The sequence below is a fragment of the Dasypus novemcinctus genome, chromosome 30 (genome assembly GCF_030445035.2).
Source record: "Dasypus novemcinctus isolate mDasNov1 chromosome 30, mDasNov1.1.hap2, whole genome shotgun sequence".
Classification (NCBI taxonomy): Eukaryota; Metazoa; Chordata; class Mammalia; order Cingulata; family Dasypodidae; genus Dasypus; species Dasypus novemcinctus.
The window spans coordinates 24,092,722-24,164,810 of NC_080702.1; the positions used below are offsets into that span (position 1 = coordinate 24,092,722).

The window sequence follows — 72,089 nt, forward strand, 5'->3', positions numbered from 1 at the left end:
CCAATGAAACTAGACGCAAAAATACTTAACTAAATACTTGCTAATCGTATTCAACAATACATTAAACAAATTATACATCACGGCCAAGTGGGATTCATTCCAGATATGCAAGGATTGTTCAACATAAGAAAATCAATCAATGTAATACACCATATAAACAAACTTAAGGAAAAAAATCACATGATTATATCTATAGATGCAGAAAAAGTATTTGACAAAATACAGCACCCTTTCTTCATAAAAACACTCCAAAATATCGGAATACAAGGAAATTTTTTGAACATGATAAAGAGTATATATGAAAAACTACAGCCAACATCGTTTACAATGGAGAAATCATAAAATCCTTCCCTCTAAAGTCAGGAACAAGAGAAGGATGTCCACTGTCTGCCCTTCTATTGAACATTGTCTTAGAAGTACTTGCTTGAGCACTGAGGCAAGAACCAGATATAAATGGCATTCAAATTGGAAAGGAAGAAGTCAAAATTTCATTATTTGCAGATGACATGATCCTATATATAGACAACCCTGAGAGGTCTACAACAAAGCTTCTAGGACTCATAAATGAGTTTAGTAAAGTTGCAGGTTATAAGATCAATGCGCAGAAATCAGTAGCATTTCTGTATACCAATAATGAGCAAGCTCAGGAGGAAATCAAGAAACAAATACCATTCACAATAGTAAATTAAAAAATCAAATATTTAGGAATAAATTTAACTAAAGATGTAAAAAACTTATACACTGAGAACTATACAAGACTGTTCAAGGAAATCAAAGAAGACCTAAATAAATGGAAGAATATTCCCTGTTCATGGATAGGAAGACTAAATATTATTAAGATGTCTATCCTACCAAAGCTGATCTACACATTCAATGCAATCCCAATAAAAAGCAACACAGCCTTCTTTAAGGAACTAGAAAAACTAACTATGAAATTTATTTGGAAAGGAAACAGGCCCCAAATAGCCAAAGACATATTGAAAAAGAAAAACGAAATTGGAGGAATCACACTACCTGACTTCAAAACATACTACAAAGCTACTGTAGTGAAAAGAGCATGGTATTGGCATGAGGAGAGATACATAGACCAATGGAATCGAATTGGAGGTTCTGATATAGAACCTTATATATATAGCCATATAATATTCAATACAGCCATCAAACCCTCTCAACTGGGAGAAAATGGCCTATTCAACAAATGATGCCTGGAGAACTGGATATGCCTATGTAGAAGAATGAAAGAGGATTACCATCTCACACCTTATACAAAGATCAAATCAAGATGGATCAAAGACCTAAATATAAGAGCCAAGACCATAAGGACCTTGGAAAGCAGTGTAGGAAAACATCTACAGGACCTTGTAATAGGAAATGGCTTCATGAACATCACACCAAAAGCACGAGCAGCAAAAGAACAACTAGATAAATGGGACTTCCTCAAAATTAAAGCCTTCTGCACCTCAAAGGAGTTTGTCAAGAAAGTAAAAAGGGAACCTACACAATGGGAGAAAATATTTGGCAGCCATATATCCGATAAGAGACTTATAACTTGCATATATAAAGAACTCCTATATCTTGAAAATAAAAAGATAAAGAACCCATTTAAAAAAATGGGAAAAAGATTTAAACAGACACTTCTCCAAAGAAGAAATACAAATGGCTAAAAAGCGTATGAAAAAATGCTCCAAATCTTTAGCTGTCAGGGAAATGCAAATCAAAACTACAGTGAGATACCATCTTACTCCCATAAGATTGGCAGCTATGAAAAAAACAGAAGAATACCAATGCTGGAGAGGATGTGAAGAAATGGGAACACTCATCCACTGCTGGTGGGAATGCAGAAGGATCCAACCATTCTGGAGGACAGTTTGGTGGTTTCTCAAAAAACTAACCATAGATTTGCCATATGACCCAGCAATTCCCCTGCTGGGTATATACCCAGCAGAACTGAAGGTAGGGACACCTACCATATATGCACACCAATGTCCATAGCAGCATTGTTCTCTATCACCAAACGTTGGAATCGATCCAAATGCCCATCAACAGATGAGTAGATCAATAAAATGTGCTATATACATACAATGGAATATTACTCGGCTTTAAGAACAAATACACTACAAACACACGTGATAACATGGATGAATCTAGAGAACCTTATGTTGAGTGAAGCAACCTAGCATTGAAGGACAAATACTACATGACCTCAATGATATGAAATAAGCAAGCTACCTCAGACAGCTAGAGACTGGAAGATAGGCTTACAGGAAATCGGGGGGGGGGGGTAGAGGAAGGATGTAAGCTGACACCTACATGGGTGAAATCTATGATAAGCTGGAGGTAAGTATGTGTACAAGGAAGGGATAAAATGGGGGCATAAGGTTACCTTTAGGTGGGGCTTTGGGGGTTTGAGGGGGCTAGGGATGGGCGGATGGGTAATATTGTCCAAGAAATTGGGGGGGAGGGTGGGACAACACACGAACATAGGGGATTGTCAGATGTTGGTTGAGAGTATAATGCTGAGAAAAACGTTTCAAAATATAATTAGGACAGTTACTTGTTTAAGATACTCAAAGGGGATAATCTGACGCAGGACAGACTCTTAGGGAATATCTAAATGCTCATTTTGCCAGAGTGGGTGATACCCTTGGGTAGAGACCCATATAATGAGAGTGAAGAATGACCCACAACCTGGGGAGGACTGATGCCATCAAATGGAGGGAACTGTATCTCTCAAGAGAAATGGTGGCTCCCAGGACATTAAGGCAGTTGAGCATGTCAAGCCCTCAACACTGTTGCAAGTATCTCTGAACATGGCTCCTCAAGAAATGAAGATTGACTGTCACTGTGATCCCCAAGAAGAGGGGGAAATAGATATTGGATAGATGAAACCAATAAATGTGAGGGCAAAAGAAGTGTTTCACAAGAGTACACAAGGATGGATATCAAACATGTAATATTACACCAAAAACATATAGGGGACGACAGACTAATAATGTAAACCATAATGTAAAACACAGGATAACTAAAAAATTTAGAAAACTGTATAGCCTAAAGTATAAACCACAATGTAAACATAAATGTTACCCTGTTTGAAAGCTATTGTCTCAATATCTGTACATCAGTTTCAGTAAATATGTTAATATGTTATAAGTTAAAAGATTATCGCAGTGGAAGGGAAAAGGTTTTATAATGGATATGTGGGAGTACTGTATATTGTATATATGAATTACTGTGATCTAGGGCTCTTGTGAAGAGAAGCTCAATAACTAGGGAAAAAAGAAAAGAAAAAGATAGGATGTAGAATTTTTCCAAATCAATATGTATTCTATATCTAACCTTTAAACTCATTGCTATATTCCATTTACTATTAAGGGAAACTGACATTATATTGGGCTTCACTTTTCAGGAAGTTTTGTATCACAGAGTGGTTCAACAATGGCAGCAGAGGAATACTGGTATGGGATGTTATTGACAGGCGATATATGTTTGACAGGGAGTTATACAGGGCATATGTCCAGGGTGCATGGAATTGTTTGGATATACTCATAGTGGAAACAATTTAAAACAAAAGCCAGGGGGGGGTGGTCGTACTGGGTTCCTGGATGGGGGGGCTCTGTCATGGTCCCTAGGGGAGCAGCGGCAGTCCCCCAGGTGCAACAGCAAGGACCAGGAAGGAATGAGGGTCCAACAGTGACCCCCTGATACTAATGACTATGCTTGTGAGCCTATACACCTGAAACAAGAACAAGGCCTAGAGCAGCACAGTGCCTAAGAGTTCCCTCCTGACAGCCTCCGTATTACTCAAATGTGGCCAGTCTCAAATCCAAACTCAGCATGTAAATGCAATGCCTTCCCCCCAGCGTGGGACATGACACCCAGGGATGAGCCTCCCTGGCACTGAGGGATCACTACCAAGTACCAGCTGATGACTGACGTAACTAGAAAATGACCTTGAATTAAAGGTTCAGCGAGGACCAGCAGAATATCCCCGTCTACATATAATAATAGGAGTTAAAAATGCTGTTTGACCTAAAGTAAGGGGGAAGTGGAAAGGACAAATGAGTTTATATGGCTATGAGTCTCTAAAAAAGTCTGGAGGTTGTCAGAAGGATTGCCCTTATGCACACCTGAGCAGAGTCTCAGAGACAGATAAAGTAGATACAACCCCAGCTATTGGTTCTTTTGAGAGCTAAAGAGACCCACAGGTTCCATGGTCATGGCAGACAGAGTTCACTGCCATGTCAGTTGTTGCTTCTTTGGAGCTGGTGTTTCTGCATGATGGAGCTGGACTCAGATGTGATCTCTTTTCACATGATCTCTTTCATGCTACTTTACTGGAATTGTAGTTGGTGCTGGGGTTTAAGATGTATCTAGGGGATTTGAATCTCTAGACTGACAATATGATAGCCAGGTCCTGAGCCTCAACAGACTTCAGCTCCTACACACTGGATGTATTGGACTGACCCCAATCAGCTAACATGGAGTTGAAGAATGTCAACCACGACACCATGGAGCCTAGAGTGCCTACAACTGAAAGGAGGAGGATTGCGTCCAGTATCCATGTGGAATCTAAGTCCCCTCTTGACATAGATGTGGAATGGACACAACCAATCCCAGGTCCACAGGAAGGAAGAATACAGTAAGGATTAGAGTGGACTTAATGATATTCTATTCATGAACTATTGTGGTTAATAATCAAGAAAATGTGGCATTGGTGTGGAAAAAGTGGCCATGGTGGCTGCTGGGTGTGGGGAATGCGAAGAAGAGATGAGATGTGGAGGCATTTTTGGGACTTGGAATTGTCCTGAGTGGTGCTGCAGGGACAACTGCCGGACATTGTATGTCCTCCCATGGCCCACTGGATGGAACGTGAGAGAGTGTGGGCTATGGTGAGGACCACAGGCCATGGGGTGCAGCGATGCCCAGAGATGTACTCACCAGATGCAATGGATGTGTCATGATGATGGGGGAGAGTGTTACTGTGGGGGGAGTGGTGGGGTGGGGGCGCTGGGGGTGAATGGGGACCTCATATTTTTTGAATGTAATATTTTTTAAAAAATGAATAAATAAAATAAATTTAAAAAAATAAAATAAAATATAAATCTATTCATGATGGTCCTTTGTCTGTAGTGCTCAAATCTCTTAGCTTGCCCTAAGAAACATTGCCTTTTCTGATCTTTGTCTACACACCTTGCAGTCTTGGTTGTGTTTTCTGCACCAGAATATCCTGGTCAATATATATCAACCCTGGTAGAATCATGTATTTGCTTAACCCAGAGTGTAAGATATTTCTGCTCCCTGCCCTGCACATGCTGGGCTCTCATTGACCAAACTATTCCATTCATTACTGTTGATCTCAATTCCATTAGCATTTCTTAAGGAAAACTACGATCTCATCTATGGACCAAATCCCTCCAATGTATGCTTTTTTTGGACCAAATTCCCTCTTCATCATATTTATTAGAATATTAATTTGGCACTTTTTCTGTACATGTAATTGTATATCTACACCTTTATAGAAACTTCAATGCACATTGGGATCCATTTTTGTATTTTTTTTTTCTTTTTCCATTAATATTTGTCAAACACCAATCACATATTAGTTGATTTCTATATGGATAAGAAATCAGTGAACTTATTTCAATGAGGCAAATGAAAGAACTCAGAATCCCAGGCCACACATAGCACAATCTGGCACATTTTAACCTCCATTAAACAATAGCAACTAACTCCATGATGAGAAGTTTCCATTTAAAATTTTTCGAGTAGGCAAAAGATATTTTAGTTGCCTTGCAACACTATTTCAGAACACCAATAGACATTTCATTAGCTGTTAGTTTTGATTTTGCTATAATAATTTTGAACTTCAATTTTAGGATATTATTGTTCATCGAAGGTCCTAATACTGTCTAAGACAAAAATAAATATCACTCACCATTCTTTTTTATTCTTTCCTCTGAATGAAGAGAAATAAAAAATGAAAACAAATATATGTTAGAAATTTTCTCATATGCTACCTCCTGTTATTCAAGACCAGGTGTTATATATTTTTATAAAAGTAGAAAGTCAGCTATAAATACCTCTTTAAAAAATAAAAGTGTCAATATCATTTCACATATACACTAAGCAATGGCTAATTTCATGATGATTTATGTGAAAAATTCCTGCTTACTATATGAATGTAATTGTTTGATTATCAGGTGTCCCTAATTCCTCAGCACTTAGATGGCAGCATGACCTAGACATAAGTTAAAGTTGAATAACCCTACCAAGCAGTGAAAGAATGTATATATGGTATCATAAATTACAATCTTCCAAAGCTGTTAATTGTGCTTTGTAAACATCGTTCCTAGGAGAGCAGTAAAAACATCTCCACACCCCATGTATAAGCTTCATGGGACCCTTCCAGAACTCTATTCTCCTATTCTATGGAATGTCCTTGTTCTGAAAGAACTTATGAATTACCTCTCTTTTTCTCTTCTTTTTGTGAGCACTAACTTTGCTTATTCTTTGGCCTCCCACTGTGAAAATTTCTTCCCTGTTCTCAAGTCCCAATAAAGCTTATGCATGACTAACTGCTTGGTGTGTTCTTTGGTCTCAGAGCCTCACCATTTCATGCCCTTCAGGAGTTGGATTCTATTAACTGGTGATCCATGAACCAGGAGACAGAATGACCACTGTCAGTCATGGTAATGTGGTCAAAGGCTAATCCATAGGGGAAATGCTGGGTTAGCTTGTAATGTCCTTGTGGGGAGGTGTGGATGTCCTTTTGGGCACATGGAGAACACTTAGAGAAAATGGAGTCACCTCTTTACTTGACAGCTGTGGAAATCCACCTGAGTATTGGGATGTCCCAAAACACTGATGGGAGTAGCTGTTAACTAAGATAGGGAAAACAATCTGGAAACATCTCTGCATACTCACAGCTCACTTCCTTTGTGGTGTAACGCATGTTAAGAGCGGTAGTGTGTGCAGTGGGGCAGTTCTCCAGTGTCATTTCTGATTCAATAAAGGGTCTCTTTGCCTTCCCCATGTATTGGGAAAACTAAATGACATGTGCACTTTTGTTTCTGTCTCCATGCCCTGGTCAATTTTATTTGGGGTTGGAGTACGGACTTTGAAGTTCAAAATATTTTTGTGCCAATAACATTGGTGTGTAGAGAGTGGGCCAAATAAAATGTTTCATCAGGATAGCATAAATTTAGTCCATAACCATGTAATCAACAGACACTGAATTGTGTTATATATTTTCTGTAAGGAATTGTCTTCCTAAAAGAGAATTACAAGTAAATATAAAATACTCAATTATAACTTAGAACACTTCTTTGAGAGTTGAAGCTGATAAAAATGTTACTGAAAATTTGCAGATAATAGTGTAAATAGAACTGTAATTAATATCAAAAATTACTTTCATAAGCCTACATGAATGAGATAATGATTTTTGGTGCTATGGCATTAGCATTTTATGATTTGTTAGGAACAGTCTGTATTTAGGTCAATGTAACAACCCAAAACATGTGGAATAGAATAATTCAGTCTGATGCTAAATGATATGTCCCACATGATAATTATATTTCTCTAATTTATAAATTCACAGAAAAAAGAAAGGGAAAACTCAGTCAGAAGAGTTGATACATTTTGTTTTCATGGTGTCCTGAATATTGCTTTAAAACCATTTTGTCTTTTCCAGGTCCATTAACTAAAAAGCTGAAAATTATTATTGCTACTACTACTACCACTACTATTAATAACTTAATATGTGTCAAGAATTTTAGATACATGAAATTTTTAATGCTGTGTATAACTTTAAGTCATAAATACCACTATTACAGTCTTTTTAAAAATAATTATAAAAAACATGACTTAAGAGGTTAAAAATCTTTCATGAAATCATGAAGTTTCCAAATAATAGAGCTCAAATTTATACCCAGACTATATGATTCTAGAGCTTATTCTTCTAAAAAATTAATCTAATAATCACTTTTCTCTGCCTTGAAATAAACCAAATTGAATGAAAGAATGAATGAGTGAATAATAAATGGATGAACCAATAAAGACATAAATTAATTAATTTAGCAATTAATTAATTAATTAATATTAAAAGGAAACAAAGAACAAGAATGAGACTGGAACCTGACACCACAGAGCAGATGGAAGGAATTATCCTGTCTGCAGTTATAAACACTCCCCGTTTTAAGGATGGGAGCAGTCCATCATCATTTTGTTGGTTATACTGGTAAGCTCAAAGAACTGGACAGTAGGTGTTGTTACTGTACCAAATATACCACACAAGTCTAGGATGTTATTAATCAGGTTAACTGTGTGTGTGTAAGATAGGGGGGTTATATGGGAATTTCCTATACTTTTGCGTATTTTATCTTAAATATAAAACTAAAATTTCTCTAAAAATAAAGTTTAAAATACACAAATAAATAAATGAAGAAGTGTTACATGGAAATTCTTTCTTTACTGGAAAATTTTCAATAAATAGACAAAAGACTAAGGGATTTGCATAATGTATAAAGAATAAAAACAAATAGTGACTTTGAAGAACAAATATTGAATACTGAATAAGTTAATAGTAATGGACTTTTTGGACGTCTTTATTTATATAACTATATCTCCAAAGGTCATTTATTTAAATTTTCTGACTGCAGCCTTTTAACCATAAATATCTAATCCATTCTTTTTTTTTTTTAAGATTTATTTATTTTATTTATTTCTCTCCCCCCCCCCCCAACCTGGTTATCTGTTCTCTGTGTTCATTTGCTGCGTCTTTTTTGTCCAATTCTGTTGTTGTCAATGGCATTTGAATCTGTGTTTCTTTTTGTTGCGTCATCTTGTTGTGTCAGCTCTCAGTGTGTACGGCACCATTCCTGGGCAGGCTGCGCTTTCTTTCGCCCTGGGCGGCTCTCCTTACGGGGTACACTCCTTGAGCATGGGGTTCCCCTATGCAGGGGACACCGCTGTGTGGCACGGTACTCCTTGCGTGCATTAGCACTGCACGTGGGCCAGCTCCACATGGGTCAAGGAGGCCTGGGGTTAGAATCACGGACCTCCCTTGTGGCAGACTGATGCCCTAACCACTGGGCCAAGTCCACCGCCTCTAACCCATTCTTTACACTCAATAAAAATAACATTTTAGAGTACAAATCTATTCATGATCCTTGGTTGTCTGCAATGTTCAAATCTCTTAGCATGCCCAAAGAAATGTTGCATTTCCTGGTCTTTGCATATGTACCTTGCAGTCTTGACTGGATTTTCTGCACCAGAATCCCCTGGTAAATATATTTCAACTCCACTAGAATCATATACTTGCTCAGCCCAGAGTGTGGTGTGAACTCTGCTCCCTGCCCTGCACAAGCTGAGCTATCATTGACCTTCCTATTCCATTCATTATCGCTGATCTCCACTCCAGTAGCACATCTTCAGGAAATCTTTGACCTCATTAATAGGCCAAATCTATCTAATATATATTATTGCACTATGTTCTTCTTCATGGCACTCATTAGAATATTACTTAGGCATTTATTCTGTATAAGTTATTGTACATCTATCCCATAATAGAAACCTCAATGGAAGTTTGGATCCCAAATCTATTTTCTCTTTTCCCATTATTTTTTCCATCACAAATCATATATTAGTTGATTTCTAAATGCACAAGAATTCACTGAAGTTATCTGAATGAGGCAGATGAAAGGAATCAGAGTCACAGTTGTTACATAGCTCAAGCTGGCATATCTTAACCTCCATTTAAACCCAACAAGTATCTCCACGTTGAGAAACATATATTTAGACTTTTACAATTAGACAAAAGATATTTTTGTTGTTACTCAACATTGTTTTAGAACATCAGTAAGCATTTCATTAACTGTGAGTTTTGATTTTGCTATAATAATTCAAAACAATTTTGGGATATTATTGGATGATGAAGGTTTAAATATTGTATAAGGCAGAATTAAATATCACTCACCATTTTTATTTATTATTTCCTCTGAATAAAGAGAAAGGAAAGATAAAAACAAAATTTATATTACAAAGTGTCCCCGTACATTCCCTGAAGATTATGTAGACCAGATGTTTTATATTTTTATAAAACCAAGAAAATCACCTTTAAATACCTCTTTAAAAAATAAAAGCTGTCAATATCATTTCACATACATATTAGGCAATGGCCAATTTCATAATGAAATATAAGAAAAATTCCTCCATATAATATCAATGTATTATTGTGGGTGATCCATGTCTCCTAAGGCCTCAGCACATAGGTGCCTGCATGTCCTAGACATAAGTTAAAGTTGAATAAGCCTACCGAGATGGGAAAGAATAGAGGGTATCATAAACTCTAATCTTCTTGAAGCTATTAATGTCATTTGTAAACATCTATCCTAGGAGAGCAATAAAAACATCTCCATATCCCATGCATAAGCTTCATGTGACCCTAAAAGAAACTTTGTTCTCCCACACTGTGGAATGTCCTTTTCCTGAAACTACTTATAAATCACCTCTCTTTTTCACTTCTTTTTAGGGAGAGCTAATTTCACTTATTCTTCGCCTACCACTGTCGAAGATTCTTCCCTGTCTGCTAGTCCCATTAGAGATTATGTCTGACTAAATGATCAGTGTCTTATTTCTTCTCATGGCCTCACCTTCCCATGCCTTCATGAGTTGGGTTTTAACAACCTGTGAGCCAGGAGCCAGGAGCCAGAATGACCAGGGGCCATCATGGGCATGTGCCCAGGCATAGGAAGTCCTGGGCTGTCTTATAATGTCCATGTGAGGAGGCGTGGCTGCTCTCTTGGGCTGGTGGGGACCACTGACAGAACATGGAGTCACCTACTTGCTTGACAGTTGTGGAACTCCACGTCAGTATGGGGATGTCCCAAAAACCTGATGGCATTAGCAGTTAAATAAGATAGGGAAAACAATCTGAAGCAACTCTGCAAACCCACTGTTGACTCCCTTCATGGTGTAGCAAATGTTGGGAGTGATACTGAGTGCAATAGGGCAGCTCTCCACCATGTCCTGGAAGAAACTTAATTATGTTATTTATTTACTCGATGAAATTTTCTTCCTTAAAGGGAATTACCAGATAAATACAAAATACTAAATTAAAACATCACATGTTTTGAGAGTTCAGCTGATAAAAATTTAAATGAAAATTTGTGGATAATAATGAAAATAATATAATATCAAATATTACTTTTACCACTCTACATGAAAAAGTTAATGATCTTTGATGTTATGATTATCAATATTTTATGATTAGATATAATCTTAACTAAGTTTATCATTTTTTAAATTGTAACTAATCAAAAAATGTTGATTAGCTAGATATGATTAATCAATGTTACTGTATCTAGGCTGTTTCTAGTGCAATATAACTGCAAAAATCAACTTAACCAGCATAATTCAATCTTTTGATAAATTATTTTTCTTATTATTATAATTTGTCCAATATTTAAATACACAGAAAGAAATGTGGGAAAACTAAATAGAGTTGATCCATTTTGTTTCCATGGTATCCTGTTATTGCCTTAAAACCATCCTTTCTTTTCCAGGTTCAATACCTAAAATGATGAAAGCTACTATTACTACAACTACTACCACTACTCTTAAGAACCTATTATGGGTCAAGATTTTTAGAAATATGAAAATTTTAATACTGTGTATAATCCTATGTCATCAATACCACTAGTATAGTCTTAAAAGAAAACAAATATTGCCTTAGGTAGTTAAAAATCTTTTGCAAAATAATGAAGCTTCTATGTAATAGAGCTGGAATTTGAAACCAGACTGGCTGTAGAGCCTACTCTTGTAAAAAATGAATCTAATAATCACTTACTATTCTCTGCATTGAGATAAACCAAAATGAATGAGGGAGTGAATGAATTGAGGAACAAATTAAGCCATAAAGGCATACATAAAGTAATAAGTAAGTGAATAAAGCAATGAATGAATAAAAATTACATATATATATACACATACACATAAATATATATATGTATATGTTTAAAGGAAAAAGAGAACCCCAGGGTGAGAGGCAACCAGATTCAACAGAGTATTTGAATATATTATGCTTTCTGCAGCTACAAACACTCCCTTTTTTGGAGGTGTGTGAGCTGTCTGTCCATCTTCATAATTTTGTTGGTTGTCTAGGGCAAGGTCAAAGAACTTGACAGTAGGTGCTGTCTTCTGTATTCAATATTCCACACCAATCTAGGAGGTCACTAGTAATTTTAACTGTGTGTGGGTGCAGGACAGCTGGGATATATGTGAATTCTCTATGCTTTTTGTGTATTTTTAAAACACAAACATTAAATTTCTCTAAAAATAACTTTAAAAATTAAGTAAACAAATAAATAAATGAAGTGTTACATGAGAGTTTTCTCTGCACTAGAAATTATTCATTAAATAGAAAACAGACTAATGGATTTATGTAATGATTAAATAATAAACATTTTGTGACTTTGACGATATTTGAATATTTAAAAAGACAATATGAATTGACTTTTTAGACCTATTTGTTTATATGAGTGTGTCTCCTAATGGGATTCCATTTAACTTTTTGATCTGCAACCTTTCAACCGTAATCACCTAATCCATTCTTTACACTCAATAAAAATGATTTTTTAAAATATAAATCTATTCCTGATGCTCTTCTGTCTACAATGTTCAAAATTCTTAGCATGCCCCAAGAAAATTTGCATTTCTTGGTCTTTGCCTGCATACCATGTATTCTTGACTGTGTTTTCTGTACCAGAATCCCCTGGTCAATATGTGTCAACCCTCATAGAATCATGAGTTTGCTCAACCCAGAGAGTAGTGTGCTCTCTGCTCCCTGCATTGCACATGCTGAACTATCATTGGCGTATCTATTCCATTCTTTACCACTGATCTCAACTTTATTAGCATTTCTTCAGGGAAACTATGACCTCTTATATAGGCCATATTCCTCTAGTCTATATGCTTATTGTATCAAGTTTCCTTTGCATGGCATCCATTAAGATATAAATTTGGCTTTTATTCTGTACATGTAAATGTACATATGTTTCATAATAGAAACCTCAATGCAAGTTGGGATCCGTTCTTTTTTTTCCCTTCTTCCATCTTTTTCAAGCACCCATCATGTATTAGTTATTATCTATGAACAAGAAATCACTGAAGCTGTCTGAAGGAGGCTAAAGAAAGAACGTAGAGTACCAGTCCTCACATCACACAAGCTGACACATCTTAACCTCCATTTAAGCCTAACAACTATCGCCATGTTGAGAAACTTACCTTTAGAATTTTACAAGTACACAGAAGATATTTTAGTTGCCTCTCAACACTATTTTAGAACACCAATAATCATTTCATTAACTGTGAGTTTTGATTTTTCTACAATAATTTTAAAACAATTTTGAGATATTTTTGGATTATTGAATGTTCAAATACTAAGACAAAAATAAATACCACTCACCATTCTTTTTTATTCTTCCCCCTGAATAAACAGAAATAAAGATAAAACCACAATTATGTTAGAAAGGGTTCCGATAAGCCACCTGTAGATAATTCAGATCAGATGTTACATGTTTTCATAAAAACAAGAAAATCAGTTATAAATACGTTTTGAAAAATGAACGTTGCCAATATCATTTCACATAAATATTAAGCAACGGCCAATTTCATGATGAATTGTAAGAAAAATTCCTGCTTACTCTATGAATGCAATACTTTGGGTTACCCTGTTCCCCTTAAGTCCTTGCACATAGGGGCCTCCATGACCTAGACATAGGTTAACGATTAATAACCCTCCCCACAAGGGAAAGAATGCATAGATGTTATCATAAACTATAATCTTCCCAAAGCTGTTAATGTCATTTGCAAACATCCTACCTAGGAGCACAATAAAAATATCTCCACACCTCAGGTGTAAGCTTCACATGACCCTTAAAGCAACTCTGTTGTCCTACTCTACGGAACATCCTTGTTCTGAAATCACATGTAAATCAGCTATATGCCATTTCCTAGTAAGGGACCCTGACATTATATTGGGCTTCAAATTTCAGGGAGTTCTGGACCACAGAGTGGTTCAACAAAGGCAATGGAGGAATACTGGTATGGGATACTATTGACAGGGAATATATGGCTGACAGGGAGCTGTACAGAACATATGTCCAGGGTGCATGGCAATGTTTGGATATACTCATAGTGGCAACAATTAAAAACCACAGCAGGGGCGGTACTGGGTTCCTGGCCAGTGGTGCTCTGTCGTGGTTCCTAGGGGAGCAGCGACAGTCTCCCTGGTGCAGCGGCGGGGACCGGGAGGGAGGAGGGTTCAACAGTGAGCCCATAACGCTAATGACTATGCTTGTGAGCTGATAAGCCTAAAATAAGAACAAGGCCTAGAGCAGCATTGTGCCTGGGAATTTCCTCCTGTCAGCCTTCATGTTACTCAAATGTGGCCAGTCTCGAAGCCAAACTCAGCATGTAAATGCAATGCCTTCCCCCCAGCGTGGGACATGACACCCAGGGATGAGTCTCCCTGGCACCGAGGGACCACTATCAACTACCAACTGATGATGCAACTGGAAAATGACCTCATACGGAAGGTTCAACGCGGATCAGCGGAATATCCCTGTCTACATAAAATAACATGACTTTAAAATGCTGTTTGACCTAATGTAAGGGGGAAATGGAAAGGAGAAATGAGTTTATATGGCTACGAGTCTCTAAAAAAGAGTCTGGAGGCTGTCAGAAGGATTGCCCTTATGCACAACTGAGCAGAGTCAGAGAGACAGATAAAGCAGATACAACCCCCAGATATCGGTTCCTTCGAGGGTTAAAGAGACCCATGGGAGTTATGGTCATGGCCGATGGGGTTAACTACCAGGTCAGATGGCCCCTCTTTGGAACTGGTGTTTATGTGACGAATCTGGACTCAGATGGGATCTCTCTTCATAAGACTTTCATGCTAATGTGCTGGAGGTGCAGTTAGTGTCGGGGTTTAAGATATATTTAGGGGATTTGAATCTCTGGACTGACAATGTGATAGCCAGGTCCTGAGCCTCAGCAGACTCCAGCACCTACAATCTGACTTATTGGGCTCACCACACTCAGCTAAGATGGAGTTGAAGAAGGACAACCACCACACCATGGAGCCTAGAGTGATTACAACTGAAAGTGGGAGGATTGCATCCAGCATCCAGGTGGAATCTGAGCCTCCTCTTGACATAGAGGTGCAATGGACACAACCAATCCAATGTCCACATAGAAAAGGCGGCATTGGATTGAGAAAAGTGGACATGATGGCTGATGGGTATGGGGAAAGGCAGGAAGAGATGAGAGGTGGAGGCGTCTTTGGGACATGGAGCTGCCCTGGATGGTGCTTCAGGGGCAATCACCGGACATTGTAAATCCTCACAGGGCCCACTGGATGGAATGGGGGAGAGTGTGGGCCATGGTGTGAACCGTTGACCATGGGGTGCGGGGGTGCCCAGAGACATACTTGCCAAATGCAATGGCTGTGTCATGATGATGGGAGGGAGTGTTGCTGAGGGGGGGGAGAGGTGGGGTGGGGGAGGTAGGGTTCAATGGGACCTCATATATATATTTTTTTAATGTAATATTATTACAAAGTAAATAAAATAAAATAAAATAAAAAAAAATAAATCAGCTCTCGTTTTCACTTCTTTTTGTGAAGAGCTAAGTTCACTTATTCTTTGGCTTGCCACTCTTAAATATTCTTCCCTGTCCTCAAGTCCCAGTAATGCTTATGCCTGACTTAATGCCAGCTGTGTTCTTTGGTCTCATGGCCTCACATCTTGAACCCTTCAAGAATTGAGTTATAACAATGGCTGAGCTATGAGACAGGAGACAGAATGACCACTGGCACTTGGGGGCATGTGTTCAGGCAATGGAGAAACCCTGGGTTAGCTTGTAAATCCTGGGTTGGCTTATAAATTGGGGAAATCCTCGGTTGGCTTATAAAGACCATGTAGCAAGGGGTGGCTGCCCTCTTGAGCAGGTGGGGACCACTGAGTTATATGGCTTCACGTACTTGATAGACTATTCTGGAAGTCCACATGAGTATGTGGATGCCCCAAAAACCCTGATGAGAGTAGCAGTCAACTCAGGTAGCAAAAACAATCTGACAGTAACTATGTAAACCCATTGTTGATTGTGTCCATGGTGTATCAAGTTAGGAGTGATATTGTGCAATGTGATAGTTCTCCACTCTTATTTAAGAGCCAGTAAAGGGAGGCTTCCCCTTCTACATGTATTGTGAAAACCAAAAAGTATGTGCACTTTATTTCTGTCTTCATGCACTGGTAAGTTTTATTTTCGGTGTGGACTGTGGATTTTGAAGGACAAAATATTTTTGCTCCAGTAACATTGGTGTATGGAGAGTGGACCAAGTAAAACTGATTCATCAGTTAGTGCATATTTAGTCCATATCGGTGTCTTGGATAGAGGCTATATTGTTTTATTTATTTTCTCCATGGAATTGTCTTCCTTAAAGTGAATTACCAGGTAAGTATAAAATACTAAATTAAAATTTAGCACATTTAATTGAGAGTTCAGATGACAAAAAAAATAAATGAAAATTAACATATAATAATAATAAAAGAACTGTAATTTTAAAAAAACTTTCATAGCTCAACATGAACAAACTAATGATTTTTGGTGTTACAGCAATCAGCATTATATGATTATTTAGTAACATTGTATTTAGGTCAATGTAACTACATAAATATGTGGAATAGAATTATTCTGTCTGATGATAAATTATATTCCCTCATAATAATTAAATGGTTGCATTAATAAATTCACAGAAAATACTGAGGGAAAATGCAATAGCTACATTTGATCCATTTTGTTTTCATGTTGTCCTGTATATTGCCTTAAAATCATCTTGTCTTTTCCAGGTACAATAATGAAACTCATGAAAATTATTATTACTACTGCTACTACCAATACTCTTCTTAACCCAATATCTGTCAAGAATTTTAGATATATGCATAAGCCTAAATCATAAATATCATTTAAAAAAATGACTTAGGAGGCTAAAAATCTTTCGTAAAATTATGAAGCTTCTTACTAATAGAGCTGGAATTTACACCCAGACTATCAGACTCTAGAGCCCACTCTTCCAAAAAATTAATCTAGTAGTCACTTATGTTCTCTGCCTAAAAATAAACCAAAATAAATGAAAGAATGAAAGTAAGAAAGAATGAATGAATGGATGGATGAATAAATAAATATACAAAATAAATAAATCTTAAAAGAAAACAGAGCATCAGGATGAGAGGAACCCAGATACCATATCAGATGGAAAAAATTATCCTGTTTGAAGCTACAAACACTCCTTTCTTTTTCGGGTGGGAGCTGTAAATCATCATCATTTTGTTGGTTGTCTAGGGAAACCTCAAAGAACTGGATGGTAAGAGTTGTCACCTGTACCAAATATACCACGTAAACTAACAGGTCACAATTAAGGGTAACTGTATGTGGGTGTAAGGATGGGGTTATATAGGAATTCCCTATACTTTTTGTGTATTTTTTCTTAAATATAAATTTAAAATTTCTCTAAAAATAAAATTTTAAATTTAAATAAATAATTAAAGAAATGAAGAAGTGTTACATGGGAGTTCTTTCTTCACTGTTAAAATTTTCATTAAATAGATAACAGACCAAGGGATTTGCAAAATGACTAAAGAAAAAAAATGTGACTTTGAAGAACAAATATTGAATATTAAATAAGATAATATGAATTCACTTTTTGGACCTATTTATTTATATGAGGGTATCTCCCAAGGGGATACCATTTAACTTTTATCTCAGCAACCTTTTAACTGTAACAATCTAATCCATTCTTTATACTCAATAAAAATGAAATTTTAACATATAAATCTATTTATGACCCTCTGCTGTCAGCAATGTAGAAAACTCTAAGTATGCCCAAGGACACATTGCATTTCCTTGTCTTTGCATATGCACCTTTTAGTCTTGACTATTTTCTGCACCAAAATCCCTTGGTCAATATATGTCAGCCCTGACTGAATCATGTGTTTGCTCAGCCCAGAGTGTAGTGTGTTCCGTTCTCCCTGCCCTGACTATGGTGGGCTCTATGGCATTCATTACCGTTGATCTCACCTCCCCTAGCACTTCTTCAGGGAAGCTTTGCTTTCATGTAAAAGCCAAAGACCTCCAGTGTATATTCTTATTTCACCAAGTTCCCTTTTATTTATTAGAATATTAATTTTGCATTTACTCTGTTCATATAATTGTACTATTGCGTAAGAGAGACCTCAATGCAAGTTGGGATCCAAACTCATTTTTATTTTGTTTTACGTTATTGTTTTTCAAACACCAACTTGATAGGAGTCAGCTGATTTCTATATGGATAAGAAATCAGTGAACTTATCTGAATAGAGAGATGAAAGAACTCAAAATCCTAGTCCTCACATAACATAAGCTGGCATATCTTAACCACCATTCAAGCATAACGATTATCTCCATGTTGACAAACTTACATTTAGAATTTTACAATTAGACAAAAGATATTTTAGTTGCCTCTCAACACTATTTTAGAACATTAATAAGCATTTCATTAACCATGAGTTTTGATTTTGCTACAATAGTTTTAAAACTCAATCTTGGAATATTATTGGATTTTGAGGGTTAAAATACTGTCTCTGACAAAATTTTATGTCACTCACCATTCTCTTTTATTAATTTCTCTGAATGAAGAAAAATAAAGATAAAAAGAAAATTATGTTAGAAAATGTTCCCACACAATTCCTGCAGATAATACAGACCAGATATTATACATTTTGAGAAAAACTAAGTAAATCAGCTACAACTACCTCATTCAAAAATAAAAGTTGTCAACATCATTTCACATACATACTTATTAAGTCCTCTGAATAAAGAAAAATAAAAGATAAAAAGGAAATTATGTTAGAAAGTGTTCCCATACAATTCCTGCAGATAGTCCAGATCAGATGTTATATATTTTTATAAAAATAAGAAAATCAGCTATAAATACCTCTTTAAAAATAAAAGTTGTCAACAACATTTCACATACATACTGAGCAATGACCAATTTAATGATGAATTGTAAGAAAAAAATTCCTCTTACAATATGAATGTAATAGTGTGGGTAACCTGGGTCCCCCTAAGAACTCAGCATTTAGGTGCCAGCGTGACCTAGATATAAGGTAAAGTTTAATAAGGAAACTTTAATAAAGGAAATAATGGATAGGTTGTATCATAAACTATAATTTTCCCAAAGCTGTAACTGTCCTTTGTAAACATCCTTCCTAGGAGTGTGTTAAAAACATCTCCAACCCCATGTGTAAGCTTCATGTGGCCCTAAAAGGAACTCTCTTCTCCTACCCTATAAAATTTCTTTGTTCTAAAACCACTTATATATCACCTCTTATTTTCTCTTCTCTTTGTGGAGTGTTAACTTCACTTATTCTTAGGCCTGCCACTGTCAAGTTTCTTCCCTGTCCATAAGTCCCAATAAAGCTTATGCCTGACTAAATACCAGTTGTGTTCTTTGATCTCATGGTCTCGCCATCTCATGCCCTTCAGGAATTGGTTTGTAACAACTGGTGAGCCAGGATCCAGGAGACAGAATGTCCAAAGGCAGTTGTGGGAATGTGTTTAGACAAAGGAAAATCCAGAAGGAGAAAACCTGATTTGAATTGTAATTTCCATATTTGTAGGGATAGTTGCCCTCCTGGGCAGGTGGAGACCACTGAGAGAGTATGGTATCACCTCCTAGGTTGATTATTGTGAAACTACACATTTGTGTGCAGATACCCCAACAACCCTGATGAGAGTAGCAGTTAACTAAGACAGGGAAAACAATCTGGGAGCAAGTCTTCAAACCTACTGCTTATTCCCTTCATGTATTACATGTTAGAAGTGATACTGTGTGTAATGTGGTAGTTTTCCAATGTTATTTAAAAGCCAATAAAGGTAGGCTTCCCTTTCTCCATGTATTTGGGAAAACCAAATGGTATGTGCACTTTGATAATCTGTCTTCATGTCTCAGTCAGCTTTATTTTGGGGTGGAGAGTGAACTCTGAAGGTCTAAGTATTTTTGTTCCAGTAACTTTGGTATTTGGAGATTGGACCAAGTAAAACTGATTCATCAGGGTATAAATTTAGTCCATAACCATGTCCTGGACAGAGGCTGAATTGTTTTATTTATTTTCTCTATGGAATTCTCTTCCTTAAAGGGTACAACAAAGCAAATATAAAATATTAAATTAAATCTTTTCACATTTTTTAAGAGTTCAGCTGATAAAAATAAAATCAAAATTAGTGAGTTATAGTGAAAATAGAGCTGTAACTAACATAAAAAAATCCTTTCCTAGCTCTACATGTACAAGTTAATGATTTTTGGTGCTGTGACCATCAACATTTTATTATTAGCTAAGACCAGGCTGTATCTACATCCATATAACTACTAAAAACCTCTGGAGTAGAATTATTCAGCCTGAATGATAAATTATATTTTTGACCTTGTCATTTAAATTGTCCCATTTGTAAATTCACAGAAAAAACTAGGAGAAAAGTAAATAATTACAGTTGATCTGTTTAGCTTTCAAAGATTCCCGAATATTGTCTTAAAACCATCTTGTCTTTTCCAAGTCCAATAGCTAAAACCATGCAAGCCATTATTGCTACTACTATTACCACGACTATTAGTAATCTAATGTATTCCAAGATTTTTAGATGTATGAACATTCTAATACTAGTATAGCACTGTCATAAATACCATTACTATAGTCTTTTTAAGTGAAAAAAAAAACATTGTTTAGGAGATTTAAATCCTTTGCAAAATCATGAAGATTCTAAGAAATAGAGTTGGAATTTATGCCCAAACCATCTGCCTCTAGAGCTTACTTCTCTGAAAAGTTAATCTAATAATCACTTACTCTTCTCTGCAATGAGAAAAACCGAAATGAAAGAGGGAATAAATTAGTGAAAGAATGAATGAAAGAATGGTTGAATGAATGAATAATTAAATAAATAATTGTTAAAAAGGAAATAGAGAGACCAAGGATGAGAGGTGACCCAGATACCACAGAGCAGATGGAAGGGATTATTTTATGTAGATACAAACACTCCCCATATTTTAATTGGTGCTGTCCATCGTCATGATGTTGTTAATTGTCTAGGGCAAGCTCAAAGAACTGGACAGTAGTAGTTCTCATCTGTACCACACATACCACACTAATCTAAGAGGTCAGTAAAAAGAGTAACTCTTTTCTGTTGCAAGGGAGGGGGGGAGGTTATGGGAATTCACTATATTTTGTGTATTTTCTCTTAAACATAAATATAAAATTTCTCTAAAATAGTTTAAAAATTAAACAAACAAATATATGAAGGAGTGTTACTTGGGAGTTCTCCCTCCACTGGAAAAATATTCATTAAATAGATAACAGACTAAGGGATTCACATAATGACTAGAGAATAAAGGAAAATTGGGACTCTGTAGGACAAATATCGAATATTAAGCAATTTAGTATGGATTGATTTTTGTACATATTCATTTATATGGGTGTATCTTCAAAGGGGAACTCATTTAACTTTTCTGTCTGCAACCTTTAAACTGCAACCATCTAATGAAATGTTTAAACTCAATAAAAATGGCATTTTAAATATAAATCTATTCATGATGCTCTTGTTTTCAAAAATTAGGCCAGTAATTTATTCAGGTAGGGAGGGACGAGAAAGGGGAGATCATGGGTCCCAGGTAGAGAGGAAAGGGCTGAAAAGTAATTTTTTTTTGTAATATGCAAAACTCTTAGCATGCCCAAATAAATGTTACATTTCCTGGTCTTTGCCTAGAAACCTTAGGGTCTTCACTGAATTTTCTGCACCAGAATCCCTTGATCAATATATGAAAACCCTGATAGAATCATGTTTACTCAAATCAGAGTGTAATGTACTCTCTGCTCCCTGCCCTGCACACACTGGGCTCTCATTGACCTACCTACTCCATTCATTGCCACTGCTCTTCCACTCCCTTAGCACTTCTTCAGGAAATCTATCACCTCATATATAGGACAAATCCCTCTAGTGCATTTTCTTATTGCACCAAGTTCCCTCTTCATGCCAATCATTAGAATATTCATTTGGCATTTATCTTGTACGTGTAATTTCAACTATTCCATAATAGAAACCTCAATGTAAGTTTTGATTCTTTCTCTTTTCTTTTCTTTTTCCATTATTGTTTTTCAACCCTAATCATTTGTTAAACAGTTGATTTCTATAATTCCAAGAAATCGTTGAATGTTTCTGAATGAGGCAAATAAAAGAAATCAGATTCCCACCTCTAACAAAGCACAGGATGGCACATTTTAACCTCCATTTAAGCCTATAACTAACTCCATGAGGAGAAATTTACATTTAGAATACTAGAAGTATACAAAGTATATATTCGTTGCGTATCAACAGTATTTTAGAACATCAATAAGCATTTCATTAGTTGTGAATTTTTATTTTGTTATAATAATTCTAAAGTGCAATTATGAGATATTACTGGATTTTGAAAGTTCAAATACTGTCTGAGACAAAAATAAATATCACTCACCATTATGTTCTTTAATTTCATCTGAAATAAAAAATTAAAACAAAATTATGTTAGAAAGTGTTCCCATATTGTATCTGCAGATAATCCAGACCAGATGATATATATTTTATAAAAGCACAAAAATCAGCTATAAATATATCTTTAAAAAATAAAAGTTGCTAATATCATTTCACATACATACTAAGCAATAGCGAATTTCATGATGAATTGTAAGAAAAATTCCTGCTTACAATTTCAATGTAATAGTGTGGGTGACCCTGGTATCTCTAAGTCTTGAGCACATACATGCCTGCATGAAGTAGTCATGATTTAAAGTTGAATAACCCTCCCCAGAAGGGAAATAGTGCATTCAGGGTGTCATAAACTATAATCTTACCAAAGCTGCTAATGTTCTTTGTAAACATCCTTCCTAGGAGAGCAATAAAATCATAGCCACATCCATGTGTAAGCTTCATGTGCCCTTAACAAGAACACTGTTCTCCTACCCTATTGAATGCACTTGTTCTGAAATATCTTAGAAATCACCTCTCATTTTCTCATCTCTATGTGGGGTGTCAACTTCACTTATTCTTTGGCCTGCCATTGTCAAAAATTCCTCCCTCTCCCAAAATATCAACAAAGCTTATGCCTGACTTAATGCCAGGTTTGTACTTTCATTTCCAACATCTCATGCCCTTCAAGAAATATGTTGTGAAAAGTGGTGAGCCATGAGCCAAAGACTGAATGACCGTGGCATTTGTGTGCCTGTGCTCAGGCAAAGTCAAATGCATAAGGGAAACCCCAGGTTGGCTTGAAATGTCCATGTGGGGAGTTTTGGCTGTGCTCTTGGGGAGGTGGGGACCTCTGAGAGTATATGGAGTTTTCTATTAGCTTGAGAGTTGTGGAACTTCCCATGAGTGTGGGGATGCCCCAAAAACTGTGATGGGACTAACAGTTAACTAAGATAGGGAAAACAATCCGCAATAAACGGCAAACCCATTGCTAACTCCCTTTATGGTGTATCACATGTTGTGAGTTGTAGTGTGTGTAAGGGGGCAATTCTCCAGTGTCAATTCAGAGCTAATAAAGGCAGGTGCACACTTCCCCAAATATTGGGAAAACCAGATGGTATGTGCACTTTGGTTTCTGTCTCCATGCCCAGGTCAGGATATTTTGGGGTGGAGTGTGGGCTTTGAAAGAAAAATATTTTTGTTCCAGTAACATTGGTATGTGGAGAATGGACCAAGTAAAACTGATTCATCAGGGTAGTGTAAACTTATTCCTTATCTATATACTGAACAGAAGCTGCATGTTGTTATTTATTTTCTCTATGGAATTGCCTCCCTTAAAGGGAATTAACAGGCAAATATAAAATACTAAATTAAAACTTAGCACATTTCTTTGAGAGTTCAGTTGATTAAAACATTAAAAATTAGCAGATAATAGTGAAAATAGAACTCGAACTGATATCAACATTTCCTTTCATAGGTTAACTTGAAAAAGTTAATGATTTTTGGTGTAAAGACAAAAAAAATTTCATTTTTAGTTTGGACCAGGCTGTATCTAAGTCAATAACTACAAAAAATATGTGGAGTAGATTAATTCAGTCTGATGATAAATGATATTTCCTACATGATTATTTAAATTGTCCAATTAAAATAATTGAAAGATAGAACTGAGGGAATACTAAATAATTAGAGTTGATCAATTTTGATATCATGGTGTCCTAAATATTGCCTTAAAACTGTCTTGTCTTTTCCAGGTTCAATTTCTAAACCCGTAAAAATGACTATTACTGTTACTACCACTACTATTAAAAAGCTAATATTTGTCAAGATTTTTAGATATATGAAATTTTAATACTGAGTATTATCCCATGTCATAAATACCATTAATATAGTCTTTTACAAATAAAAAATAAATATGACACAGGAAGTTAAAAATATTTTGCAAAATCATGAAGCTTCTAGGTAACAGAGCTGGAATTAAAATCCAGACCGTATGACTCTAGATCCTACTCTTCTAAAATATTAATCTAATAATAACTTACTTTTCTTTGCCTTGAGATAAATCAAAATGAATGAGGGAATGAATGAATGGATGGATGAACAAACACATAATCAATTAATCAATAAAACTTAAAAGGAAGCAGAGAGCACCAGGATGAGAGAGGATGCAGATACCATGATCATAATGGGATTTATCCTGTCTGCAGCTACAACTGGTACCCATTTTTTGGTACGGGAACTGTCAATGTTTATCACTTTGTTGGTTGTCTAGGGCAAGCTCAAAAAACTGGACAATATGAGTAGTAACCTGTACCAACTATACCATAGTAATCTATAATGTCACTTATATGGGCAACTGTGTTTGGTTGTAAGGAAGGGGGGTTATATGGGAATTCCCTATACTTTTTGTGATAATTGATTTATAAATCTATTAACGATGCTCCTTGTCAGCAATGTTCAAAACTTAGCATGCACAAAAAAAACTTTGCATTTCCAGGTCTTTGCCTACATACCTTGAAATTGTGATTGGGTTTTCTTTACCTGAATATCCTGGTCAATATTTGTAAACCCTGATAAAATCACGTATTTGCTCAACCCAGAGTGTAATGTGCTCTCTGCTCCCTGCCCTGCACATGCTGTCCTCTCATTGACATACCTATTCCACTCATTACCACTGATCTCTACTCAATTAGCCCTTCTTTTTCCAATTTATAAATTCACAGAAATAACTGAGGGAAAACTAAATAATTAGAGTTGATCTTTTTTTATTTCATTATGTCTTAAATATTGCCTTAAAACCATCTTGTCTTTTCCAGGTTCAATTTCTAAAGCCATGAAAATTACTATTACTGTTTCTACCACTACTATTAATAACCTAATATTTGTCAAGATTTTTAGATATACAAAATTTTAATACTAAGTATTATCCCATGTCATAAGTACCATTAATATAGTCTTTTACAAATAAAAAAATAAATATGACACAGGAGGTTAAAAATATTTTGCAAAATCATGAAGCTTCTAGGTAATAGAGCTGGAATTAAAACCCAGACTGCATGACTCTAGATCCTACTCTTCTAAAGTATTAATCTAATAATAACTTACTTTTCTTTGCCTTGAGATAAATAAAAATGAATGAGGAATGAATGAATGAATGGATGGATGGATGGATGGATGGATGGATGAACAAAGACATAATTAATCAATAAAACTTTTTTTAAAAGGAAGCAGAAAGCACCAGGATGAAAGAGGATGCAGATACCACAAAGCTAATGGGAGGAATTATCCTGTCTGCAGCTAAAACCATTACCCATTTTTTGGTATGGGAGCTGTCAATGTTAATCATTTTGTTGGTTGTCTAGGGCAAGCTCAAAGACCTGGATAATATAGGTTGTCACCTGTACCAACTATACCATAGTAATCTATGATGTCACTTACATAGGTAACTGTTTGAGTGCAAGGGAGGGAGGTTATATGGGAATTCCCTATACTTTTTGTGTACTTTTTCTTAAATATAAGTCTATATTTATCTAAAAATACAGTTAAAAATTAAATAAACAAATACATAAATGAAAAGTGTTACATGAGAGATCTCTCTTCAACTGAAAAATTTTCATTAAATAGGTTAGAGACTACGGGATTTGCTTAACAACTAAAGAATAAAAACAATTTGTGGCTTTGAAGAATAAATATTGAATATTAAATAAGTTAATATCAGTTGCCTTTTTGGACCTGTTTTTTTATATGAGTGTATCTCCCAAGAGAATTCCATTTAACTTTTCTCTCTGTAACATTTTAACTCTAATCATCTAATTCATTCTTTCACTCAATAAAATTCATATTTTAAAATATAAATCTTTTAATGATGCATCTTTATCAACAATATTCACAACTTAGCATGCACCCCAAAAACTTTGCATTTCCATGTCTTTGCCTACATACCTTGTAATCTTGATTGGGTTTTCTTCACCTGAATCCCCCTGGTCAATATTTGTAAACCCTGATAAAATCACTTATTTGCTCAACCCAGAGTGTAATGTGCTCTCTGCTCCCTGCCCTGCACATGCAGTCCTCTCATTGACATAGTTATTCCATTCATTACCACTGATCTCTTCTCCATTAGCCCTTCTTCAGGAAATCTATGACCTCACATGTAGGCCAAATCCCTCTAGAGTACATTCTTAGAACACAAAGTTTCCTCTTCATGGCAATTAGTAGAATATTAATTTGGCATTTATTCTGTACATGTATTTGCCCATCTATGCCACAATAGAAACTTCAATGCCAGGTAGGAACCATTCTCTTTTTTTCTTTCATCATTATTGTTTTTCATGTACCAATCACATATTAGACAGTTTATTTCTATATGCACGAGAAATCACTGAACTTTTTTGAATGAGGCAGATGAAAGAAATCAGAGTCAGAATCTCAGTCCTCCCAAAGCTCAAGCTGGCACATCTTAACCTCCATTTAAGCCAAACAACTATCTCAATATTGAGAAACTTACATTTAGAATTTTACAAGTAGACAAAATACATTTTAGGAGCCTCTCAATACTACTTTAGAACATCAGGAAGCATTTCATTAACTGTGAGTTTTGATTTTGTTATAATAATTTTAAAATTCAAGTATGGGGTATTTTTGCATTTTGAAGGTTCAAATGCTAAGATCAAAATAAATATTTCACTCACCATTCTTTTCTTTTATTTCCTCTGAATAAAGAGAAACAAAAATCAAAACAAAATTACATTAGAAAGTGTTCCCATATGTTACCTGCAGATTATCCAGACCAGATGTTACATATTTTTATAAAAACAAGAAAATCAGCTGTAAGTACCTCTTTAAAAAATAAAAGTTGTCAACATCATTTCACATACATACTAAGGAATGCCCAAATTCATGATGAATTGTAAGAAAATTTCCCTTTTACACTATTAATGTAAGAGTGTGGTTGACACTGTCCACCTAGGTCCTTGGCACATAGGAGACTTCATAACATAGACAGAAGTTAAAGGTTAATAACCTTCCCCACAAGGGAAAGAATGCATAGACGGTATAAACTATTATCTTCCCAAAGCTGTTAATGTCCTTCGAAACGTACTTCCTAGGAATGCAGTAGAAAGGTCTCCACACCTCATGTGTAAGCTTCATGTAACCCTAACAGGCACTCAGTTCCCCTACCCTATGGGATGTCTTTGTTCTGAAACCACTTACATATCACTTCTCATTTTCTCATCTCTTCCTGGAGCGCTAAAATCACTTTTTCTTTGTTTGGCCACCAGCAAAGATTCTCCCCTCTTCCCTCTCCATAAGTCCCAATAATGCTTATGCCTGACTAAATGCCAGGTGCATTCTTTTGTCTCAAGGCCTCACTATATCATGCCTTCAGGAGCTGGGTTGTAACAATTGGTGGGCCAGGAGACAAAAGCACCACTGGCAGTTGGAGGCGTGAGCTCAGTTTAAGAAAAATCTGTGGGAAATTCTGGGCTGGCTTGTAATGTCCATGTGTGGAGGAGTGGCTGCCCACCAGGACAGGGGGGACCACTGAGAGCATATGGGATCACCTACTCTTAACTGTTTTTAAACTCCATATGGGTAATGGGGTGCCCCAAAATTCCGGATGGAAATAACATTTAACTAATAGAAAACAATCTGGCAATAACCCTGCAACTCTCCCACTGCCTGACTGGTACAAATGTGGACTAGTGGTGGGTGATAAAATTAGTTTAGCTGTTTGGAAAAGTAGGAAATATTAGTTACATTATTATTCTCTGTTCTATTTTCTTGTTAATTCTAATCAGATCTGGATAGCCACATTGATAAAATTGGTGCTGCTAAATGTTATTAACTTTGAACCAGATATCTCTGAAAAAGAAGAAAAGATAAAAGAAAAAAAAAAAGCTAGTACTATTGTAAGCCTGACATTAAAAATATACTACAATGGTATCCCATACCAGTATTCCTCCATTGCCTTTGTTGAACCACTCTGTGATCCAGAACTCCCTGAAATTTGAAGCCCAATATAATGTCAGGGTCCCTTACTAGGAAATGGCATATAGCGATGGGTTTAAAGGTTATATAAAGAATACGTGTTGACTTGGAAAAAATTCTACATCCTATCTTTCCCCGCCCCCCCCTAATTATTGAGCTTCTCTTCACAGGAGCCCTAGACCACAGCAATGCATATATATAGTATACAGCACTCCCATACATCCACCACAAAACCTTTCCCTTCCACAGCGATACTCTTACACCCTATTCACATCATATTTACTTAACGTAATGTACAGAGTCTGAGACAATAGCTTTCAAACAAGGTGACATCTGTGCTTACATTGTGGTGCATACTTTAGGATACACAGTTTTTTACATTCTTAGTTATCCTATGTTTTACATTATGGTTTACATTATCAGTCTGTCATCTCCTATATGTTATGGTGTAATATTACATGTTTTATGTCCATCCTTGTGTACTCTCACGAAACTCCTCTCTTACCCCCCATTTTCCTTGGTTACACACATTTAACGTCCATTTTCCCTTCCACCTTGGTGCCCACAGTGACAGCCAACCTCCGTTTCCCGAGGAGTCACTTCCAGATATAGATGGAATAGTGTTCAGGGTCTAACTTGCTCAACTGCCCCAATGCCCTGGGAGCCACCCTTTCTTTCGAGGGATACAGTTCCCTCTATTTGGTCGGGGTTCAAGATATATTTAGGGGATTTGAATCTCTGGACTGACAATGTGATAGCCAGGTCCTGAGCCTCAACAGACTCCAGCACCTACAATCTGACTTATTGGGCTCACCACACTCAGCTAAGATGGAGTTGAAGGAGGACAACCACCACACCATGGAGCCTAGAGTGATTACAACTGAAAGTGGGAGGATTGTATCCAGCATCCATGTGGAATCTGAGCCTCCTCTTGACATAGAGGTGCAATGGACACAACCAATCCAATGTCCACATAGAAAAGGTGGCATTGGATTGAGAAAAGTGGACATGATGGCTGATGGGTATGGGGAAAGGCAGGAAGAGATGAGAGGTGGAGGCGTCTTTGGGACATGGAGCTGCCCTGGAAGGTGCTTCAGGGGCAATCACCGGACATTGTAAATCCTCACAGGGCCCACTGGATGGAATGGGGGAGAGTGTGGGCCATGATGTGGACCGTTGACCATGAGGTGCGGGGGTGCCCAGAGATGTACTTGCCAAATGCAATGGATGTGTCATGATGATGGGAAGGAGTGTTGCTGGGGGGGGGAGAGGTGGGGTGGGGGTGGTAGGGTTCAATGGGACCTCATATATATATATTTTTAATGTAATATTATTACAAAGTCAATAAAAAAAATATACTACAAAAAAGAAAGCTCATAATACTTGTGTAAACTGTGAAACAGTTGAAATGGTATGTTAATTTGAAAATGTTTGCACATTTTATTTTACTCAAAATTTTTATCAAGTTGTTAAAAAGTACTGTCAGTTTTGAAAGACTAGCTTACTCCTGAACTCAAGACTGTCTATGTGTACTCCTGAAGCATAATCCAGAACATATGAGTTAAATGTCTGTCTAAACTGCTAAATTACATCTTAACTGCATTTGTACTGTTCAAGTATTCCTAATCTGGTTGCTATTTATTAATAAAGGTATTTCCAAGAATGAGCTTGCATATTGCAAGCCTTGCTGATTCCAGAGGGCATTTTAAAAGCAATAAAAGACAAATACATGAAATAAAGGAGAGCTTGGAGACAGCCATACCAAAGGAATGAGAATTGAGTCAAATTTGTGGAATTTGTTTTCCTGTTGATGAGTCTAACTCTTTTTGTGTTTGTCTGTTTATTCTGTGTATATTTTCATAAATTAAGATGAAAATTCTTAAAAGAACTCTATTCAAATGGCCAAAAATTGAATAATTGTTTAAATTGATAAATGAGTACTACTTAAGCACAAATTGGAAAATCAAAACAGAATATAAAGTCACACAAAATCTGAATAAAGAAACAATTTAAAGAAAGAAACTAAAAATTTTATGCTGAATTCTTCCATAATCTTTTTATTGCCTACATACACCCAGGGTCTTTTTCTAACCTTGACTGTTTTCCAGTAAAACCAGTTGAGGAAACTAAGGGAGTGGGCTTGGTGTGGAAAGATAAGGGAGATGAAAGCTTAGCCTAGAATTCTGTCTACTAAGCCTAGAAATTAAATGATAAGGATAGAGGGAATATTATAGAATAAACATGTTTTGTGTAGTCTGCCCTATAATTCCCCTATTAATTTAAGCAGTTTTTGAGATTATGGTAATAAACAAATGGCCAAATTTCAGTTAGCAAAGAAAAACTCTTTGAAAGCAATGGAAAGATTTTTCTAAATTATGATTAACAAATTAAAACAGTTAAAATATATTCCAGGGGAAACGGACTTTGGCCCAGTGGTTGGGGCGTCCGTCTACCATATGGGAGGTCCGCGGTTCAAACCCCGGGCCTCCTTGACCCGTGTGGAGCTGGCCATGCGCGGTGCTGATGCGCGCAGGGAGTGCCGTGCCGCGCAGGGGTGTCCCCCGCGTGGGGGAGCCCCACGCGCGGGGGGTGCGCCCGTGAGGAGAGCCGCCCAGCGTGAAAAGAAAGAGCAGCCTGCCCAGGAATGGCGCCGCCCACGCTTCCCGTGCCGCTGACGACAACAGAGGCAGACAAAGAAACAAGACGCAGCAAATAGGACGCCAGGAATGGACAACCGGGGGAGGGGGGGAAATTCAATAAATAAATAAATCTTTAAAAAAAAAAAATATATATATATATATATATATATTCCAGAACCTGGCAGCATTATGCTTTTAAGTTATTCACAATTTTATAATTTTATTAAAGAAAATAGGTTTTAACCTCATGTGGAGGAAGGAAGGAAAAAAAACCTTTCTTGCATAAACTATAATGGTTTTAATTTTATTTAGCTTGCATATACTCTCCCTAGGATTACAGGATACTAATGAAATGAATTAGCATTATATGTATTAAATCTTTAAGATGATGAACACTAAGTATTTGGCTAATGAAATTACTACAAACCTTTTTGTAAAAATGGTTTTTGTCTAAATTGAAATGAATTTTTTTATTCACAGAATAGAGTGAACAATATGAGACATAAATGGCTATAGAAAGAAGTAGAAGACTTGTGAAAGTAAATTCATAATCAATCTTGACAAAAATTTGATAAGTTTGTTTAAGGTAATGTGTTTTGTTGTAAGACAAGATGACTGGTTTTCATGAAACTGGGTGGAAATATGTAAGACAAGTCAAGAATGAATATAGAAAGTTGTATAAGTTATTGTAGAAAGTAATATTAAGTAAGATGAGGTGTTTTGTAAAGGAAAAATTTTTGTTGAGATGAAATAACTAATTTATGTGGTTATGTTTAGTCATAGAAAGTTTGCCAAGGTATTTTTTAAACTGAAATATTTAAATAGCTAATTCTTAAATAAAAACCTGAACCTATATTGATAAGAAAAAGTAACTTCATAATATGGATACCTGTCAGAGGCCACCTCAATATGCTTATTAAAGTGGTGGTAGGGGAAAGATAACCTTTATTTCATTATTAATCTTAGGTTTTAATAAAATAATAATGTTTTCCTTACATTTAAAATAAAATATCTTTTATTTAATGTAATTAAGCAAAGATATAAAGTTAAAACTAAATCACATAACATCATTAAATTCATGTGATATATTATAAACTTCATTGGCAGTATTTAGAAAGTGTATGAAAAATAAAATAAATACATGGCAGCATTGTCAAATTATCTTGTGCATTCAAACCCGATATTCAGTACCCTTCATTGTGCCTCTGCATTTGAGTTATTGGCTAGGTCAATCACTGACACCTAAAAGAATAAAGGTATCAGTCACTTCTCTCTTTATGGTCCTGAAGGAGATGGAGGGAATGTTTCAGTTTCATATACTCCTGCAGCTACTGGAAATGGCTCAGTATTGCCAAATTTACAATGAACGTTGCCTCTAAACTGGCTCTGATTCATAGTGCCAAAGGTTGCCATGCATCAGGTCAGGGAAACATGAAACTTCCCTCCATGGGCCAGTGGTGCTGCAGCATGCTGGTGTGTGAAGGACATACCAAGTGGAGCAAGAATTACTGGAATGATGTGAGTAGAACTTAAAACAATCACAATTGGCATTATGACCTGCTCTCATAGGGAGACAACATGTATGGTATTGAAAACCTGGGGCTTATATCTATTAACTGCAGCTCAAGGAGGAACTTGTGCATTGATGACTATTAAGTGCTGTAACTATATACCTCATGAATATGGCAACATCTATTCTAGATCATGTGCAGAATAATATTGAATATGTTAAAAGTCTTAAAAGCTTAATTCATTTTCTAAGTAATTAAGGAATGTGCATACAAGTTAAAAAATGCCTCTCTTAAGTATTGTCTTTATTTGACTTGCCCCATGCTCATCTTGTCATTGTCTATATTGTCATTGAGAGTTTATGTCTAGGGCAATACCTATCCTCATGCTTCTCCTAGCTGTCCCAGGCATAACCATCATTGTAGGAACTGGAGGCAGCAGTCTCCTAGACAGCATTTGAAACTTACAAGATCGAGTCCATCTGGTTTTGGAGGCACCTGGATTTTCTCGTTCCCATGGCCCAGTATGTCATGACTGGCCCCCTTTTTGGGACCAGGTACCTCATTTTCATTATCCTTGTAATAGAAACAAATATCCTCAAAATTCAAGGTTATTTCTTCCAGAATCAATGCCTTCCCGAAAAAGGTATTAGTCATGTGAGGATTTCATCCAGTTCCAGCCATGGTGCTGGACTCACATTGCCTCCACGTAAATAGAATAGCCAGAGAGTTTCACACCTCCTCAGGCAGGGTCTTCTGCCCCTAACCAGCAGGAAACAGCTACAGTAGAATGACCATTAACTTTTACTCCCGCTTAAGAATAAAGGGGTGAACTCTCTGAGGGGGCAGTTGAGGCAGGTTAATATAGGGAATGAGGGAAGGTGTATGGTCAGAATAAAGCCTGCCAAGGACTCCGGTGATAAGGCTCAGGTTGAAAGTCCCAGGCTGATTTCTTATCTACTAATGGAGATGTTGCTGGCACACTTTCAGACAGGAACAATTTGCCCCTGACTGCTCCCCATAGACATCTTTCTTTTTGCCCATAGCTCCCTAGCCAATACCTCTTCACAGTGGGCTTCAGCAGTAACCCATCTCCACTCACCATCCTTAGGAACTACTGGCCTTCCTTAGGCCATAACTCCTCCACATTTGACAGCAAAGAACACATTGCTGGCTTGACAGAATAGGATTCATTGAAAAATCTGGAACAAAACCTTCTCATTTAAGACTGAGATTCAACTGCTGTCTTTCAATGACAGCCATAAAAAAATATTTTCCCTTGTAAGGGAACATGTGAATAAGCCCATGCCTCTATTAGGATATGCTGTATAAGAAAATTTAGGATAGTTAACAGCAGAGTTTGTCACCATAAATCACATCCCTCCTGTCTGCATGGAACAAGAGGAATCTGTGTTGTGTGGTGGTTAGCCTAAGGTGTGAAATTTTACTATCAAGGGTAGATATAGAGTAAAACATACGCCCTGGTGGTTGTAACTACTGGCCATTTTTTTCCAGGTGGTGTTGCAACTGTCACAGAAAATTGCATAAAAGTTTTAGCTATTTTCTATTATATTGTTGCTGTGGAATATGGATACAATCCTTGTCCTATGGTCAATGTAGGCTACAATGTCAGGGTAGATTGTGGGGACCAGGTCCCCCTAGTTCTCAGCATGTAGATGCCTGAATAACCTAGAAATAAATTAAATGTTAACAACTCTCCCCAGAGGGGAGAGAATGTTTATATAGTATCATAAACTGTAATCTTCCCAAAGCAGTAAACATCCCTGGTAAACATCCTTCCTATGAGTTGTACTCAAATCATCACCTCACCCCACATGTATGCTTCACATGACACTAGCAGAAACACTCTTCTCATACTCTATGGAATGCCTTGTTCTAAACCCCTGTAGCAGTTTAATATGGTTTATGAATTACAAAAATAGATATTGCATTATGTTTGTAAACTGGTCTGTACCTGCGCATAATTAAATTATGATTATGGTTTTGTGTTTGTGGAAAATTTTGCCACCCCAGGGTATACAGGGGCTGGAGCACATTCTTCACGGATTAGGGTGGCTATCGTCAGCACCCCATAGGTCTAAGGGAGGTGGACCTGTACCCCATTGATTAGAGAATACCAGGAGATCAACTTATTGCTCTGAGAGGGTTGAACCTGTATGCCAAAGGTTAGGGAAGATTTTGCCTGCACCTGACTGTGCTAGGCAGGGTAAGACTATAATCCAAACATTGGATAACATGTGGCAATCACCCCAATGCTCCTAGTTGGTGAGGTCTAGAGATTGGTCAAAAATGCAGATGACTGATGAGGGTGGAAGCAAAAACTTGGCTATTGGGCAAGGTTGTGGAAAGGGTGTGTTCTCATGATGCACCAAGGAGAAGAAACCATCGTCTTAAGAATGACTCCCAGACGTTGAAATCAAATGGAGGAGGTGCTTTAGGTTTGTTGAACTTTTCTGGACCCATAATCTATTTTTCCCTACCAATTTCTCCTTATTGTAATGAAAATCTTTATCCTTTGTCTGTCCATTTGTGTATTAAAAGCATATAAGTTGTTCTATAAGTTTCAAAGGTCTATAGCAGACCGGATTTTGCCCCAAGACAAAATGAATTTCTTTAAGCTGATTGTTTTGCATCAGTTTAAATTATTTTGCATTTGACTAACAAATATAAACCCATTCTATATCACCCCTCATTTTTTCATCTCATTGTGGAGCAATAACTTCATTCATTCTTTGACCAGTCATTGTCAAAGATGTTCTCCATATGTCCTAATAAAGCTTATGCCTGTCTAAATGCCAGGCGTGTTCTTTTATTTCACAATTTCACCAACTCATACACTTCAGGAGTTGGGTTGTAACAAATAGGAACTAACTTGAAAAATAGTAAAGCATAATATATGAATTTGAACAACAACTAAAAACAATAATTAAGAGAAACAAAAGCTTGAATAAATGGGGAAGGGTAAAATATTTTGTAATAGTAGAGTAACTGTTTCTTTAAAATGTACAAATTTTCCCAAATAATTTTATCTCTTGAATGTTATTCTGATAAAGTTTTATTCAGATTTATTCTCTTGTTCTTTGAAAAAATAATTTGTATCTGTAATAATAAGCAAACAATCATATTAAAATTTACTTTGATACACTCTGATTTATTGGACTTACTCCACTCAGCTAACATGGAGTTGAAGAATGTCAACCACCACACCATGGAGCCTAGAGTGCCTATAACTGAAAGCAGGAGGATTGCATCCAATATCCATGTGGAATCTAAACCCCCTCTTGACATAGATGTGGAATGGACACAACCAAGCCAAGGTCCACAGGAAGGAGGAATACAGTAAGGATCAGAGTGGACTTAATGATATTCTATTCATGAACTATTGTGGTTAATAATTGAGAAAATGTGGCATTGATGTGGAAAAAGTGGCCATGGTGGCTGCTGGGTGCAGGGAATGGGAGGAAGAGAAGAGATGTGGAGGCATTCTCGGGACTTGGAGTTGTCCTGGGTGGTGCCCCAGAGACCATTGCCGGATGTTGTATATCCTCCCATGGCCCACTGGACGGAACGTGGGAAAGTGTGGGCTATGGTGTGCAACATGGGACATGGGGTGCAGCGATGCCCGGAGATGTATTCACCAGATGCAATGGATGTGACATGATGATGGGGGAGAGTGTTACTATGGGGGGAGTGGTGGGGTGGGGGCGGTGGGGAGGAATGGGGACCTCATATTTTTTTAATGTAATATCTTTTAAAAAAATGAATAAATTGAGTAGAATTTGGAAAAAAATAAAATAAAATAAAATAAAATTTACTTTGAAATTGGTAATTTAGATAGAGGATAATGTGTCTAAACATAAGATCATATGAAGGTATGAGGATATATCACTCATAGATAAGCATATTATATTGAACAATTTAAAATATATCATACATGAGTTGTAAAGTATTTAAAAACTGATCATTTAATATCTAGTTGTTTGGTCCTTATACACTATAGCAAAATAATATGTATTAGTATTAAATATTAGGTAGCAAATAAATCACCTGCTTTCTAAACTTGATTGAAATAGAGGAAAATATTTAAAAATATTGAATATTTTATATGGCCTTTAAAAACAAAAACATATTTAAAAACTGGGAAAAATTTCAAAACAAATGCCTAAATGTGACTGTCTTAAAAGCAAATTATTTATAAAAAATAAATCTATCAATGTAATTTCTCCTGGAAACTAATCATAGGTATATATGCATTTTAATAAAAAATTGTTTGATATTGTATGGAAATCAAGTGCTAATATAATCTTTGAAGAGTGAATATATTGATTCTTTGATGCATTTGCCTCCAAAGATATGAAAAAATACTGCCCACTTTTCTGTTTAATTAACAACACTGTAAAAAAATTGAGACAAATAATAGAAAATAAGAAATCCACATCCACCAAAATTTTTCAGAAGGAATTGTCATAGAAGCCACCCTGACTCAGGAAACTTTCCAGATTTGGATTCATAAAGTAGACTTGAGATGAAAAGGAGGAGAGGAGAAATAGACAAAAAGGATGTTCTTCATCAGTTTAGCTGAGTGGTTTCTAGGAGAATCATCAGGATTATAAACTGTGCCCATAGCACACTCATCTGGAGTTTCCAAGCTTCACTCATTGAATGAGCCCTTACATAATCATTCTGATTGTGTGAGGTTCATCACAGGATATTCATGAAAAGGGTTCACCCAGGGTTTCTGAGCACTGAGCTATAGAGACAGAGGAAGTGAAACTTGGGCAGTATAGTGTGTATGGGGTTAGGATTAGCCAGAAACAACCAACCAACTTTCACTGCCTAATAAGAAACCCAGTACACTGGGAAACTTAATCCAACAGTGGTATAAACAACAATCCAAATTTGGTATTTGTTATATGTTGTCATGTCTTCCAAAATCACAGAAATCAGCATGGGTTAGAAAAAGACCTCCAATTATAACTAAATTTTTCAAATTCAGAGGAGAAGAAATATTTTCCAGGTGCACTTTACACAAGCTACTTATTCTCAATTTCAGTGAAAGTGGGTCAGAAACAAAGCAAATTGCAAAAAAATTTTTAAAAATACTACCATTAATAGAGCTTTTTATTATTTTTATTAATAGAGCTTTTTTATTAATACGAAGCACACTGTGCTTCGTATTAAAGGAAGCATATCATACCTTTTATGGATTTTCTTGTCATTTGGGGCTGTGCTAGGGCATCCTTTGGCACACTGCCCATTAACTAACCAGTTTCTCCTTTCTATAGAATCAAACTGATAATTACAAATTTAAAGACATTATATGGATAATGGTCCAACAAAGATCAGGGAGGAATGGACAAGCCACTTATGGCAAATTAAGGAAGCAACTTAGAATTCCCAAATTTGAAATGAATAAGATTTTATTTCTTTATATGATAAGGTCTGTTGTTCTTGAATCTCATTATCTATCAAATTTATTAAAAGTGCCTGGACATTTTTAATTGTTACCAATTCTTTAAACAGATGGTTGGGGAATGAATGACTTACCACATAGTTCCTGGAGTTTACCTTTGAAAACAAATACAGAAAGTATTTAGAGGATAAATATCTACAAATTCTAACAGTATGCTCCTCCGTGAAGGCAGTACAGTCTGATATGAATGGGAAACTAACAAGGGCTGCAAGGCTCGTGCACAAACAGAAAGAGGTGACAACTGCAGAGCAGTAGACTGTTGATTCTTGGGAGACTTTTGAAAACTATACCATGATTCAGAGAAATCTATGTCTGTGCTTTTTCAAAGGAGACTGTCCACTACTTGGGCCAGAAAAGTTTTCTGTAAGATTCCTGTGTGAATTTTGAGATTAATATTTGGTAGATATGATTTGCCCTCTCGTTACATATTCTGAAAAGTAAACAGTTACTAAGCATTAGTTATTTCCCATCAAAATGATTTTAAACTGTGTAAATAATGATCTAATATTGTTAATTATAGATTGGGCAGCTGAAAAGGAGTGGAAATAAGGTAATGAGAATGAAAAAAAAAATGTATTTAGCTCCAAAATCATCTTTCTAAGCTTAGGAAAAAGCAAGAAGTTAATGTTTTATATCCTTATTAACTCAGCAAGGGTTGTCTTTATATTGAGGAACCTGCCTTCAAGAGCTTGTTTCATTCTCTAATATTCCCAGAGTCACATTGTCCCTTCAGCTGCCTGGTGCTCTGACTCTTCTCGGATTCAAGGTCCACTCTATTAGGGGAGACTTAGGGAAAGAAATAGAAGAAAGTTCTTTATCTCCAGCTTGCAGCATTGTACCCACTGTCCATACCATGGATAATTGACCAAACAGACTAAAAGAATAATATTAGCCTACTATATATATTTAATTGGTTGTAAACCATTATTTTTTTAAAGATTGATTGATTGATTGATTGATTGATTTACTTCTCTCCTTCCCCCCCCCCCACACACAGCTGTCTGTTCTCTGTGTCTATTTGCTGCTTGTTCTTCTTTATCTGCTTCTGTTGTCGTCAGTGGCATGGGAATTTGTGTTTCTTTTTGTTGCATCATCTTGCTGTGTCAGCTCTCCATGTGTGCGGCACCATTCCTGGGCAGACTGTACTTTCTTTCACGCTGGGCGGCTCTCCTTACGGGGCGCACTCCTTGTACATGGGGCTGCTCTATGAGGGGGACACCCCTGCGAGGCACGGCATTCCTTGTGCGCATCAGCACTGCATGTGGGCCAGCTCCACATGGGTCAAGGAGGCCTGGGGTTTGAACCGTGGCTCTCCCATGTGGTAGACGGAAACCCTATCCACTGGGCCAAGTCCGCTTCCCATAAACCACTTTTAAACAGATGCTTCATTCAATAAGCTTGACTTACTTAATTTTCTTTTTGGTACCAAATTACTTTGAAGGAATGGTACCAATGAAAGTACTTGGTGGATGGATGTTGATACAACTTATAGAAAAGGTAAACCCAATACACATGTACTATCCTGTGGCTCTGGAGAAGCCAACATAAGGTTTAGCTCTCATCATCACTGCTTCCCAGAGTGTGCTTGTCAAAGAGATACTCTGCCAAGCCAGAATCTGGGGCCCCCATCTTGTTCAAGTAGTTTACATAGTCACCCAGTTCTTTGGTGGACTTCACCTGCTCATTCAGATAATGGCTTTCAATGACATCACACAAGTGGGGGACACTTTTGTCATTGGCCCCTTTGTGCAGTTCCAGTAGTGACTGATTCACCCTTTTTTCCAAGTGTAATGTGCAGTCGATTGCATTCAGCCCACTCTCCCTATCATCTTCTTCTGGCTTCTTGATATTCTGAAGGAAAATTTGCCTGCCTCATTGGTTCTGCAGCTTCATTAGATTCTCAGCATGTTCCCTCTCCTCATGAGATTGGTGAAGATAATATTTGGCAAAGTGTTTCAAAGGCACATCATCATGGTCAAAGTAGTGAGATATCAACAGGTAGACATAAGAGGCTTAGAGATCCAGGTGGATCTGGTGGTTGATGTTGGCCTCTGAGTTCAGGTTGTAGTTCGGGCACACCAGCGATGGGGATGTGATCATCATGGCAGGTGGTTGAAGAGCTGGGGCGGTGGTTGTGAGATGCTGGAAGGATGGAGGAAGGCAGCTGGGAGTGGCTGGCCAACAGGGGCGAGTGTGTGTTTCCTTTTGAGCACTGTTGAAGCAGGAAACCATTGCAACTCTCCAAGAAGATGCCTCGCTCTTACCTGTTTTTGATACAATGAATGACTGAGCTTTCAAAAGAGCCCTGGTCTTTTAGAGTGATTGACATTTTAGAATATTTCACTTAATATTTAACTGATATTTACATTTTTAAATCGAAAAGAAAATACTAATTCCCTTAGACGGACCCTTGGTCTACTCTAAGATTTCTTACATATTATTCTCAATTTGTAACTGAAATCTAGGTGGATTTTGTTCCATGCAATCTGGAAACCTGCATGACTTTTACTGTATTTGATATACTCCCAGGTATTTACATTTTATATTTCTTCTATCCTCCAAGCAATACACATACCCTATAAATTCTAATATTTAAATACTTTTAATATTTTCTAAACCCTCAAGCAAATTGCAGTGGTTCTTAAAATGTGGTCTTTGGACCAGTAGTATAAAGATCATGAGGGAATTTGTTATAAATGAAAATTCTTGGGTCCCAGGCCAGACCTACTGAATCAAAAATTTGGCCATAGCCTTGTGTGAATTTTTTTGGAGGTAATGAAGGCCAGGGATTGAACCCAGGACCTCAAATGTGGGAAGCTGGTGCTCAAACACTAAGCCACAACAGCTCCTCTGAGTTGGGTTTTTGCTTTTTGTGCTTGTTTATTGTTTGTTTTCAGAAAGCATCAGGGACTGAACCAGGACCTCCCATGTGGGGGAAATAGGTGCTCAACCACATGAGCCACATCTGCTCCCTGAGTTTTAACTAATCCTCCAAGTGATACTGATGTATGTTCAAATGTGAAAACCTCTACTCTAAGGAGAAATAACTTAATGAACAGTATAATATGGTGTTCTTCCCTAGATTGCCGAAATTGAACATCATAATGTGATGCTGATACATTATGAGCTAAATACTTCATTAAACTTTACTTAAGCTCAAACATTAGTCTCTGTTTTAGTGTGGATAAATGGAGTTCTGTAGAAACTTTTCAAGCAAACACAATTCATGTAACCCTTTCTGACGGACTCCATCTATGTTTGTCATGCTGTCTTTGCATCTGTGAACTTATCTTCTAAATGATAGAGGTCCTCTGAGTTCAAATTAAACCAACTCACCGTGCTGCTTCATAAGTGAACCTGAAACAAACACACAAAAAATGAGGCATGGTTAAGACTCATCTAATTTCTGAGTGGCATTTCAGCTCACAAAATTGATACATGGCAGATCCCAGTGGAAAAGTCAGGTTCCTGGCTTTTCTGTCCATTGAAGGGGTTGTAAAGAGTTTACCTACATGTACACACCTGCCCAATCTTGGGACAACAGAATATAGAAAAGAAATATAAAGTTAAACTAAAAAAAAAGCTAGGATTCAAACCCGTGGTCCAGAATTTATACACCAATTGGTAATTTTATATTCAAAGCTATCATTACAGAGGAATATAACTTTAAAATGCTAATCTTTCTTACAATATTATACACTTCAAATGGAATACCCTTGAGAGTTTATATTCAGGTAAGACAAATTTTTGTTTTTACTTCAGAGTCAAAACACTTATTGAGACAATCATCATCATTATCTCTGTTTTTCTCATATATTTTCAACAGAATTGACACTAATTTTTTGGAGGGTAAGGTAGAATGTGAGAAAATGATATGCACTTATCAAATACATTTTGAGTGTAAAACAATAAATATCTCATTTAATGTCAAGATCTGGATAACAAGGCACCTATGCACTGAAGACTGTGTGAGGGAGCTAGACAATATACAAAATGAACAAAATATATTCTCTTTATTTATAGGGACAGGAACTACAACTCTATTGTACCTGCTACAACCCTAGCAGCTGGCAACCTAGCAGAGATCCCGACAGACAGTAGTTGCTCTATAAATGTATGCTGAATGGTATATAAGCATGCCCTTTGCTATAAAGTATAGAAGTTCTTTACTGAATTAACTTTTTAATCTATTATATAAACTTGTATAATTATTTTGGTGTTAGCTGAAAGAATATTATACATGGACCCAAAACAATCAGTCTTAAGAGAAAAATGTTATTTCAGGATAAATAATTTTGTCTTTATATTACTAACACTTGGTTATATATGTACATGTATATGTGTTAGTAGTTTATCCCCAAGTATTTTGACAGTTTTCCTATGTTATCAGCTCAGACTAATAGGTTGGAAAATAAAGATAAAATAATATAAAATTAAAGGCAAAAATGGTTAAATGGATTGATTGTGTTTGATTGGGGTGATATTAGACTGGCCAATTTTCTAAATATTAGTTCATTTGGTCAATTACTTCAAAAAATCCCCACTCTTGTCCTTTTATGCTACTACTCCAGTCCTTATATGTTACTATTCTTTGCTCTAGCAGCCAAATACTGTATTTGCCTTAAAACGAAAAGGAAATGTTTGCACATAACATATCTGTTGTTATAATAGCCACTTTTTGCCACTGGAATTCATCAAATTATGAACCAAGAATTCTTTTCTGATGAGAAAACTGACCTTGACCATGCAAACTTTATTATCTGACAAAGATGTGGAACGAAATATATACAGGTAGAATAATTTTCTTCTTAGTATGTTTTTTTCACAATTTCAAATTCTAAAGATAACTTATGGACCCATGTATGATTTTCTTATTGAAATGAGTTATCCTCTGGTTCCCTGACAAATGATGCTAGACCCAAAGTTACCTTTTGCTTTTCTAGCACGCATTAGTATAACACAGACGATCCCAGTTATGACCAGTAGAACCACAAGCACAGGAGCTATCACAGGCCAGGGTGAAACCCTGGGGAACAAGGCATCTGAAAGACAGGGATCATCTCATATGAGATTGTTTGACAACAGGTGACTTAGCTCTTAATTATCAATCCCCAGATGGTTTATCCAAAGAGATATTATTAGGTGTCATTCCTAGTCAAGCTTCACTGCAATGCTAATGAATTCAGATTCAAGAATCCTGAAGAATTTCTTGTATCCCTGTTTATTCCCAATGTTCAGAAATACAGGACACAAATTTTTGAAATTACAAATTCTTTAAATATGCAAAACTTATAAAAATAGTGTAAAAGATACCCATATATTCACCATTCAGACTTTATAAATGCTGACTTATCATTATATTTGTAACATATAATTTTTATAATACAATGCTGCAAATGCATTAAAAGCGCCCCTTCCATAAAGTATTCTTGTTCCTCTTATTGTGTCTCTAACCTGATGTTGACCTGTATCCTTCTCATCCACTTATTTTCTACTATCTATGCATTTGACCCACTATGTAGATGAGTGAGAATAGAAATTGGTAATGTATAAAATTAAATGATTGTAAGAATTTTGATTGATAAGCCAAACAGATCTCATGGTGTAGGAGCCAGGGAAAGGTTCTAGTTTACTCAGACCCTTCCAAGATGCCCAGCTCATGATTAGCAACTTAAGTCAGTAATAAGGCAATGGTGTCAATATTATTCTATTGATTCATGTAGGTTAAAAAGAGCTATCAAGACACTCATTCAGGGATTAACTTCATTCAAAACTTCTCAACAATATGGTTGCAAATGAATCAACTAATTTTTAATTAATTCATCTTGAATTTGTGTCTAATTATATAAATATGAAGAAGAATTTTTTTTAAATTTCATAGTCTTCAGCATCCAGGTTTTCAAGAGCTTTCTTTTATGGTGATTTGAGAACATTCATTTGTTCCTTTCTTAGTTCTTTTTCCTCTCTCAGTTCATACTCATCATGTTTTAAATGCACCTTAATTTCTTTCTTAACTGTAAAAATATTATAAGAAGGCTTTGGTTATTTTTCTTCCTCTTTATCTTTCTAAGTCTGTCATAAAAATAAAAAATAAAAATTTTAGGACATGAGACTTTCTCTCCTCACATTAAAACTTAAATTCTCCTTTTACTTATCTTATTTAAGTGTGGCTTTCAAAACTGATGCACACAAGAAATAACACTTACTTGTTAGGAAAATTCATGCAATGTCCTTTTATTTAAACATTTAGCAAAATTAATTTTAGACTAAATGTTATGTTAAGTAATGGGAATTAAAAGAAATAAGATGCACTATCCTCAAAGGAATAAAACTCTACTTGGAAAAATATTGAAACATACACTGAATATAATGTATGGTTAAAGAAAGGGACACTTAATACAGACTAGGTTGATGAAGACATACTGAAAAGGGAGATATTAGGGTTAAGGCTTGAAGGATCAAAGAGAAAAACATAGTTAAAAGAAAATTGAGAAAACATGGATGGGGTGCTAGAGTAAGGGTGTTGGGAGGGAAAGGGAGGGGGGAAATATGAGGATAGAGAGATATCCTAAGGTAAACAAATAGGGAGAGTTGCAGGACTGCTTTTGGGCAAAATTCTATTTCTTTGAACATTCATTTTGAGTATTTATAGAGGGTAGATTGAGCTGCCTGAGCTCTAGTCCACCTATGATATGAATTTTACCAGATCATCCTCATAACAATCTTATCAAGCACACGGGTATTATTATTCTTATTTAACATTCCTAAATCTTTTGAGGCTAGGCACAGAAACAATGCTACTTGCTCCATGTCAAAAAGCTGGTAGGTGGTGCTGTCAAGAATCCAACTCAAAATGGCAAAATAGACAAAAAATGTTATGAATGCTTTTCCCTAGCAAGTGGGCTCGGGGAAGGAAGAGGGACTTTGAGTGATTCCTCAAAATAGTTCATTATCCTTACATTGCTTTAGCACATCCTATGCATTTTTAGTATGTTAAAATAATGGAATCTATTCGACTGATAAAGGGATACAAAACAGAACAAAGGTGTAATTTTACTAAGTTCCCACATAAAAGTTACAAATTCTAGGTCTATTGGTCAAAGGTCTTTGCCAGTTATACCTTCTTGATCAGCAGCAAAACCTCAGGATGCTTTTCTTGAAGGAACTCACCTGTCACAGAAATGTGCACTTCCTTTTCCACACCGAGGACTGGGTTCCTCATGTAACAGGCCACATTTTCTTTTGAACTTTTGTCCAGCGTTATAGATGTCTCCACATGAAACACGCCATTTCTTTCTGGTGTTTTGGTTTCAGAGGCTGGTGCCAAGCGCTGTCCTTGCAGGTCTCTCCACTGCACCTCAGGCTCTGGGTACCACCCCACGGATGTGCAGGTCAGAGTAAGCCCTTTGGCTTCACCATGGCCAATGTGAATATGAGGCGCTGTTCCTGAGCCTGGAAAATGAAAGGAAGACAGAGTGCACTTCTTTAAGAGTTTAGTACATTTCACTTGGGCCAGTGAACATATGCTTACTAATGAAAATCTATGGATCTTAACTTTCCTATGTGATTATGAGGGTAAAAAAATTACTGACCTCCAAGGACTGGGAAGAGATGTAAATTAAATAAGCTACACCAGCATTATAATATTTACCTAATACTAAGCAGTTCCATATCATTTTTCCCCTTTCCTTCTCTATATTTGACAAGTAACTCATAATTTTATCTGATGATTGCTCAAGTTGTGTCACTGAACACTGTATCAATCTTGTTGTAGCCAATGAAAACAAATCATTTTGTGTTTATCTGAAATTAATATCAAGATGTCCCTAAAATACTCATTCATATTTTCCTAGAGCAGTTCTTTTAAATAAAGTACCATATGATTAGGCATGTTCTTTATTATCATGGTCAGTACCAAAAACACTAAATACAAGTGCCTATTGAACTCTTGCAATGGAGCTAGTGCAAGTTAGCAACTGACTTTTAATTTTTAATTAGTATTAATTATATTCAAGTAGCAACAAGTAGCTACCATAATAGCAAAGTTTTGGGATAACATACACTTAATCTATAAATATGTGTCTCCAGCTAACTCCCTGGATGATGTAAGTGGGAATGACATGTGCACCTTCTACATTACATTCTTAAATAGAGCATAAACTATAAAGTAAACTGTAGTTTACAGTTTACAACAATGCTTCAATATGTGTTCATCAATTGTAACAAATTTTCCACACTAATGAAAGATATCATTAATGTGAGAAATTATGGGAGTGGCATGGTGTGGGGAATAAGGAATTTCGCTATATTTTTTCTGTAAAATTTATGTAATCTAAAGCTTCTTTAAAAATAAATTTAAATAATAAAAATCAAAATTTAAAAAGAAAGAGGCATGCATTTTTTCTCCACTCTTTCACCTTCTTAATGACTATAACACAGGTATGGCAGAAAATCGTTTTCAAACATGAAGATTGAAGAGGATTATCAGGAAGGTGTTGGATAAGGAAGTTGTAAGACTCAGTCCTTCCTCCAAAATAACTATTAAATAGGCAGGAACACCCTGATACTACTATTTTGGAATTTAAGGTCAGAAGAACACAATACAGCACCCAGGGAGGAAGAGGTTGAAAAATTACTGTATATAAGAGTAAATTGTTCTCTCCACAGTGTCCATCCACCACTCATGTGGCATTCTATCCTGGGGTCCATCCCCTGGCTAGTTGCTGTTGACAGAAATATTGTTAAAAATCTTCTTCCCTTTGGGTGGAGTGGACATGACTGATCACTGATGCTAGTTTCAATTAGTAAATTCAGATTCTGACTGCAGCTATTGTATCAACTCACTCTGGACAAGGTGCCGTCAGACATTTTTTCAATCCTCCCAGGAAAGGGGTGGTTTTGGTGGAAAAGTTTAAATGTGTTTCTTCTCTGGAATGTGGGAGACAGTTATCTGAAGGGCTACATTTACTAAGCAGGCCAAGAAAGCTCAGCTTTGGGGAGACATTTTAGTGGCTCTTCACTCCCTTTCTGATCCCCTCCCCAGGGCACTTTGGAACCAGTCTGTGCCCTGATTTGGTCACTCTGGTCCCATTTTTGTTGGGAAATATTGACAGAGGCAGACAGTCTGTGAAAAAAGCCTTCGGTTTTAAATATCTCAGAGTGGGAGGTCCATCTCCTGGGGAAAGAGGGGACAACCAAACTCCTGTAGAAAGGGGAACTCCAAAACAACTAAGAAGCAAAAGCCCAGAGAGAAAGGGAGAACTCTGCACCCTGCATTCAACATGGGTACACTTTCCTGATAGGAGGTCTGAAGCTCAAGAAAATTTCTGTCATCACCAGGTTGTTATAAATTCAAGAAGCAGAAATGTCAGGGGATAAATACCAGAATTAACATTTAAAAATTTTAAAATGTACAGTGTTCAGCAAAATAGTACAAGACAAACAGGAAATTATGGCACATCCGAAGGAAGAAGCATAAAAATCAAGAAGACAGCAAGGAAGAAGACAAGAATGTGGACCTACCTAACATCGCCTTTAAAACATATCTTAAAAATGCTTAATGAGATGAAGGAAACTACAGAAAAGGAACTAATGGATATCAGGAGACAATGAATGAACAATATGAAAGTCTCAGTAAAGAGATTTATTTTTTTACCTTCAGTAAGGTGTTTGAGAAGGCAGGGTAGTGTTAGATCTCTACTGGTTTGCAAGTGGAAAGTGGTTTGGCAGTGCCCAGACAAGACAGGTGGCAACCATGGACCTGCACAGTCCAAATTAATTTTCCAGCCAAAAGCTGGATAAACTGTGGGATGTGACCCTTACTCTTACTTTCCTGGCAGTGGTTCAAAGTGGCATAAAGATATAAAGACCTTTGGAGGATTATTGTGTTGCAGGGCTCACTTCGGTCCTAGAAAAAAATCTAGAAGACAGACAGAAATTGTCCAGAATAACTGCTCTAGGGCTCTAGAGTCCAGGGGAGTGCTAGATAACACCCAGGAGAGGAGCAAAGGGAGACAGACTGCAGTCGAGGTCTGTGGGTAGCTCAGTCCCTGCTGCTGCTGGCAACAACATGGGACAGACAGTTTTGGGTCATTTGATCCCTGGCATGCGACTGTGGCCTGAGAAAGTCACAGGGGTCCACTACCTGAGGAAAGTAAGAGTAAGGGTCACATCCCACAGCTGATTCAGCATTTGGCTGGCAAATTTGGACTGTGGAGGTCTGTGGTTGCCACCTGTCTTATCTGGGCACTGCCAAACCACTGTCTCCTTGCAAGCCAGCAGAAATCTAAAATTATCCTGCTTTCTCAAACACCCTCCTTACTGACCTGGACTGGCTGCTGTTAAAGCATATGGGAGTGATGAGTTCTTCTGACCTGGGAAAATGGGGTGGAGGCTGAATATTTGAGCGGCATCTGATTGGTGAGTATGAAATGTGAAACCTGGTGGGAATAACAGACCCAGAAGGGGTACTCTCTAGGATATTGTTTCCACAGAGAAGATCCTTTGGAGGGTTCAGTGAACCCATGTTGCCTATATGACTTAAGGGAAAGCTTTGTTGAAGAGAGCCATCTGCTGGCAGTCCAGGAAAGAGCACTCCAGTGGGGAAAAATAAGTAAGTGAAGAAAGAAAAAGAAGGAAAGAAGGAAAGAAAGAAAGGGAGAGAGAGAGAAAAGGAGAGAGGATTTTGGCACCTTTGCTATGCCCATCTCCAAGGGTGTTGGAAACTGGTCAGCACTAGTGGGTCATTGGCCATGTTTTAATCATTTAGAAAATGATTAAAAATCATTTAGTCATTTAGAAAAACATAATATTAAAGACGTAGTAGTTAAATCAAGAATCAAAGAAGTGCCATAGCAAAATCAGTAAAGAATAAAATCATAGGTAAGAGAGAGGAACTGACCATCAATATAAACACTCCATCATAATGAGATGCTTAGACATTACAAAAAATTACAAGCCATACTAAGAAACAGGAAAATATGCCCTAGTCAAAGGAACTAATCAAAGTTCCAAATGATAAACAGGATTATAAACAACTAATCAACGATATTCAAACAAATATCTTAAATAAATTCAAGGATTTAAAGGAAAATATGGTTAAAGAGGTAAAGGACACTGGTTATTTTTAATTATTATTTCATTGTCTTATTAATTTTATGCATTTATTTTGTTGCCTTCATTTTTGGAGAGGACTTGGATCAGAGAAGGGTCAGAGCAGTGGTGGGGGAGGATCACTGGGATGGGGTGTCAGTGATGTCCAGGAAGGAGTTCACATGTGGCATGCCTCTGAGACATATGAATATATTCAAGTGTTTATGGGACTTTGTCTTGATGGGTGAAGAACAATACAATAACCAGAAGAATTTAGAATTCCCAACATGGTGAATCTTCTACATTCTCTAATAGGACAGCAAGGATCCCCTGAGTTCAAGGCAATGTCTAGTGAAGGAAGACAAACCACTATTCCAGGTCCTTGACATTGATGCTTGTATTAGTGAACCTTTTCTTGTGAAATTGTACCTGTCCTAGTATTATATACTGCCTGAGAGTTGCCTCCAGAAAGCCTCCGAGTTATTAAAATGTGCCCTCTCTCTAAGCCAAACTCAGCATATAAATGCACTCCCTTCCTCCCAGTGTGGAACACGACTCAAGGGTATGAGTCTCCCTGGCACCAAAGATTATTACCAAGCACAAGCTAGCAATGCATCTGGGAAAATACTTTGACATAAAAGGAAAAATAGTAAACACAAATGAGTTTTTATGGCTAAGAGATTTCAAAGTGAGTCAGGAGGTCATTCCAGAGGTTATGCTTACGCATGTTTCACCAGGATCTCATTGATTGCCAAAGCAAACAGTGCCTCAAATAGCAGAGCTCCTGAGGACACTAGAGATATCCAGAAACTAAAAGAACAGCAGACAGCTCAGGAATTTGTAACCCTGTCCGTGGGTTTTACGTTGAAATTTATGTTCCCCAGTATAACAGAGTTAGACTTGTTGATAAGTTCTTTATACATGGCTCTTCTGCCCCTTTTATCTGAACATATAATTAGCACTATACCAGAGAAATACATGTTCCTGAGACTTAAATATTTGGTCTTTACATGTACCAGTTGAGCCCTGAATCTCAGCAGAGTTGCAACATCTACTCTTCAGTTCATGAACTCACCTTGGACAACTAACAAGGAGATTATGACAGACAATGTCCATCATAAGGAACAGAAAGTGTCTTCAACTGCAAGCAAGATAGCTCCATCCATCTGCTCCAGGGGATCCACCCCCTCTCAACTAGAAACAGACTAGGTATTATAGTCCCAGAATCCTCAAGATTGGGAAATGAACTATGAACTAAAGTAGACTTTTTATTATTCTACTATACGTTTATTATTATTCTAGCAATGGAAAACATTTAATCATTGACATAAAGACAGTGGCCACCAGAGTATCTGAGGGATGGGAGAGGGAAGAACAGGTGTACTATGGTGGCAGTTTTAGGACATTGGCTTAGTCCTGCTTAACATTGCAAGAATGGATACAGGTCAATGTATACATTGTCACATCTTATAAAATTGTTCTGGACAAAGTGTAAATATGAAGTAAACTTAGTCCATGGTTAGTTGTAATGCTTCAATGTTTTCATCAATTGCAAGAAATGTACCACAAAAATGAAGGATGTAGTTAAAATGGGAAAGTGTGGGAGGACAAGGGTTTGGAGCATATTTTTATGTAATATTTATATGATCTAAAACATATTTAAAAATAAAAAAAATTTGATAAAAAGACACAGTGAGCAAAGAAGAATTTCAAAGAAATAGAAAAATAAATGATCTCTTAAGAATGAAAGACATTGGATGAGGGTAAAATTACATTGGAGGCATACAATAAGATATTTGAAATAGCAGAATAAAGAAGCAGCAAATTAGAGGATGGAACATCTAAAATTTAAAAGAGAGAAGAACAATTAGAAATAGGAATGGAAAAGACTGAGTAGAATAAGAATGGAAAAGATTGGGTAAGGTTCTGGGAATTGAATAATAGCATTAAGCAAACCAGTATAAACCAAGAATAAATATTATGTTATGATGGTTCCTGAAGAAGATGAGAAGGCAAAAGAGACAAAGAGTATTTCAAGAAATAATGGTCAAAATTTCTCAAACCTGATGAAATACATGAGCATATGTGATCAAGAATGCCAGTGTACTCCAAATGAATAAATTTAAATAGATGCACTCTATGTAAAATACTTATCAGTTTGCCAAATGCCAATGATAAAGAGAAAATTCCGAAAGCAGCAAGAGAAAAGTGACTTATCACATGCAAGAGAATGCAATAAGACTAAGTGATAATTTCTCACAAGAAATCATGTAGGTGAGAGGGCAGTGATTTTATTTTATTTTATTTTATTTGTGGTATTGAGAGAAAGAAAACTTCTAGCAAATAATTCTCTGGAAAATTGTCCTTCAAAAATAAGAGTGAGTTTAACATACTCATAAATGAAAAGAAATTAAGAAAGTTTGTAAACAAGAAGCCCACTCTGCAAAAAAAGAAAAACTAAAGGGAGTTCTGCAGCTTGAAAGGAAAAGACAGGAAAGAGAATTTCAGAGAAGAGTGTAGAAATGAAGATTACCAGAAAGGAGAATAGAAAGTGTAAAAATAAAAAGTCAAAAATGAAATATGACATAGGAAACCCCAAGGACAACCTTGTTTAAGCAAGTAAAGCCTTTATATTAATAACATTGAACACTAATGGATTAAACTGCCCAATCAAAAGATAGAGGTTGGAATAATAGATACAATTATGAGCCCTAAATATGCTGTTTACAAGAGACTCACCTGAGACCCAAGAATAGATATAGGCTGAAAGTGAAAGGCGGAAAAAAGATATTCCACATAAACAGTAACCAAAATAGAGCAGAAGTACCTATACTATCATCAGACAAATCAGACTTTAAATACAAAAAATATTACAAAAGATACAGAAAGCCATTATATTTCAATAAAAGGAGCAACGTACCAAGAATAAATAACAATGATAAACATCTTTACATCTAATCAAGGTGCCCAAAAATACATGAGACAAACTCTAGTATTACTGAAGGGAGAAATAGACATCTCTCCAATAATAGGTGAAGACTACAATACACCACTCATATTAATAGAGAAAACAACTAGACTGAGGATCAAAGAGGAAACAGAGAACTTGAACAATATGATAAAAGAGCTAGACTTAACAGACCTATAATGAACATTGCACCCAAAAACTGCAGAATATACATTCTTCTTGAGTGCTTATGGGTGGTTCTCGAGGATGGACAACATGTTGGGTCACAAAACAGGTCTCAATAAAATCTAAATGACAGAAATTATACAAAGCAACTTCTCTTCTCTTTTCATGATAGAATGAAGTTGGAAATATACAATACGAAATTGGAAAATTCATAAATATATGGAGCTAAACAAACACATCCTTAAGCAATCAGTTAGTCAAAGTAGAATTTTCAAGAGAAATTAATAAATATCTCAAAACTGATGAGAATGAAAATGTAGTCATTAAACTTATGGGAATTAGAGAAGGCTGTGAAAACATGAAAAATTTAAAGATCTAAACACCTATGTTAAAAAGGAATAAAGCGTTAAACTCAAAGACATTACCGACTATAAATTTTATGAAAACATCACCTCCCACAAGATCTTGTATATGCTTCCCATATTATCTCCTGATCCTATTCTTCTCATTTAACTTTTATGGTCTTGGCTCTCATATATTGGTCTTTGGCACAGATTGATTTTATTTTTCTGTAGGGCATGAGAAAAAGATCCTCTTTCATTCTTTTGGATATGGATATCCAGTTCTCCCGACACCATTTGCTGAAGACACTAATCTGTCCCATTTGAATCTCCTTCGCAGCCTTGTCAAACATCAGTTGCCTGACGATATGCAGATCTATTTCTGAACTCTTGATTTGATTTCATTGAACAATACGTTTATTCTTCTGCCCTAAAAATATAGTTTAAACCACTGTAGCTTTGTAATATGATTTACAATAAAAAAGTGTGTGTCCTCCAACTTCATTCTTCATTTTCAAGATGTTTTTTAGGATATTTAAGACCCTTACAGATCCAAATAAATTTCATAATAGGATTTTCCAATTTCCATTTAAAAACTGCAGGAATTTTTATTGGGATTGTGTTTAATCTATAAATCAATTGGTAAAACTGACATCTTCATGATATTTAGTTTTCCAATCCATGAATATGGAGGTGTCCTTATATTTACTTAGTTCTTCTTTGAGTTCACTTAGTAATGTTGTGTAATTTTCTGTGAACAAGTGCTCACATCCTTAAATTAAATTTATTTCTGATTATTTGAGTCTTTTGTTGCTATTTCAAATGGAATTATTGGTCTGATTTCTTCCTCACTTCCTAAGTGCTAACACTTAGTATATAGAAACACTACTGAGTTTTGCATATGGATCTTATATCCTGCAAATACCTTGAATTCCTTTGTTAGTTCTATCAACTTTGTTGTAGGTTTTTCTGGACTTTAAATATATAGGATCATGTCTTCTGTAAATAGGGAAAGTTTCTTTTATTTTCCAATTTGTGCGCATTTTATTTCTTTTACTTGTCTAATTGCTCTAGCAAGAACTTCAAACACAATGTTGAATAAGATTAGTGGCAGTGGGCATACTTGATTTTTTCTTGGGATCTTAGAGGAAAAGCTTTCACTTTTTCACAGTGAATATGAAGTTAGCTGTGTGTTTTCCATATATACCATTTATCATATTGAGGGAGTTTCCTTCTATTCGTATCTTTAAAAGTGTTTTTATCCATAAAAGATGCTGAATTTTGTAGAATGACTTTACTGCATAGATAGAGGTAACCATATGATTTTTCTCCTAGAGCTGTTTATGTGATCTATTACATTAATTGAATTTCTTATGTTGTACCATCCTTGCATACCTGGGAGAAGCCCAATTGATTGTGGTGTATAATTTGTTTATTGTGTTGTTGGATTTGATTTGTAAGTATTTTTTGAGGATTTTTTGCATTAATGTTCATTAGAGAGATTAGCCTGTGAGTTTCTTTTATTATAGCATCTCTGTCTTGCTTTGGTGTTAGGATAATGTTAGGTTCATAGAATTAGTTAAAAAATGTTTCCCTCTTTTCAATTTTTGGAATAGATTATGATTTGGATTAATTCTATTGAGAATTATTAGAATTCACCTGTGAATCTATCTAGTCCTGGGCTTTTTGTTCTTGGGAGGTTTTTGATGACTGGTTTAATCTCACTACTTGTGATTGGTACATAGAGATCAAGATGACCCATTTCTTCTTTTGTCCATGTAGATTGTTTACATGTTTCTGGAAATTCGTGTTTCACTGTATACCTACTTGCAATAGTGTTTTTCATATTATTCTCTTATGATCCTGTATTTTACTCAGATTATTTGTTATGTTCCATCCCTCATTACTGATTATATTAATTTGCATCTTCTCTCTCTATTTTTTGTTAGTCTGTATAAAGGTGACTTCTGGTACCAAGGGATTATTACCATGCAGTAGTCAGCAATGCATTTGGAAATGGCCTTCAACAAAAGGGGGAGTATTAAATAATACAGAGCTTTTAAGTCTCAGAGATTTCAAAGAGAGTGAGGAGAAAAGTCTGGAAGTCAAGCTTATACAGGTCTCTGACATTTCACAAACTGACAGAGTAAACAAAGGCTCAAACAAAAGTGCTCCTTAGGGACCTAGAGGCATCCAGGCAACATAGGCAAGTCACATGACCTCATAAAATCAACAACCCCTTGGTGGGAACTATCTGGAAATATACGAATACCTATTTCACCAATATAACATATTACACACATTTATAATTCTCCTAATCATAGTTCTTCTACTCCCTTTATTTGAACCTATAATTTCAATGCACCTGTTAAGTATATTTCTTAGAGGCTTACATGTTCAGATTGTTCATATCCTGTATGAGCCTTGAAGCCCAAAAGTTTTGTGTGCAATTACTACTTTCCAGTTAAGGTTTTGGCCTGGAAAACTAACAAAATGATGATGAAGGACAAGTGTCGTCCAATAAACGTGTACCATCAGTGGCAAGCAAAACAATTCCTTTTCTCTATCCCTAATATCCACATCCTTTCTCAACATGGAGGAGTCATAGTGGGCATTGCCCAAAATATCTTAAGATTGAGGAAAGAAGAAAAATAAGGGGGAGAATGTAACCATGGACCAAAGAAGATTTATTGTTATTCTAGTTATTATCTTGTATGATGGAACGACTTCTAATATGGATATAAAAAATTAAATAAAGCCATCAAAAGTACAGTGAATACCTAAAATGTCCTTTCTGAATACTTTGACTAAGAAGAAAAATAAAACCAAACTAATCTCATAACAATCAAAAGGAAAGAAATAAACAAAGGTTAGAACAGAAAGAAGTGAAATTGAGAACAAATTATAATAGAGGAAATTAACAAATAAGAAGCTGGCTTTTGAGACAATTAATAAAATTGACAGACCCTTAGATAGACTAACAAAGAAAAAGGAGAGAAACGGAAAATAAAATCAGGAATGAGAAGGGGAACATTATTCCTGATCTCAAAGAAATAAAAAGGATCATAAAAGGATACTAGGAAAACTGTACGCCAATAAATTAGACAAACTAGATGAAATGAAAATCTTTCTAAAATTGCATGAACAAACTACATGGACACTAGAAGAAAGACATCAACAAACTAATCACTAATAAAAAGATTGTTTCAGTCATCAAAAATCCCCACAAAGAAAACACAGAACCAGATGACTTCACAGATGATTTTTACCAATAATTTCAGAAAGAATTATGACCAATCCTGCTCAAACATTTCAAAAAAATTGAATAGTAAAGAAAATTACCCAACTCATTTTATGAAGCCAACATAATCCTAATACCAAAGCCAGATAAGAATACCAAAAGAAAATAAAATTACAGACCCATCTCTCTAATGAAAATAGATGCAAATATTCTCAATAATATATGTGCAAACAAATTTCAACAGCATAATAAAATAGACAACACAATAAAGTTGTTGATTTTTAATTACCGGTATGCAAAGGTGATTCAAAACACAAAAATCAATTCATATAATAAACCACATTAAAAAGTGGAGGAGAAAAAACACATGATCATCTCAACTGTTGTAGAAAAAGTATTTGATAAAATCTGGCATGCTATTTTATAAAAACACTTCAAAAGATGGAAGTAGAAGGAGAATCCCTCAAAATAATACAGGGCATATATGAAAAACCCACATCCAAAATTCTACTCAATAGGGAAATATTGAAAGCCTTCCAAGTCCATAACAAGGAAATGATTTCACACCTGTTATTCAACATTGTGCAAGAAGTTCTAGCTAAAACAACTAGGAAAAAAAATAAATAAATAAAACACCCAATTCAGAAAAAAGAAGTAATACCCTCTCTATCCACAGATGCAATAAAACTAAATATGGAATATCTTAAAGTATCTAAGAAAAAGCTACACAAATAATGAACAATCTAAAGAGGAAAGAGGAAATGAAGAAAATAATCTATTTATAATACAAATAAAATACTCAAATATCTAGGAATTAATATAACCAGGGAGATAAAAGACGTATACTCATAAAACTGCAAAAAAATTCATAAAAGAAATCCAAGAAGACATAAACAAGTGGAAGGACATTCTGTGTTCTTTATTTAGAAGATTAAATACCTTTAAGATATCAATTCTACTCAAATTGATTTTACAGATTTAACAGAATTCCAATGAAATTCCAATAGTAATCTTCAAATAAGTAGAGATGTTAATTACTAAATTTGTTTGGAGGAGAAAGGGACTCTAAATGGCCAAAAACACCCTAAAAAAATGAAGAGTGAAGATGGAGGACTCACCCTTCCTGGTCTTAAAGAATAATACATAGTTACAGTTATCAAAACAGCATATTTTTTGACATAAGTATATACACATTGATTTATGGAATTGAATTGAGCGTTCAAAATTAGACCCTCACTTCCACGGTCATCTGATTTATCACAATGCTACAAAGTCCACTCAAATATGACAGACAGTATCTTCAAAAAATAATGCTGGGAGAACTGGATACCCAAAACCCAAAGAATGAAAGAGCAACCCTACCTCACTTCTTATATAAGAACCAACTCAAAATAGATAAAAAACCTAAAAAAAAAAGCAAGGACCATTAAAATCCTAGAATATGATGTAGGCAAGCATCTTCAAGATTTGGAGGTTGGAGGTGGGTTCTTAGGCTTCACACCCAAAGCATGAACAAAAAAATATAGAATAGATAAATGGGAAATCCTCAAAAATTAACACATTTGCTCTTCAGAGAACATTCTCAAGAGGGTGAAAAGTCAGCCTATTCAATGTGAAAAATATTTGGAAACCACATAATCAAGGAGGGTTTAATGCCCATGATATATAAAGACCTCCTACAAATCCATTAAAAAACCCAAATTACTCAATTAGAAAATGGGCAAATGAGTTGAATAAATATTTTCCCCAAATACACATGGGGAAAATCACATGAGAAGAGGTTCAGTATCACTAGCTCAGTATCACTAGCTTTTGGGAAATGAAAATCAAAACTACAATGAGATATCTTTCCATTCCTACTAGAATGACCGCTATTAAAAAAAAAAAAAATCAGAAAGCTACTAGTGTTGAAGAGAACGTGGAGCAATAGGAACACATTCTTTGTTGGTGTGAATGTAGAAAGTGCAGCCTCTGTGGAAGACTGTTTTTTGGTTCCTAAGGAAGTTAAATATAGATTTGCAATTTAAATCAACTCTCCTTCTACTAGGTAAATAACCAGAGGAACTTAGAGCAAGGACATGAACTGACATCTGCACACTGATCTTCACAGCAACATTATTCACAATGCCAAAATAGGGAAACAAACCTGCTGTCCTTTAACCAATGAATGGATAAACAAATTGTGGTAAAGAATGGGATATTTTTTCAGCTGTAAGAAAAAATGAAGTTATAAGCCATATGGCAACATTGATGAAACTTGTGGACAATATATTGAATGAAGCAAGCCAGACACAAGGACAAATACTGAATGATTTCAATAATATTAACTCAATATAATGAGAAAACTATTGGAGTTAATAGTTACAATATAGGTCACCAAAAGATAGAATGAGGATAGCAAAGGTAAATAGGTTTAGTTTATCCAGAATTTGCATAAAGATTGTTAATATTTAGAAATGGATAGAGGTGATGACAGCCCAATGTTTTGACTATAATTAACAGCATTAATATATGGGTATGATAGTGGTTGAAAGAGAAAGTATGAGATCATGTATAATACTATAAGGAGAGCACAAGGATGGAAAAATGCAATAGCTTAACATAGAGAACCCTGTTGTGAACAATGAGTAGATTACCTACATGCAGAAAAAGGAGGCATCTATTTTATTGCAAACACATCCTGTCATACTTGGATAAATGATACCAGAGAAATTGAAACGAAGACCCAAGAATTCTTCAAATAATCCAAATGGCTTCATACCATAAGCAAGCAAATAAGAAACCTATGGGAATCAATTAAAGTGTTTCTTACCTAACAGGTCTTGGTTATATTCCCTAATATCACCACCAGTCATGCTAATCAACATTCTTCTCTTTGGGACCGTATTCATCTTCATCTTCACCAGCTTCATTGCACAGTCCCTCAAAGCCCAATCTCTCCTATCCCCTGTTGCTTTACAATATCAGTCTATAGACTCCCAAAGTAGCCATACTTGGTCTTTGGGGAGTTAAATGACTCCCTCAACCAAAAGGAGGTATGTGAAATTGGAATGATAAATGATTTTACTAACCATTTTGGTTTGCTTGAGTATCTGTTTTGTCCATGGGGTTACAGTGAAGAAATAGAGGTTAACTGAGGTAGGCTAACATACCAATGATGCTTTGCAGTCCTGAAAAACTCCTTGCTCCTCCCTTGAGGAGAAGACTAACAAAAAGAACAAGCTGACAATAGCAGAGTCTGCTGATCGTCACCACAGAGTCACATTCTTACACCAAAATTCTGCTTGCTAATTGATGAACTGGTCCACAAGGACACATTACCTGGACAGTCCACAGTCTGCATAGTCAATGTAGTTCACATCATCCTCATAGCACTTAGAGCTTACATACTATCCATAATTCATATCCCACCACTTCTTCCTCCCCATTCCCTAACACCATCCATTTTTTTCAAGCAACCATATAAGTTGTACCCCCAGCTCAAACCTTTAAGCAGAAACTTCTTTTGGTGTTACTCCTACATTAATGCAACCTGAGCTCAATAAAATTGCTCTGCTCCCCCTTTTTAAATCTGTTTATTTTATTTTAAGCAAAACAAAACAAACCAAAAATAAAAACCCATAAAACAATACATTGAATCAACAAAATCAAAAATTGATTCTTTAAGTATATCTATAATGTTCATAAATCTTAGGTAGACTGCTAAAGAAATAAAAGGATAAGATATGAATAAAAATCAGAAATGAAAAGGGGGCCTTTGCTGCCAATACCGCTGAAATAAAAAATACTATGTACACGAATAAATGATATAATCTAGATGAAACTGATTCTTAGAAACACACAAACTACCTACATTGATTCAAGAAGAAAGAAAAGATCTCAACAAACTAATTCCTAGTAAAGAGATTGAATAAGTAAACAACAACCTTGCAACCCCAGAATCTGATGACTTCTAGGGGAATCATACCAACCATTCCAGAGAGAAGTAACTGCAATTCAGCTCAAACTTTTCCAGAATTTGAAAAAGAAGGAACACTCCATACTTTATTTTATGAGTCTATAATTACCCTTATAACAAAACAAGATACAGATGCCACAAGTAAAGAAAACTACAAACCAATACCTCTTGGGGATACAGATGCAAAAATTCTCAAAAAATTACTAGCAAAACAAACTTAACAGAGTATTAAAAGTACTTGACGCCATGATCAAGTGAGATTTATTCCTGGTTTGTAATTTTGGTTGAAATAATGTAATGAAATTATGTGATATAGCACATTAATAGAATGAAGGAGAAAAATTACAGGATAATCTCAATTGACACAATAAAGGCATTTGAGCAAATGCAGCACCCATTCTTGATAAAAAACACTTAGAACACTAGGAATAGAAAGAAACTTCCTCAACATTAAAAGAAAGCATATATTTAAGGGCCACAGCTAGCATTGTACTTAACTGTGAAAGATGAAAGCTTCCGCCAGACAACTTATCTCACTATCACCACTGTTATTCAACACTGTACTAGAAGATTTTTTTCAGAACAATTAATCAAGAAAAAGAAATAACATCTAATTTGTAAATATAGAGGTAAAACTTTCCCTATTTGAGATTAACTGGTCCCATATATAGAAAATACTGAAAAATCCACAGCAAATCTGCTAGAGATAATGAATGAATACAGAGAAAGATAGGGTAAAGTAGCTGCCCCCTAAATAATAGAAAAGCGGGAAACAGACTTGGCCCAGTGGTTAGGGCGTCCGTCTACCACATGGGAGGTCCGTGGTTCAAACCCCGGGCCTCCTTGACCTGTGTGGAGCTGGCCTATGTGCGGTGCTGATGCGTACAAGGAGTGCTGTGCCACACAGGGGTGTCCCCCACATAGGGAAGCACCACGTGCAAGGAGTGCTCCCCGTAAGGAGAGCCGCCCAGCGCGAAAGAAAGTCCCTGCCCAGGAATGGTGCCGCACACACAGAGAGCTGACACAAGATGACGCAACAAAAAGAGACACAGATTCCCATGCCGCTGACAACTAACAGAAGCGGACAAGACGCTGCAAATAAACACAGAGAACAGACAACCAGGGTGGGGAGGGGAGGGGAGAGAAATAAATAAATCATTAAAAATAAATAAATAAATAAATAATAGAAAAGCCATACAAAAGCAATGAAGAATCAGAAGAAGAAATCCAGAAAAAAATACATTCACAGTTGCAACTAAAAGAATCATATATCTAGGAATAATTCTAACCAAGGATGCAAAGTAATTGTACACAGAAAACTAGAAAAATTGCTAAACTAAGTCAAAGCAGACATGAATAAAGGGAAGGATATTCATGTTCATGGATTGGAATACTAAATGTTAAGCTGCCAATCCTACCCAAAGCAATTTACAGTTTCAATGCAGTCCCAATCAGAATTCCAACTTGCAGAAATGGAAAATCCAATCATTACAATTTATGGAGAGTAAGGGGGCCAAAAGAAAAGAAGCCAACTTGAAAAAGAAGACAAATTGGAGTACTCACACTTCACAATCTTAATATTTATTCCAAACACAAACACAGTGACAAAACAGTACAGTACTGGCACAAGGGTAGACATATAGACAAAAAGAATGGAATTGAGTATTCAGAAATCAACTCTTACTTTTTTTTTTTGGTTTCCAAAAGGAGAACATAATCTTTATTATTCTCTCCTTCCTCTCTGCCACAAAAGAAGTTAAGACTGTATTAAACAGTTTAGACTGTATTAAACTCAGAAATGTCTGTCATACAGCAGTAATAAACACTGTCATTAAAGCAGTATTTATTTTATCATACAACAGTAAGAAACACTGTATTAAAGCAGCATTTATTTTGATCAGTTGTCCATGAGTCAGTTTGAGTTCACCTGTCAACCCTTACTTTTATGGTCAACTAAATTTTACAAGATGACAAAGATGACTCAGTTGCAAAGGAATAGTCATTTCATCAAATGGTGCTGAGAAACTGTATCTCCATTTGCAAAAAAAAAACTGTGGGAGCAACCTTACCTCACACCATATACAAAATCAAATCAAATGGATCAGACACCTAAATATAAAATCTAGAGTTTATCAAACTCCTAGAAACAAACATAGAGAAGCAACTTCTGGGCACTATGTTAGGCAATGGTTTATTAGACTTTATACTCAAAGCACAAGCAACAAAAGAAAAAATAGTTAAATGAGATATCAACAAAATTAAAAACATTTGCACATCAAATGATTTTATACTGATATTAAAACTACTACTTAAAAAACTGGGAGAAAATATATGGAAACCACATATCTGATAAAGGTTTAATATCCAGAATTTATAAAGAAATGCTTCAACATAACAAAAGACAGACAAACCAATTTAAAAATGGGCAAAAGACTTGAATAGACATATCTCCAAAGAATATATACAAATGGCCAGAAGGAAAATGAAAAGATGTCCAACATCATTAACTGCCTTGGAAAATCAAATCAGAATAATAATAACTTAACATTTCACATACATTACAATGGCTGATGTTAAATAAAATGGACAATAACAAGTGTTGGGGATGATGTAGAGAAACAGGAACACTCATTATTGCAGATGGCAATGTAAAATGGTGCAGACTTTGTGGATGACAGTTTGGCACCTAATCAGAAATCTAAATATATCACCATCAAATGATTCGGTAATCTCGCTATGAAGTGTATACCCATAATAATTGAAAGCAAGAAATTGACCAGACATTTGCACACAATTCACAATTGCCAGGAGATGGAAATAACCCTGTGTCCACCAACTGATGAATGGATAAATAAAATATAATATACAGATTCATTAGAATATTATTAAGCTGTTAAAAATTGAAGCATTGATGCAATGAACAACATGGATGAAACTTGAAGACATCATATTTTGTTAAATAAGTTCAAAACAAAAGGAGAAATAATGCGTTATCTCACAGATTTGAAACAATTAAGAATAAGCAACCTCATTGAGTCAGAATTTAGATTATAGAGTACCAGAGGACTGGGTGGGGAAGGTATTGGGACTTTAAGGCCTAAAATGTGCTGGGTTCCTATTTGGAATGATGAAACTATTGTGATGTTGTATGGTGGTGATTCTAGCACAACAGTATGAAAGCTATTAACAGCACTGAAAAAAATATCTGAATATTGTTAAAAGGGGAAATATTAAATTACATATATGATAACAGAATAATATATATTTTTTAAAATCATGGAACTACACTATATAGTAAACTGTAAGTTAAGCCATGAACTTTAATAATACAATTATAAAAAATGTGTTATCATCAATTGTAACAAACATTGCACAATAATGCGAGTGGTTAATGTTGTGGTAGTGTACAAGCAGCCTTTTTACCAATTCTGCACAGATTAGCATTCAACTTTCCATCCTCTACCCTCCTTCTATTTTCTGGTGATCTATAATTAATAATTCTAATTATTAATTCCATGAGTTTACTTCATAAATTTAGTTCATAAAAATGCAATCATACAATATTTGTCCTTCACTCAACATAATGTCCTCCAGGTTCATCCATGTTGTCATAAGATTTATGTGTTCATTTCTTCTTACCATTGTATAATATTCCATCATGTTTATACACAACAATTTGTTCAGCCATTCATCAGTTGATGGATACCTAGATTGGTTCTTACTTTTGGAAATTGTGCATAATGCTGCTAAGAACATCAGAGGGCAGATGTCTGCTCACATCACCACTCTAAATTCCTCTAGTACATACCTCATTAACATATTGTAAGGTCACATGGCAAATCTAAATTCAAATTGTGTAGAAACTGGCAAAGCATTTTCCACAGAGGGCCTACCATTTTACATTCCCATCAAGAGTGTTTAAGTGTTCCTATCTATCCACATCCTCTCCAATGTTTACAGATTTTTTAACTTTTCAATAGTGGATAGAATAATAGGTGAGAATTGGTATTTCATTTTAGTTTTGAATTGAATTTCCCTAATCACTAGTGATGTTGAACATTTTTTCATGTCTTTTTTTGCCATTTGAATTTCTTCTTTGTACAATTGCTTTTCAAGACTTTTGTTCACTTTTTAATTGGAGAGTTGTAGTTTTATAATTGAGTTGTATGTTTTCTTTTTAATTATTTTTTAAAGTTAATAGATAGCATATAACATTACATATCCCAGTGTCCACAGGATTGAGGAATAGAGTATGGATTAGAGTGGACTTACTGATATTCTACTATGGAACTATATATAGTGATTAGTAATGGAAGAAAATGTAGCATTGATGTGGAGAAAGTGGCCACAGTAGCTGCTGAGGGAAGGGAGAGGGAAGAAGAGATATGACGGGGGGGCATTTTCAGAACTTGGAGTTGTCCTAAGTAGTACTGCAGGGACAGTTGCTGGACATTGTGTGTCCTGCCATGGCCCACAGGGTGGACTGGGGGAAAGTGTAAACTATAATGTAAACCATTATCCATGTGGTGCACCATGCTCAAAAATGTGTTCACCAAATGCAATGCATGTCCCATGATGATGAAAGATGTTGATATGGGAGGAGTGGGGGGAAGGGGGGGAGGGGAACATGGGGACTGCATATTTTTGATGTAACATTAAAAAAATAAAGAGAAAAAAACAAAAGAGTTTCCCATATATTCCACTCCCCACCCTCCCACCCCCATCAAATTTTTAATTGTATTTTTTGATGATACATAGATCAAAAAAAATGTTACATTCAAAAAAATATAAGAGGTTCTCATATAGCCCTCACCCCCCCTCATCTCACTCCTCCCACATCAACAACCTCTTTCATCATTGTGACACATTCATTGCATTTGGTGAATACATGTTGAAGCACTGCTGCACCACATGGATAATAGTTTACATTGTAATTTATACTCTCCCCCAATACATTCAGTGGGTTAGGGCAGGATGTATAATGTCCAGCATCTGTCCCAGAAATATCATTTAGGACAATTTCAAGTCCCAAAAATGCCCACACATCACATCTCGTCTTCTCTCTCCCTGCCCTCAGCAAATACTGTGGCCACTTATATATGGATATAAAACCTTATCAGATATATTTTTGCCAAATGTTCTTTCCCATTGAGTCAGCTGCTTTTTCACGCTTTTGACAAACTCCTTTGACATACAAAACTGCTTAATTTTGAGAAAGTTAATTTTCTATTTTCTCTTTCATTGTTTATGCATTGGGTATAAGGTTTAAGGAACAACTGCTTACTGTAAGATCTTGAAGATACTTTACTACATTTTCTCCTAGGAGTTTTATATTTATTGCTTTTATATTTAAGTCCTTGATCCATTTTGAGTTAATTTTTGTATAAGGTGTGAGATAGGGTCCTCTTGTTTTCTTTCAGAAATTGTTGTCCAGTTCTCCGAGGACCATTTATTGAATAGACTCTTCTGGCACAGCTGGCATGGATTGACAGCCTTGGGATGAGAGGTGGAGGCGTCTTAGGGACATGGAGCTGCCCTGGATGGTGCTTCAGAGGTAATCACCGGACATTGTAAATCCTCACAGGGCCTACATGATGGAATAGAGGAGAGTATGGGCCATGATGTGAACCAATGTATATGAGGTGCAGAGGTGCCCAAAGATGTACTTACCAAATCCAATGGATGTGTCATGATGATGGGAACGAGTGTTGTTGGGGGGGGGGGGAGAGGGGGGGTGGGGGGGTAGGGTTGAATGGGACCTCACATATATATTTTTAATGTAATATTATTACAAAGTCAATAAAAAATAAAAAAATTAAAAAAAAAATTACTTGACAGTAGATGCAAAGGTCTATTTATGAGTTTTTTATTTGGCTCCATTTTTTATCTGTTTTTATGTCAATATCATGCTGTTTTTTTAACCACTATAGCTAGCTAATATGCTTTAAAGTCCTGAAACTGATGGCCCTCCATCTTTGTTCTTCTTTTTTAACATATTTTTGGTTATTTGGGGGTATTACCCTTCTTTTTAAAGATATTTTGGTTATTCAGGGGTTATTAATCCTTCCTTTTGTAAGATAGTTTTGTTTTTTCGGGGGGTTATTAACCCTTCCAAATATATTTGATAATTGGTTTTTCTATTTCTCCAAAATAGGCTGCTGAGATTTTTATTGGGATTGTTTTAAATCTGTAAACCAGTTTGGGTACAGAATTAACATCTCAATGATCTTTATCCTTGCAATCCATGAACCCCAAGTATCCTTTCATTTATTTAAGTCTTCTTCAGGTTCTTTTAGAATGTTTTGTAGTTATCTGAACACAGGTTCTGTATGTCCTTGTTTTTTTTTAATTCCTAAATATTTTATTTTTTATTTGCTATCAAACTGATATTTTTTTCTGATTTCTTCCTCAGATTGCAGATCAGAAGTATAGAGAAATGCACTGATTTTTGCATACTAATCTTGTATCTTGGGAGGGGGGGGAGAAATAAATAAAATTTTTAAAAACAAAAAAAAAGTAATCTTGTATCTCACCACTTTGTTTAACTCATCTATTAGTTCTTATAGCTTCATTGTGGACTTTTCAGGAGATTCTACATATATAATCATATCATCAGTGAATAGTGGAAGTTTTATTTCTTCCATTTGGGTGCCTTTTATTTCTTTATCTGCCCTAATTGTTCTAGCTGGAACATCTAGCACAATATTGCCTAACAATGGTGATAATGAGCATCCTTCCATTGTTCCTGATCTCAGTGGAAAGGTTTCAGTCTTTCACCATTGAGTACAATGCAAGCTGTAGGTTTTTCATATATGCACTTTATCATATTGAGAAAATTTCCTTCTATTACTACCTTTTGGAGTATTTTTATCAAGAAAGAGTGCTGATTTTTTTTCAAATGACTATTCTGAATTTATTTAATGATTCCTGTGATTTTTCCCTTCAATTTATCAATGTGGTTTATTACAGTAATGGATTTACTTGTATTGAGCCACCCTTGCATAACTGGGATAAAACCCACGTGGTTGTGATGCTTAATTCTTTTAATGTGCTTTTGGATTCAGTTTGCAAGCATTTTGTTGAAGATTTTTGCATCTATATTCATTAGAGCAGAAATAAATGAAATTAAAAACAGCAAAACAAAAATTATCTCTGAATTAACAAAACCAAGAGTTGGATCTTAGGGAAGAAAAAGAAAATTGGGAAATCCTGAGCTAGACTGACAAAGAAAAAAACAGAAGAAATGCAAATAAAAAATCAGATATGAAAATGTGGACTTTACTACTGACTCCAAATAAATAAATGCTTGCAACTCCTTTCTGGGGTGAGGTAGCAAATGAAGTTGCCATTGACTTTGCAGAATGTTTCTCCAGGAGGAACTAATTTCTGACTGTGGAAGAAATGTCATTTATTCAGGACAAAATACATGCCAGAAACTGAAAAACCAAGATAATTTCAGAGAGGAAAAGGAACTTTGCCTGAGGAGCAGGCATTTGTCCTGAGGCTGTTACACATAAGAACATCTGGGAAACATTTACCTGGAGGGAGAAATAAACACTGAACCAGCATAGTAATTTTATTTCTGAAATAAAATGTGAAAGAATGAATGTACCAAAATAAGACTGTGCCCAGTCAATCAACAAAACATGGCACAACAGAATAGCCTACATGAATGATTGTTTTTCCAAAGGAATTCAAGAGAAACCAACACAATCCATCACAGGATTTCAATAATATCACTTTTCAATGACTGTAAAAAATATATTCCTCGCCCTGTGTGCAAATATTTCTACCTCATGTTCAGCACCAATTTTTGAAAGATAATGAGAGATCTATTCTCAGTCAGTGACAAAAATCTGGGATAACTCCTTAGTCCTTCTTTGATTTAAATTTACGTAAGTAGCATATCATGAGCACTCAGTAGTAGGCACTGTTCTGTCTGTAGGGAGAGGACTGATTGAGGCACAGTGTATGGCTGAAACTAGAAGCCTTCCTTACTCACTTACTCTGGCAGGATATGTATTTTTCTAGGAACAATCGAGAGCAAGAGTAGGACATAAAAGGGCAAATATGTGTAGCAATCCCTGAGTAAGAAGGGATGTCATAACAGGAGTGGACAAGACCAAATTTCATTGAACATGAACACATCCAATGTGGACAAGATTGATGGTGCAGGAAAAATGAGCAGGAGGGAGGGCTATTCAGATTCTGATTTCCTGCATCTGCCTTGCTGCTTCTGTTTTTTGGATATTGGACCAAACTCTCTAGATTTGATGAGATTCTGGGAAACTTCAGGTTTAAGATATATAAGGTTCTCTGCTCTCTCCTTTTATTTTTTTATTTTTATTTTTTTAAAGATTTTTTTAAATTTATTTATTTAATTTCCCCCCTCCCCTGGTTGTCTGTTCTTGGTGTCTATTTGCTGTGTCTTGTTTCTTTGTCCGCTTCTGTTGTCGTCAGCGGCACAGGAAGTGTGGGCGGCGCCATTCCTGGGCAGGCTGCTCTTTCTTTTCACGCTGGGCGGCTCTCCTCACGGGCGCACTCCTTGCGCGTGGGGCTCCCCTACGCGGGGGACACCCTTGCGTGGCACGGCACTCCTTGCGGGCATCAGCACTGCGCATGGCCAGCTCCACACAGGTCAAGGAGGCCCGGGGTTTGAACCGCGGACCTCCCATATGGTAGATGGATGCCCTAACCACTGGGCCAAAGTCCGTTTCCCACTGCTCTCTCCTTTTAAGCAAAAATATTGACAAGGAAAAAATTCCTATTACAACCTGAAGATGGTGGTGGCTGTTTATTTAAGACTCAGTTATCCTGTGTACATACATGAATATATATTTCAACATTTCCAAAAGAATTCATTCCAAAGACTCACCTGTGACCAACACTTGAAAGTGTGCTTCTTGGAAGTATATGGACTTTTCAAAGGAACACCTGTATTCCCCTCCATCAGAAGGGCGGATGTGATGGATCCTCAGGGCTACATGACCTTTGGTGATATTGTCTTTCAGGAACTCAGTCCTACCTTGGTACTCTGGCATCTGCTGCTCCATATAATCTTTTAAGTTTTCAGATTGATGCACCAGACCAAAAGGATGGTTACGGTACCATTTCACCTCCATGTCCTGAGCGTCCATCAATGGGCTGAGATGGCAGGGCAACAGAGCCTCTTCTCCTACCAAAGCAATGACAGGTGCTTTTGGTCCTATCACGTGGAATTGCCCTAGTGGAAAGATAAGAAAAGGATAAGTTCAGCATTAGAACTATGGCTGGAATGATTGTGACCACCTATTGAAAGAAGACTTATAACTTAACTAAAACAATGATCTGTGGATCATAGGTAAATAAATCTAAAATAAATGTACTCAGTTACAGTGTTGGTAAAGTCTTAATATTAAAACATAATTTCAATGAGCAGCAGTAACAATTACAAATAATTTTGTGTTTGCCTACTTGTCTAAGATTGAAATTCAAATTCTTATTAATTATTCTTTGTAAGTGTCATAACAACTCTATGTATGACAGATTGTTTTCCTCATTTTAAAGATGATTAATTTGAATCAGGAAGCAATTTAGTAACTTGCTCAAAAATACATAAATAGGAAGGCACAAAATGAAAATGATAGTATTGGAAACCAAATATTTCCTTATCTTAAACAAATATAATATACTATATTGCACTGCTCAATGCTGAATAACGTTTACTGAAATAGAATATGAAGCTATTGAAAATTATATTGATGTTAAGGAAAACATAGAACACTAGTTATAACATTTTTCTAATTTAGGAAATGTGTGCAAATCCATGTATGTAACATACATATGCTTAAGCAAATATGTAGGTTATGTATGAATATAGGCTTTATAAATATATATAGACTTTTTAAATAATGTTTTTATATGCAAACAATTTCTGTATGTAGACTTTTTTTTCAATTTGCAACACCCAATCCTCACATTTATATTCTTTTTTCTTGTAAATATGGCAGGAAAATTGAATGATATGCATTTTTCCACTTCCACTAATTGAATTTCTCTGCATCCGACTCTGTGCTTCCAACACCTTCTATGTAATATAAGGCATACACTGCTTTCAGAAAGGAACAGTGATGCAAACAAAAGCATCTGATCAAATAGCAATACATAAAGACGCAATTCTATCTTTGCAGATTCTGCTTTTCCCATCCATTGATCATAAATTCAAATAACTATTTGATCACTGGTCTGTCAGGTTCTACTCTAGGAGTAAAGGAATGTCCTTCCTCTCTAGGCACTGATGGTCTAGTTTAATTTCTAAATATACAGATGAATATTTTGATGAGAATATGAATAAAGTTAGATAAAATATAATAGAGTGGCAGGCAAGAATTTCATTGACTAAAACAAAATAATAAATCATATGATTTTCAGTGCTGTCCCCTCAGGGTGGATCCTCATGGCACAGCCTAGGGAAGGTGATGAAAGCAAGCTGTTACCTGGAGGAAAAGAATCTTCCAGAAAAAGCTGATATGTTCCAGAATGAGCAGCATGAACTGTGAATAACAGAAATTTCCCTGAGGACTGAATCCATACTTAGAGATGATTCTAACTTAAGTTTTGCTGACCCTTATCACTCTCAAGCCAGGCAATATTCTGTTAGTTTTTTACAGGTTCTGCCCTGTGTTGACTGTCAGTACTCCAGCAATAATAATTTCTCCAGTGAGAGATATTCATTTTTGTCAACCCTGCTCAGCTTCTTACATGACACGCTTTCTTATAATGCCCTTTAAAGAATTGAAGCCTGGACACCTCAACAGTTAGTACCCCATGGCCTGGACCAAATGAATCTGTTTAGACATAGTTGGAGAGTGGAGGAAGGCACCTCATCTGTTAGATAAGTTCCAATTTGTGACATAATTAACCTGGAATCTTTGTAAAACATATGGTATATCATAGACATTGCCATGTGCTGGAGGAAGAAGGGACAGAGTAGAAGCTTAAGGTAGCAATGATCTGCCTCAGTGATGAGACTTCCAAAAATCCATGTTAAAGAGCACCTTACCATGCACAGTCTTGTAAACTGGGGGGCAGGAAAGAGTTAGTTTTCTCACAATATGGTGGAAAGACACATACTTGTAATTTCTTTTTCTTTTATCCTCTCTGAAGAGCCCTAAATATATAAAGAGCTCATGGAGCTATGGAACTATCTGGCTAACTCCCACTGTAATAATTAATTCAGTTGTAGAAAAGTTCTCTCAACTAAACCAAATTTTTTATTACTTGAAACTACCTAAGGAATCTGACATATATTGATAAGTCAATAGGTATCAGGACAATGCAAAATAAGTGGCAGATAGAAATGAGCAGGCTCCATAGATGGAAAATAATTACACAATGAAAGCTTGAACATGAATTGATGTTAGTTTTAAGAGATTAGTTTTATTTTTAATTTTTAAAGGAGGGGCCAGTAATAAAAACTGGGACCTTGTGAACACGAAGCAGGTGCTCAGCCACTAAGATACACCCTCTCCACAAAAGGTTAGTTTTAACACATGCGAATCACTTAAAAATTAAGGCACAGAAATAGATATCCAAAGAGGTAAAGTTCACTGGGAGCAAAAAGAATAGTCTTATTATTTCAGAAAAAGAAGTGGACGGCATTATATCAAGTGTTAATGCAGGCAGTCAAAAATATAGTATGTATAACTCATCATGTTAAATCAGGAGTATTCTGTTTTCTAAATATTCTCCCACCAGTATTATCATTAATTTCCTAATTCCTAAAGGCAATAGCATAAAAAAACAACTCATGGAAAAAATTCTTTCAGAAACACTAATTAAATGTCATGAATGTAAAAAAAATTAAGACACAGAAATAGACATTTATGCAAGAAATCAAATGATTCCATGGTTTCTATAACTGAAATGTAAGTATTCCATCAATTGGGACTCAGACATACTGGTCTGACCTGCTGGCACTCTGTGCATTCCACACCCAAGACAATGTATCAATAAGAACAACTGGAAAATTTATGAAAGGTTTACTAGTAACCAGTTGGGTAATTACCTGTCTGCAGTAACTTGGGAGATGCCAACTTTGCCATAGGATTAATGTAATTTACTTTTT

General features: G+C 36.0%; 1 long non-coding RNA gene across 1 annotated transcript; it reads right to left on the reverse strand.

The window, feature by feature from the left end:
• Positions 1 to 5,935: 5,935 nt before the first annotated feature.
• Positions 5,936 to 38,315, reverse strand: LOC139437926 (uncharacterized). Its single transcript, XR_011647804.1, has 7 exons — positions 38,294 to 38,315; positions 27,279 to 27,299; positions 22,601 to 22,621; positions 18,705 to 18,725; positions 13,463 to 13,483; positions 9,974 to 9,994; positions 5,936 to 5,956 (listed from the first exon to the last, which is right to left on the reverse strand). It is a non-coding gene; the product is annotated as an uncharacterized lncRNA (long non-coding RNA).
• Between the last annotated feature and the right edge of the window lie 33,774 nt (positions 38,316 to 72,089).